This window comes from Eschscholzia californica, unplaced genomic scaffold (genome assembly GCF_041429995.1).
Source record: "Eschscholzia californica isolate CP2 unplaced genomic scaffold, dmEscCali1.0.p SCAF_3, whole genome shotgun sequence".
NCBI lineage: Eukaryota > Viridiplantae > Streptophyta > Magnoliopsida > Ranunculales > Papaveraceae > Eschscholzia > Eschscholzia californica.
Genome location: NW_028238420.1, coordinates 23,345,009 through 23,417,097, shown reverse-complemented (window position 1 = coordinate 23,417,097; position 72,089 = coordinate 23,345,009). Strand labels below are relative to the sequence as shown.

The 72,089-nt window shown below is 38.4% G+C and overlaps 2 pseudogenes across 1 annotated transcript; one reads left to right on the top strand and one right to left on the bottom strand.

Annotated features, from left to right (window-relative positions):
* The first annotated feature begins 51,936 nt into the window (after window positions 1-51,936).
* LOC147549107 (cytochrome P450 86B1 pseudogene) lies at window positions 51,937-54,032 on the top strand (annotated as a pseudogene). Its single transcript, XR_015238575.1, has one exon. The product of XR_015238575.1 is annotated as a cytochrome P450 86B1 pseudogene (transcript).
* An 11,055-nt stretch (window positions 54,033-65,087) lies between these two features.
* Window positions 65,088-65,408, bottom strand: LOC147549106 (secreted RxLR effector protein 161 pseudogene; annotated as a pseudogene).
* Between the last annotated feature and the right edge of the window lie 6,681 nt (window positions 65,409-72,089).

The window sequence follows — 72,089 nt, the reverse complement described above, 5'->3', positions numbered from 1 at the left end:
AAAAAAAAATGTTTGTTTGTACATCCCAAAGTAGTTCTTGAAGGATTTGAAGGCGTCGAGTTCTCGGGGGTTCTAGTTCATCCTTAGCTTATCGACGTCTAGGTAGCATGGTTAGAAAGTAGATCAGGTGAGAAGAGTTGGTTAGCTTCCCCATTCAGTATTAGTGGTTGTTTCCTATCTATGAGATCAGTTGTTTACGAAAAATTTAGTCCATCTTTTGTAATGTGTTGAGTTTTCTTTCATACTCATACTCGCACATTGAGTGAGCCATTTCTGAGTGACTTTAATTTTTGAGTGTATGACCGTAAGGCAGTAGTCAAGGCGAAATGTGTTGAGAAGGTAATCGAGGTCTTGTCTGTTCTGAACCGAAATAATACTCATATTGGTTGGCCACGTGCGCTTCGGGTCTTGATTACTAGTGAAGGGATTTTTAGCATTTGTATGGTTTGGTCGACTTAGATTTCATTTTTATTAACTTTCGAAAGTCTACCGGATAAACATTTTTAGTCCACATCATATTTAGACCCTTCAAGATTTTCGAAATATCGAATTTTGTGGGTATATTCACTGTAAACCCTCACGAGACAAAACTCGTCCTCTAGGGCAACCTAGAGGTTTAACGGCTTGTTGCACGTGCTAAGAGCAATCGTGATTCCCTACGAAAGCGGTGAGTTAGTTTTGTTTTATTTTTGCTCGAGGGCTAGCAAAATCTAAGTTTGGGGATGTTTGATGAGACATGAAAATGTCCCATCTGAATCTCTTAACTATGGTTAGTTAGTCTATTTCGAGCAATTACATTGATAAATTGAGTGTTTCTCTTACTCAGGTGTCTTTTACGGAGTTCAACTTAAAAACAGATAAAATCTGGAAAAATACACATCAGGGGCATTTCGGTAATTTGGTGATATTGGTGCTCTGAAAATTTCGGCAAATATTGATACTCGGATGAAACTAGAGTTCAAGACGAACTCGTGGGCGAAGACGGAAGTCAAATCGGAGTCCGGACGAGCAAGATAGGCTAGTTCAAAGATGGGGTAAAAAGAAAATCAATTGCCATTTGCTGTAGGACACGTGGCGCTGATTGATTGGGAGAACGTTGTGTAATCTGACGGGCTATGTGACATTTTCTGTGTAGGGTCGGCATCTCTTATGGTATTTTATTAGCTGCTGCCTCTATGCTACACGGTACAAGTTAATAAAATAGGCCGAAATATCTAAAGGGCAAAATCTTGTCACGAACACATGGCTTCGTCTGGGATCCCGTTTTAATCTCCTGCAATGTCCCATGCTACACCATGTAACTATCTTGATAGCCAACGAATCAGGACGTTAACAACCCATCCTGTATCACCCTTATCTTTTAATATTTGGTGACCTTTATTAGTTGATCCTTTTAAAAGAAAGAGATATATTTTGGAAAGGGTGCTTCTAAAGGCACCGGACCAAAAAACTGTTAGCATCCGGAAATTGTATTGATTCGGGTCAATGGTTATTGACCCGAATTCTCTATAAGCACCGGTTTTTAATGTGAGTGACGTTTACCTTCGTTTACTTCTTCCATCTTGTTCCAAAACCAAATGAATTAAAGCCCTAATTTGTGTATGGGTTTTTGATGGCATTCCATCTATCATTCACGATTACTATGTATGCCAATTTCAGATATGGATCTTCATGTTCACTATCTTCTTGTTAAATCAAAACCTATATGATTTAAAAACAAACCTTTATAGGAAGGGAAGTTTTATAAGGCCTCCCCAATTTTGTTAAAAGGCCTCCCCATGGACCATTTTACTTGCTAAATTATCACTGAGGGGAGGCCTTTTAACAAAAATGAGGGGGCCCTATAAAATCTCCCTTATAGGAATTGAGACAATCTGTCTACCTTAAATCTTTTAAGCAAATCAAAGAACAAGCAATACCCATTATCACACTGAACAAGAAGATTTGGAAATTGAAAAAAACACAAACCCCATGAGCAGAAAGAACAAGAAAAGGTTTTGAAGATAAAATAACAAGCAATACCCATGATTCGAGCTCGAAAAAAAATAACCACAGAAAGATGAAGAAACAAAAAACCTTAGGGTTTATGCCCTTTCCTTCTTCTTGCATTTTTTTTTCCTTCCAATGTCTGAATTGTACTTCAGCATTAGGAACGGAGTCGAGATGAAGAACTACAAGAACAGAAACAGGGGAAAAAATAATGCGAATTACGTTTTCTTACCTTTTACTCCATTAACGATTTCTTCATCAAAGTCTATAAAGAAGAAATCAAATGAGAAAGTGGCTATAATATCATCGGAAAAGACGAAGATGAAGTGAACAAAATTAATGGCCGATCATCATCATCATTAATGGGTTCGTCTCATGAGATTCATTACTTGAAGAACAGAGAATTGAAGAAGCAGTCTAAATGGAGGAAGAGAGATTGAAACCATGATTTCTCTCACTCGTTATATGTGGATTGAAATACTCACGGATTGACCAATCCGTAAGTATGTGAATAGAAACGGATTAGCCAATCCGTTTGTATGTGAAGAGTAACGGATTGGCTAATCCGTGACTTAACAGAAACGGACGGTGAAATCATGGTTTCATCTACCCATTCCTTCATAGTAATCCTATAATTTGTGTGAATGGTAGGTAAAAGAGAAGGTAATTGAATAAAAAATCACTAATGGAGGTGATATCTTGCAGGAAAATACTCAGTTGCTGGTGCCTCTCAAGAATTGATAAACCAGCAACCAAGTTATCACCAAGAAACATGGCCTTCTGGAGATTGAAACCATGATTTCACCTCCTTCTCTCACTCGTCTCTTGTTTTTACTAGAGAAAACATGGCAAGAAGAACAGACAAAGTTATAGATATAAATGACTTGGAAGAAGAAACAAATATTTAAAGAAGGTATGAATAGTTTTAGAGAAAGAAAGTTTGGATTCCCAATTTGGTTCAAATTTTGTAAGAGATGGATGGAGGAGTTAGGGTTAACTCCACTTTGACCGGTGCCTACATAGTTGGACGGTGCTAACAGAAAAAATAGCAGGTAGGCCATGTGCTAATAGAGTTGGATGCTAACAGCCTTTTGGCTCGGTGCTTTTAGAGCCACCCTTTTGGAAAAGGAAACAAAGAAAGAAACCAAGTTTAAAGAGGAAGATATAGAGAGAAGATAAATGATGGAGGGTTCGGTTGATTCAAGGAGGGATCCGATTACTTGAAGATTTCAGAAATATCCAATCAAAGAAGGGATTCGGTTTTAGCAATATTTAGAGAGAACGGAAAATCTCTCCTTTTCGGTTGGAGATAATTTCAGAGTGAGCTGGAAAGATAAATGATACCATGATTAGCTGAATCAAGATGTTAGATACTTTCTTATTATAGGTTAGAAAGAAGATAGCTGGAGATTTATTGACATTTTCACAGAGAAGGACTGATTTTATTTTTCACGTATATAAACAGGAAGTTAGGGACAGGTAAAATATCTCACCTTTTGGGGAGTCCACTCTCGGGTTGGAATGAAAGATTAGAGAGAGAGAGAGTGAAGAAAAAGAGCAGAGGCTTGATCATCACCTATCTTCTCTTCTTTTTCTTCTGTAATTCTTTCAGTGAGAGAGAGAACAAAAACAGAATAAAGAGAGAAAGATTTTTGTTGAGAGAGAAACAGAGAAAGGGAGAAACAGAGAGAAAGTGAGAGGGAGAGAGAGAGGGATTTGTAAAGAGAGATGATTGTTATTTAATTTTTCATATTAATATCATTTATCTTTCATTTATTTGGTGTTTTGGATTGAAAGTATAAAGAAGAAGAGAGAAACAGTAGAGAGAAAAGAAAGAGTTGGGGAAGATGAGAAAAATGTCTGGAAAATAATTTTCCCAGAAAGAAAATACTTCCGAGAATTAATTTGTTTAAATATTTGTTCTTAAAAATGATTTTATGTTGTGAATTCAGAAAACCCAGACTCTCCCCCATTTGAGTTCTTTGTATCATTTGTAAATTATTTTCATTTCCATTATTTTATTTTAATGTTTTATTTATTTTAAAACCAAAATCAAAACATTTGAAAATTCTTATTACTTCCTAGTTTTAGAATAAGTTTAACTAGTCTGAGGAACGAATCGGTCTTTCCGGAAATATTACAACTTGACACCCGTGCACTTGCGGGTGTAGACCTATTTAAGGAAACTTTTTCTAGGACCATCGCCAAGGGCGTCTTGCAGGGCTGGTTTCTTCTGGCCGACCTCCCAGTTAGGGAAACATTCGGTGGACCATCAAGAGCTCAACGGTTCTGCTGCCTTAAGCCGGCTTGACCTTATGGACTTCAGGTCTGATCTTGATCTAGGGTTGTATTTGTCAGAACTGATTTAAGTTGTGTTTGCCTTGGACTGATGGGCGCGTGGCTGGTTTTTTCGAGACATGTTACTGTATGTGCCAAAATACGTCACCAGGAGTGCCCCGAGAAATTCATGATTAATGGGCTTACTCAGTGACCAAGCCCATGAACTAATGACTAATGGGCCCGACCCATTTATCTTCAGACACCCCGAAGCAACGCCAAAATAAAGAAGCGCTTCCAGTCCTGGAGGAAGAGGTCCGCCCTCGCCTCCACGCCAGGCTGAAGTATGTGAGGACTTCCAGCCTTGGAAGAAGAGACCTGCCCTCGCCTTCTCAACAGACCTAAGTACGGAAGCACACCCAGCTCTGGATAAAGAGGTCCGCCCTCAAATTCTCAACGGACCTCCTGCCGTATATCCGTTGGAGAAACGTTACTGTAGTCATTCAAGATGACAACATCTCGGATATATCTGTTAGGGGGTTACATCATCTATATTGATGGTGACAACTCATACGTTACCACCATAAAAGATGACAACTCATCACTGAGTAGCAGTCGATCGAAGACTCTATAAAAGGACCAAGAAGAAGACGATATGGATCATCTGATCCCGAGCGAAGAACCCCACTACTTTCTCTCTCATACAGAGTATCATCAATCCAGTTTCTCTCTCATAGAGTCCTGCTCTTTGATAGAGTCCCGCTTTATCATATAGTCTTGCCTCCTTTCTCTCACCTAAGCACCATTACTGTCTTGTATCCATATACAAGACCTCATAAGATATTGTGCACAAGCCGACCAGTCACTCAATAGCTCCGGAGCAGTCAACCAAGACGGAAGTAGGCGGTACCTCAAGCCGACCAGTCACTCAACCAGACCTGGAAGACAACCAACATCCAACAGCGCAGACCATGGCTGCACCTCACTCCTTAGCTCTTCCTCATTTACATACAGTACCTATATTGCGGGCTAATGGGACTTACATCCCTACAAACCCATACTCTCCTAGGGATAATTCTCAATAGCAGAGGTTGGCAAAAAGGCTAGCGAACCTAGAGGCCTTACTTACACGCATACCTAGGGTTCCGACTCCATTTAAAAACAGTCTGCCCCAAAGTTATGCCGACTCACCATTTATAGACGCCATCGCTCTTGTTGAAATGCCCAGGAAGTTTTCAATCCCAAATATGAAGATGTACGACGGTACATCTGACCCGACTGACCACATTGCTTCTTACAAGCAACGTATGTTTACTACTGCTATACCAAGAGATCTAAGGGAAGCCTGCATGTGTAAGAGCTTCGACTCTAGTTTCATTGGCCCAACCCTACAGTGGTATACCAATCTTCCTAACAACTGTATCTCGTCTTTCACATAACTAACTGATACTTTTGTTGAGCAGTTCGCCAGTAGCAAGAAGATAGAGAAATTATCAGGCGACCTATATTGAATACAACAAAGGAGAGGTGAGCCTCTTCGGTAGTACGTGGGAAGATTCAACAGGGAGAAGGTGTCGATTCGTACTGTAACACCGAGACAGCTGTGGATGCCTTCAGGAAGGGGCTCCTACATGACGGAGAGTTGTACAAAGAGCTGACCAAGTTCAACTGTACGACACCCTTGATGACGTACTATCCAGAGCTTGGTTGGAGATCAGGTGGGAAGAAGACAAGACCCACCGCAACAAAGGGTATCCCTATGATGACCAATCTAGCGATCGACGATCCAGGGGACCCGATCGCAGGTCCCAACACATAGGAAACAGAGACCCATACCCAGCAAGGCGTCCAAACCCAAGGGAGAACAGGAGACCTCTAGATCCTCCATCCAGACGACCTGACAAAAATGTCCATGCTCCTCCCAGGGCAAGACTTCCAGAGTACAACCTCAATGTTGAACCCAGCGAAGTAATAGTCGTAATGAAAGGTATGGGAAACACCGTGAGATGGCTAGGTAAGATCAAAACTCCAAGCGGCAAAAGGGACAACTCCAAGTGGTGTGAGTTTCATTCAGATCACGGACATGTAGGGATTTACACCCTTCTACTAGTGTTTATAGCGGAAATATGACATCTAATGTCTACACTAGTATTCCCAGGATCACATGCAAAACTAGTAATTAATCTAATGGAGATAGTAGATTACCTTAATCGCTTTTCCCTCAAACTAGTTGAATTGATTGAAGAAGACCAAGAGCTTCAAGTGTAGCTCCTCTACTTGGGACACGAGCAATCAATTTGATCTCCCACCTTGTTGTATAGCTAGCACACCAATGGTGGTTGGAAAAGAAGAACACCTTCTTCTTTGACTAGATTGATAGTTAATGGGAATTAGCTCACTTTCTCCTCTCTACTTGATGTGGTAGAGTAAGAAAGCTTAGAGAGAAATTCCACACCTTATTCTCTGCCCTAAGAGTGTTTATATAGAACCCTAATAAGAATCCACCTCCTTTTAGGTTTCCTAAAACACCCTTTAGAATAAGATTTAGGGAAATAGTCGAAAATAGCAACTATTGGTATTTTCTCAATTCCCTAAGGACGAGGTGTCCAAACACCACGAAAATTGGCAGATATAATGTTTATTATATCAGCAACTAACCCTCCAAAATTCATCCCAATCCGAGTCCTAGAAGTACCCGAACCGGTCTAGGCCCAAAAACCCTGTCTTTGGCCTTTTTGTACTATCTTTGCCTAATTCCTTTTTAGGCCTATGAGATATGTTTATGGGACACTCCCATGATTATATCTCACTCCCACTAGTCATATCCTAGATCAATTTGTCACTCTTATGTGTAACCCGTTGTAGGATCCGATCGAAGTTAGCCGCGAATTACTTCGTAATTCGACGATCGTAGTTGGTCTCTAGCTACAACTCTACGATCCCTAAATCAATCGGACTTGATGATCTTCCACATCAATTGTCATATCCGACAAATTGTTCCCATTGTCACCTTGGTCGAAGGACATCTCCTTCAACTCCTTCAGACTCCCACTTGGACTTAGAACAAGTGCAATGCCTCGATTCCCGTGTCAATTTAGTATCCCATTTGATATGTCACGTCATTCAGACTTTCTTGATACCCGAGTACAACTGTAAAAGACAAACGATTAACTTTTAATCCGTTTGAGCGCGGCCACGCATTTTCAGTTGCTACTCATCAAGTGGCCTTGAGACACTTTGTACCTAATGTGATTAGGGTGACACAATCCATTCTTGCACTCCCACTTAACTTCATGTCTATCCTGTCCTTCCCAGTATCCGCCTTTATAACCTCCTTTTACGGCGCGGCGTTTAACGGAACCAAAGTCGGGCATTCCTTACATAAGATGAGTGGAGCACTCATGTTTTGAGGAATCTCTCCAATTGTCTTTATGAGAAGTATTGACGTTCATCACGAGTGATGTACTTCTCATTTGAGGGTCATCCAGTGTATAAACCTTTTACACACCCACGTAGTCGAATAGAATATACTATTCCTATAGCCCATGAAACTGCGCTATCCCATCGACTCCCGTGCTAGTCTTCGTGAGTCATTGTTGTCCATGCAATGACCTGGACCAGGGATTCGATAATAAATATTCCAAGTTCACTTAATAGGGTTTCATTCATCAGATCACGTATCTGACAAACCTATTCGGAACGTTTTATTATCGATGGACTGTCCTTTAAACACTAAACCAAGTTTAGACGACTGGTGAAATAATTCTTATTATTTCTGATAACGAGAGTTGTAAATCTGAGCCTCTTCCGTAAAACTCCTTTTACCCACTCAGTTTTACTTGTCGAGGTTTAAAATTATACCTCATGCCTTAGACTGTGTATGAATCTCATACTATGTCTAAGGTGACAGTTTAGTTTGACTACCGTGGTAGTCGGTTTTAAACTTTGCTTATTATCAATTAATTTGAAGATTACTATCTTCAACCTTGATAATATCTAGTAATCTTTACTAGAGTTAAGGCCTTTAATTCTTTGTGTAGTATTTGCAACAGTTCCCGGCGAATGACATTCGCTTTTGTGCGGTGGGTTTATTAGATCATGTCTTTAACCTTTCCTTTTCCGAGGAGCCGCAGTTTGTTGCTCTTGGTCGAATTTAATCGACTTGTACAAGTTTCATGACTGTTCTTCATGACCCTCCATGATTTTTCTCATGATCGAATTAAATCGACTTGTACTTTTTTCCCACTTATTCTTGTAATAATTAGTGTTTTTCTCCCAGACGACCAGGTGTGCAACTATTGGTCGCGTCTTCAAGATCTCTTTCAAACATTGTTTTTAGAAACATTCACAGTAATGAGGAATACTCTTGATCATGTACTCGGCAACTGCCTTTCTTTGATCAAATGTTTGTCTCACTTGACCGATCCTTTTGCCCTTTTGAATCTCAAGATCTCTTTCTTAGATTCTTTGTACCAAATCTCAAGAACCTTTCTTAGACTGGATATTCTCGTATGTTCTGCTCAGTTTGTTTGTAACAACCTGAGTGACTCATCTAAGGTCTTTATCAATCTTTATTCAATCGATATTGAATTGGGTGATAGATGTATTCTGTTGTCTTCCCTTAGGATGACTTTCAGATTGCCTTGGAGGTCTCGTACCTCTCCATTTATGACTTCTGTAGGAATTTCTTCCTTAGTTTGTCTTAATGGTTATGCTAGCATTCATTACTCTTCCAAAGAGAATGTTATACGATTGCTTGCAAATGGCTTTTGACCTTCTCTTGTATGAGTCAACATTGGGATTGGGTATTCTAGTGACCTTCCTTTTGAATCTGAGAACTATTCTCGGATTCATTCTTCCATTCTAGGAAGTGGATCAGCACCTCCCTTAGGTGTGGTTCAATGTTGAAATCATTTGTGTCATCTTAAAACTACATAAAGAAATGGCAAAGTTTTAAAACTCGTTATCGTTTTTGAAAAACTTAGTTTTCCCACATTATTCAATAAAAATCGTCCCCGATTGAATAAGTGATTCCAAGACCCCAGTTCTTCGGAGTAAAGCGGACGAAGGCCCTACCCTTTGACTCCGTCGTTCCGGGTGAGTGAACAACTTCACTGATCATACCTTATGACTCTTGGTTGATAGATTTCATTAATGAATGACTAATCAATCCTTTTGCCTCGAGTATCCAAGACTCTCTTGCTGATCTCGTTCAGTAGAACCATTTAGACGTGTAGGCCTCTTCTATGGACCTACCCGCATTGTCCCAAGGTAGAGGAGATACTCTGCGAAGGCCGACCCACCTTCCTCGAACAAGGGCGCAACGAGTGTCTTAATCTGGATAGGCGATTACTCAATATTACTTTTGGGGACTTTTACGCTAGTCTGGCGTTTGTTATAGTGAACTATTTAGCCTAACTAACATCCACGACATAAAGCGTAAATAAGTAAGTAAATGCGCGCGAGAAAGTAAATCAAGCAGACATGGATCCTAGTATGGCCCCTAACCTAGAAGATCTAATCACCCTTGGTTTTCTTCTTGTTTCGCCTTTTGGTTCGTCTTAGATCGCCATCTTTGAACCTCCATTGATTTCTCCCACTCGCCTTTGGATTTCATCCTCGAGTTTCTTCAATGGACTCATAGACCCTAAACTCTAATTACAAGACTCTAACGATTCGCAGATCGTATAAACTTGAAATTAAAATTAATTACAAAGCATGCACCCATCCGTGCTTAAAACAAGAATAAATCTATGGCCATACTAGTTTCCCGCATTCACATCACATGCAATCATATAATATATCAAGGCTAAGAATTATATATGCATGATTATCTTGGGAGATACTTTTGTTGACATCACATGTCACATTATGGACCTTAAGTCTAAATTCGAAGAATTCTACTAGTGGTGCTTTCCGGTTTTATCTTTTATGATTTCTAAAATCATCTTTAAGAAAAACTCCGTTTTGGGCTCGAGAAAGCCCGGGTCAATTTCGGAAAAAATATTGGTTCGATTCTTAATGATTTCATAAATCAATTTAACGAGAAATCCGTTTTGGGCTATTGGATGGCCCGGATTGATTTTGGAATTATTTGGTTGGAATCGGAAAAATTTTTTGGCAAAAAACTCCCACTCGAATGATGGTCCCTTTTCGTGGTCCGAAAAGCCTCGAAAAAGCCCGGGAAAAGTCCTAGACAAGTCCCGCCCCAAGCCCAAAAAGGGCTCGGACAAGGTCCGGACATAGCACGGCCCATAGGTCCGGCATGTCCTGGCCGAGGCCTATCAAGGCCTGGTCTCGTCCTGGCCGGAGCCAGGACGCTAGTCCATGTACCAGACGCGTTCTAGACGTGTCTGGTACTGGACCGGACCAGCACTAGGTGTCTCGGACTAGTCCGAGACACCCAGAACCTCCCAGACGCGTCTGGTCGAGTGCTCTGGACGCGTCCTAGACGCGTCCAGGAAGCTCCTTCGCAGCTGCTGGTCGCGTCTTAGACGCGACCTGGACGCGTCCTTAGTAGCTGCTCTGGACGCGTCTCAAAGACGCGTCCAGAAGCTTCTGTCGCAGCTGCTGGTCGCGTCTTCAAGACGCGTCTCAGCAGCTGCTCTGGACGCGTCCAGAGGATGCATCCAGGAGCTTCTGGTCCGGCCAGGAAGCTTCCTGGCCGGACACTAGGGTTTTTTAAAACCCTAGTTTCCAAAAAGAAAAAAAAAAAAAAAATTTCTTATGCAACTCTAAGTTGCTATTTTCCAATTTTAAAATTTTCCTCAAAATTTTGAAATTCCTTTTAGAACACTTCTAAAATTCCAAATTTTTGTTTTTCAAAAGTTTCCAAAACTTAAAAAACAACTCTTAATCAAACCAATTTTGGATCAAAATCTAGGTTTTTGAAACTTTTCAAAGAACAATTTTGAAATCAATTTGAAAAATCTTTGAATCCAATTCAAAATTAATCAAATTTTATGTTTTAAAACCTTTTAAGCATAACTATCAACTTAATCAAGCATAGATTAGTTTGAAATTCAATCAAATTGAGTCTTTTAAAACACTTTTAATCATCAATTTGATTCTCAATGTGAAATTCATTGAATCCCATTCAATAATATCAAATTGTGAGTTTAAATAATTTTAAAACACTTTTAAAATACTTTTATAAACTTAATTTATCAAACTATCAATCATATCTAATATGAACTAGTTCGATTTTTAGCAAAAACTAGTTAATTGCAAGAGGCTCTGACGCCACTGTAGGGATTTACACCCTTCTACTAGTGTTTATAGCGGAAATATGACATCTAATGTCTACACTAGTATTCCCAGGATCACATGCAAAACTAGTAATTAATCTAATGGAGATAGTAGATTACCTTAATCGCTTTTCCCTCGAACTAGTTGAATTGATTGAAGAAGACCAAGAGCTTCAAGTGTAGCTCCTCTACTTGGGACACGAGCAATCAATTTGATCTCCCACCTTGTTGTATAGCTAGCACACCAATGGTGGTTGGAAAAGAAGAACACCTTCTTCTTTGACTAGATTGATAGTTAATGGGAATTAGCTCACTTTCTCCTCTCTACTTGATGTGGTAGAATAAGAAAGCTTAGAGAGAAATTCCACACCTTATTCTCTGCCCTAAGAGTGTTTATATAGAACCCTAATAAGAATCCACCTCCTTTTAGGTTTCCTAAAACACCATTTAGAATAAGATTTAGGGAAATAGTCGAAAATAGCAACTATTGGTATTTTCTCAATTCCCTAAGGAGGAGGTGCCCAAACACCACGAAAATTGGCAGATATAATGTTTATTATATCAGCAACTAACCCTCCAAAATTCAGCCCAATCCGAGTCCTAGAAGTACCCGAACCGGTCTAGGCCCAAAAACCCTGTTTTTGGCCTTTTTGTACTATCTTTGCCTAATTCCTTTTTAGGCCTATGAGATATGTTTATGGGACACTCCCATGATTATATCTCACTCCCACTAGTCATATCCTAGATCAATTTGTCACTCTTATGTGTAACCCGTTGTAGGATCCGATCGAAGTTAGCCGCGAATTACTTCGTAATTCGACGATCGTAGTTGGTCTCTAGCTACAACTCTACGATCCCTAAATCAATCGGACTTGATGATCTTCCACATCAATTGTCCTATCCGACAAATTATTCGCATTGTCACCTTGGTCGAAGGACATCTCCTTCAACTCCTTCAGACTCCCACTTGGACTTAGAACAAGTGCAATGCCTCGATTCCCGTGTCAATTTAGTATCCCATCTGATACGTCACATCATTCAGACTTTCTTGATATCCGAGTACAACTGTAAAAGACAAACGATTAACTTTAATCCGTTTGAGCGCGGCCACGCATTTTCAGTTGCTACTCATCAAGTGGCCTTGAGACCCTTTGTACCTAATGTGATTAGGGTGACACAATCCATTCTTGCGCTCCCACTTAACTTCATGTCTATCCTGTCCTTCCCAGTATCCGTCTTTATAACCTCCTTTTACGGCGCGGCGTTTAACGGAACCAAAGTCGGGCATTCCTTACATAAGATGAGTGGAGCACTCATGTTTTGAGGAATCTCTCCAATTGTCTTTATGAGAAGTATTGACGTTCATCACGAGTGATGTACTTCTCATTTGAGGGTTATCCAGTGTATAAACCTTTTATACACCCACGTAGTCGAATAGAATATACTATTCCTATAGCCCATGAAACTGCGCTAACCCATCGACTCCCGTGCTAGTCTTCGTGAGTCATTGTTGTCCATGCAATGACCTGGACCAGGGATTTTTGATAATAAATATTCCAAGTTCACTTAATAGGGTTTCATTCATCAGATCACGTATCTGACAAACCTATTCGGAACGTTTTATTATCGATGGACTGTCGTTTAAACACTAAACCAAGTTTAGACGACTGGTGAAATAATTCTTATTATTTCTGATAACGAGAGTTGTAAATCTGAGCCTCTTCCGTAAAACTCCTTTTACCCACTCAGTTTTACTTGTCGAGGTTTAAAATTTATACCTCATGCCTTAGACTGTGTATGAATCTCATACTATGTCTTAGGTGACAGTTTAGTTTGACTACCGTGGTAGTCGGTTTTAAACTTTGCTTATTATCAATTAATTTGAAGATTACTATCTTCAACCTTGATAATATCTAGTAATCTTTACTAGAGTTAAGGCCTTTAATTCTTTGTGTAGTATTTGCAACAGTTTCCGGCTTAAACACTTTTAGCCTACTTTCCTTTCATGTCTGGAAGTTTGCTACGATGACATGTTCAACTTTGTACTACTTCATCCTTTAGCCTTCTAGGATGTACTAATTAGTGTTTCGGTTTTCCAATCCGAATTCGGATGTTTAAATGCTAATCATGTCCAACATGATTGACTTTATGTTTTCGAACATAAATGTCTCTCTCATGCGTGCTAGCTCATCGGTGTCTTTTAGACTCCGAGTTTTGCAACGCCCTCTGTCATGAGTTTTTGGGTCGAAATTCTTTTAGACTTTTCGAGTCTTAGATTTTCTGTTTCGGATCTCAAGCATCTCAGCGTACTGAGTCTCTCTAATCCTATCATCCTTTTGATCTATGCTTATAGATCTTCAGATGCCCAAAATGGCATTTTATCCTTTTGTGTGTGGTCCTTTATTGAGTCAGTTCGTTACTGTTATACAACACCTTATGTCGTACTCAATCTTTTGTATGTACTCTGCATACGGACCCGGAAGGTTTGTTTACTCCCACTTACCTTCTTGAAACTCGTGATTCAAGATTTTCTTCATTCTCCAGGAATCAAATTTCTCTGATTGCCTTTTGAATCGTAGATTCTAACTCTTGCGTGCTTTTAATCCGTCGATAGATTTCTGAAGCATGCTTGTGGACATAACTTGATTGGAAGAATCTTTATTCTTCTTGTCTCGTTTCGGGAAACACGAATGTTTCCATCCTTCTCAGTTTTCTATTTTGGAAAACCAATTTAGGTCTTTTGTTGACTTAAATTATCAAGCTTCATGTCTTGACGAGATATGGATTCCACGATGATTTTGGGTTCTAGCCAAAATCTAGAGTCAGTTTTCGTTTCTGCGCAGGTCTTTTATCTCTTCAGAAATAACCTTTATTTTCTGTGTCTTTGAGATTTGACCTTTTAGGGCTTTTGAACAACAATTTGGAATTTTCTCAATTACTTTAAGATATTCCTTTAGAGACACTTTCACTTGTTTTGAGAGTTCTCCGGCGAATGACATTCGCTTTTGTGCGGTGGGTTTATAAAATCATGTCTTTAACCTTTCCTTTTCCGAGGAGCCGCAGTTTGTTGCTCTTGGTCGACTTTAATCGTCTTGTACAAGTTTCATGATTGTTCTTCATGACCCTCCATGATTTTTCTCATGATCGAATTAAATCGTCTTGTACTTTTCTCCCACTTATTCTTGTAATAATTAGTGTTTTTCTCCCAGACGACCAGGTGTGCTAATTATTAGAAGAATACTATCATGAGCAACAAACACTTTGTTCTCTTGATTAGTTATGGAAGAAGCCCAAATTTCTTTTAAAAGAAATTGCGTCAGATATTAGCTAGTTTTGTAATGCTTTTACAAGCTTAGCTGTTAGACGGAATTTTGGTAGTTTTGTGAGAAGCTATGTCTAGACTAAATGGATTTTGGAGGATAGAGTTTGATTCGTGTTCTTCATCTTAATCCTTTTGGACACTCCAAATATGGATAGGTTAGAAGTACGTTTAAAGATCAATCTCTGTTTTTGACTCAAGGCTTTCTTTCTTGTCAGTTTGATTCATGTTTTGGTTATAGTGGGCTTGTTGTCCTCATCCCTTTCCGATTGGGATGAACCTATCTTATAGGTTTTTGACCAAGTTTAGAATCTTTTGGTATAGTTTGTTAAACTTAGCACTTATTAACATCTCAATTTAGAAATAAAATTCTTTATTGATTCTCCATAATACTTAGTACAGAGATGATGTTAAAAAACTAGAAAAACGATTAATCTAGAATAGTGCCTAAAGTAGACTTCGATCCCTTTCAGCATCCTTAGCAGTCGAGGCTTCTACTCCCTCTTGGATCTTGTCTTCCTTAGCCAAATACTCAGTTCCCAGCTGCGCCTGTTCATTCACAATGAAAGGGCAATTTTAGGTATTACATACCATAATTTGGGAATTTTACAGTATTTGATAAGTTAACTGTTTATACCTGAATTGGAAGCTACTGTTCCATTCTTTTTGTCCTCCAAGAACTTAGGGCAGTTTCTTTTCCAGTGGCCCTTGCCATCACAGTAGAAACATTTGGTGTCAGGAGGAGGACCTTTGTCTTTAGGTTTGGCAATTCGTTTGCTTTTACCTTTTGACGCGGTTTTCTTCTTCTGTTTTCCACCTTTCTTGAACCCTTTGTCCTTTTGTACCATAAGAACGTCCTTCTTAGTCTCCACTATAGCGACGTCCTTTTCGGCTGTTAGAAGCATAGAATGAAGTTCCTCCAACGTTTTATCCCATCCATTCATGTTGTAGTTCATCTTAAACTGATTAAAACCACTATGGAGGGAGTGAAGGATAGTGTCGGTAGCCGTTTGTTGGCTATAAGGGAAACCTAGTTTAGCCAGCTTGCCTATGAGCCTGATCATTTGGCGAACATGAGGCCCAACTGGTTTTCCCTTTTCAAGGCGCATGTCCATAATTGCTTTAGAGGTTTCAAACCTCTCCAATCTCGACTGTTTCTGGAACATTTCCCGAAGTTGTCGCATCATGGAGTAAGCATCCATGTCTATGAACTGCTCTTGCAGAGTCGGTTCCATGGTTGCTAGCATTAAGCAAGTTACGGGCTCTGCCTTTTTCCGCACACTCCTTTCTTCATCTATCTCTTCTTTAGTCGAATTATCATCCAATACAGGAATTGGAGTTTCTAGTACATGTTGCTTTCCTTCCATCCTGAGAACTATTCCTAGGTTCCTTTCCCAGTCAAGGAAGTTGTGCTCATTCAGCTTCTCCTTGTCGAGAAGTGAGCGGAAGTTGAAAATATCTTTTGTCATCTTTGAACTACATAAAAGAAATGGCAAAGTTTTAAAACTCGTTATCGTTTTTGAAAAACATTAGTTTTCCCACATTATTCAATATAAAATCGTCCCCGATTGAATAAGTGATTCCAAGACCCCAGTTCTTCGAAGTAAAGCGGACGAAGGCCCTACCCTTTGACTCCGTCGTTCCGGGTGAGCGAACTACTTCACTGATCATACCTTATGACTCTTGGTTGATAGATTTCATTAATGAATGACTAATCTATCCTTTTGCCTCGAGTATCCAAGACTCTCTTGCTGATCTCGTTGAGTAGAACCATTTAGACGTGTAGGCCTCTTCTATAGACCTACCCGCATTGTCCCAAGGTAGAGGAGGTACTCTGCGAAGGCCGACCCACCTTCCTCGAACAAGGGCGCAACGAGTCTCTTAATCTGGATAGGCGATTACTCAAGATTACTTTTGGGGACTTTTACGCTAGTCTGGCGTTTGTTATAGTGAACTATTTAGCCTAACTAACATCCACGACATAAAGCGTAAATAAGTAAGTAAATGCGCGCGAGAAAGTAAATCAAGCAGACATGGATCCTAGTATGGCCCCTAACCTAGAAGATCTAATCACCCTTGGTTTTCTTCTTGTTTCGCCTTTTGGTTCGTCTTAGATCGCCATCTTTGAACCTCCATTGATTTCTCCCACTCGCCTTTGGATTTCATCCTCGAGTTTCTTCAATGGACTCATAGACCCTAAACTCTAATTACAAGACTCTAACGATTCGCAGATCGTATAAACTTGAAATTAAAATTAATTACAAAGCATGCACCCATCCGTGCTTAAAACAAGAATAAAGAAATAAATCTATGGCCATACTAGTTTCCCGCATTCACATCACATGCAATCATATAATATATCAAGGCTAAGAATTATATATGCATGATTATCTTGGGAGATACTTTTGTTGACATCATATGTCACATTACGGACCTTAAGTCTAAATTCGAAGAATTCTACTAGTGGTGCTTTCCGGTTTTATCTTTTATGATTTCTAAAATCATCTTTAAGAAAAACTCCGTTTTGGGCTCGAGAAAGCCCGGGTCAATTTCGGAAAAAAATATTGGTTCGATTCTTAATGATTTCATAAATCAATTTAAAGAGAAATCCGTTTTGGGCTATTGGATGACCCGGATTGATTTTGGAATTATTTGGTTGGAATCGGAAAAATTTTTGGCAAAAACTCCCACTCGAATGATGGTCCCTTTTTGTGGTCCGAAAAGCCTCGAAAAAGCCAGGGACAAGTCCTAGACAAGTCCCGGCCCAAGCCCAAAAAGGGCTCGGACAAGGTCCGGACATAGCACGGCCCATAGGGCCGGCATGTCCTGGCCGAGGCCTGGTCTCGTCCTGGCCGGAGCCAGGACGCTAGTCCATGTACCAGACGCGTCCTAGACGTGTCTGGTACTGGACCGGACCAGCTAGGGGTGGCAATGGGTACCCGTTTACCCGAGAACCGAACCGACCCCGAGTCTTAATGGGTAGGTACTGGGTATAGGTTTTAGATCCATTAAGGAAATCGGGTCTTAAATGGGTATACCCGAAAGGACCCGACTAGGAGGCAGGTCCTTATCGGGTATATCCGCCGGGTACCCGACGGGTAATGGGTACCCGAGATAATACGAAAAAAATACCCTAGATTATATAGTATTCTTGTACGTCAGGGTTTTTCTCACCAAGTTACCAACTCACCAAGTTATGAAATTTCTCAAATCCTCTTTTCCTTGGTTGAAAACTAATTTATAAAACCCAAAAGTGAGCGAGTTAATATAACATAAAGGTTCATTTCTTCTTTCTTGATTCCCCTAATCTCTAATCTCTTATACTCATCAACTATTGTACCCGAGATATTTGCTTATTTAAGGATCTATGTCGTTTATGATATTTCTTTTCACTAGATTCATGCAAATTCTTCTACTTTAAGAAATATTTGATATACTTTTGTGAATACCCAATGGGTACCCGATACCCGATGGGTACCCGAGAATTTTAAAGGTTCCGGTTCTGGATCCTTTGATTGAGGTACCGGTACCGGAACCGTCAAGAACCGAAACCGTTACACTTTATAGGTTCCGGTTCTGGATAGTTAAATACCCGAACCGGAACCGACCCGTTGACACCCCTAGGACCAGCACTAGGTGTCTCGGACTAGTCCGAGACACCCAGAACCTCCCAGACGCGTCTCCAAGACGCGTCTGGTCGAGTGCTCTGGACGCGTCCTAGACGCGTCCAGGAAGCTCCTTCTCAGCTGCTGGTCGCGTCTTAGACGCGACCTGGACGCGTCTTCAAGACGCGTCCTTAGTAGCTGCTCTGGACGCGTCTCAAAGACGCGTCCAGAAGCTTCTGTCGCAGCTGATGGTCGCGTCTTCAAGACGCGTCTCAGCAGCTGCTCTAGACGCGTCCAGAGGACGCATCCAGGAGCTTCTGGTCCGGCCCGGACACTAGGGTTTTTTAAAACCCTAGTTTCCAAAAAGAAAAAAAAAAATTTTTTTTTTTTTCTTATGCAACTCTAAGTTGCTATTTTCCAATTTTAAAACTTTTCTTAAATTTTGAAACTCCTTTTAGAACACTTCTAAAAAAATTTTAAAACTTTTAGAAACTTTTAAATTTTTCCAAATTTGTTTTGAGAGCTTCCTAAAGTCAAAACTACTCTTTTTAGAACACTTCTAAAATTCTAAAATTCCAAAATTTTGTTTTTCAAAAGTTTCCAAAACTTAAAAACAACTCTTAATCAAACCAATTTTGGATCAAAATCTAGGTTTTTGAAATTTTTCAAAGAACAATTTTGAAATCAATTTTGAAAAATCTTTGAATCCAATTCAAAATTAATCAAATTTTATGTTTTAAAATCTTTTTAAACATAACTATCAATTTAATCAAGCATGGATTAGTTTGAAATTCAATCAAATTGAGACTTTTAAAACACTTTTAATCATCAATGTGATTCTCAATTTGAAAATTTTATTGAATCCTATCAAATTATGAGTTAAAAATACCTTTAAAAACATCTTTTAAAATACTTTTATAAACTCAATTTTCAAACTATTAAGCATATTAATTAGTTCGATTCTTAGCAAAAACTAGTTAATTGCAAGAGGCTCTGACGCCACTGTAGGGATTTAAACCCTTCTACTAGTGTTTATAGCGGAAATATGACATCTAATGTCTACACTAGTATTCCCAGGATCACATGCAAAACTAGTAATTAATCTAATGGAGATAGTAGATTACCTTAATCGCTTTTCCCTCGAACTAGTTGAATTGATTGAAGAAGACCAAGAGCTTCAAGTGTAGCTCCTCTACTTGGGCCACGAGCAATCAATTTGATCTCCCACCTTGTTGTATAGCTAGCACACCAATGGTGGTTGGAAAAGAAGAACACCTTCTTCTTTGACTAGATTGATAGTTAATGGGAATTAGCTCACTTTCTCCTCTCTACTTGATGTGGTAGAGTAAGAAAGCTTAGAGAGAAATTCCACACCTTATTCTCTGCCCTAAGAGTGTTTATATAGAACCCTAATAAGAATCCACCTCCTTTTAGGTTTCCTAAAACACCCTTTAGAATAAGATTTAGGGAAATAGTCGAAAATAGCAACTATTGGTATTTTCTCAATTACCTAAGGAGGAGGTGTCCAAACACCACGAAAATTGGCAGATATAATGTTTATTATATCAGAAACTAACCCTCCAAAATTCAGCCCAATCCGAGTCCTAGAAGTACCCGAACCGGTCTAGGCCCAAAACCCTGTTTTTGGCCTTTTTGTACTATCTTTGCCTAATTCCTTTTTAGGCCTATGAGATATGTTTATGGGACACTCCCATGATTATATCTCACTCCCACTAGTCATATCCTAGATCAATTTGTCACTCTTATGTGTAACCCGTTGTAGGATCCGATCGAAGTTAGCCGCGAATTACTTCGTAATTCGACGATCGTAGTTGGTCTCTAGCTACAACTCTACGATCCCTATATCAATCGGACTTGATGATCTTCCACATCAATTGTCCTATCCGACAAATTGTTCGCATTGTCACCTTGGTCGAAGGACATCTCCTTCAACTCCTTCAGACTCCCACTTGGACTTAGAACAAGTGCAATGCCTCGATTCCCGTGTCAATTTAGTATCCCATCTGATACGTCACATCATTCAGACTTTCTTGATATCCGAGTACAACTGTAAAAGACAAACGATTAACTTTTAATCCGTTTGAGCGCGGCCACGCATTTTCAGTTGCTACTCATCAAGTGGCCTTGAGACACTTTGTACCTAATGTGATTAGGGTGACACAATCCATTCTTGCGCTCCCACTTAACTTCATGTCTATCCTGTCCTTCCCAGTATCCGCCTTTATAACCTCCTTTTACGGCCTGGCGTTTAACGGAACCAAAGTCGGGCATTCCTTACATAAGATGAGTGGAGCACTCATGTTTTGAGGAATCTCTCCAATTGTCTTTATGAGAAGTATTGACGTTCATCACGAGTGATGTACTTCTCATTTGAGGGTTATCCAGTGTATAAACCTTTTATACACCCACGTAGTCGAATAGAATAAAACTGCGCTATCCCATCGACTCCCGTGCTAGTCTTCGTGAGTCATTGTTGTCCATGCAATGACCTGGACCAGGAATTTTTGATAATAATTATTCCAAGTTCACTTAATAGGGTTTCATTCATCAGATCACGTATCTGACAAACCTATTCGGACGATGGACTGTCGTTTAAACACTAAACCAAGTTTAGGCGACTGGTGAAATAATTCTTATTATTTCTGATAACGAGAGTTGTAAATCTGAGCCTCTTCCGTAAAACTCCTTTTACCCACTCAGTTTTACTTGTCGAGGTTTAAAATTATACCTCATACCTTAGACTGTGTATGAATCTCATACTATGTCTAAGGTGACAGTTTAGTTTGACTACCGTGGTAGTCGGTTTTAAACTTTGCTTATTATCAATTAATTTGAAGATTACTATCTTCAACCTTGATAATATCTAGTAATCTTTACTAGAGTTAAGGCCTTTAATTCTTTGTGTAGTATTTGCAACAGTTCCCGGCTTAAAACACTTTTAGCCTACTTTCCTTCCATGTGTGGAAGTTTGCTACGATGACATGTTCAACTTTGTACTACTTCATCTTTTAGCCTTCTAGGATGTACTAAGTAGTGTTTCGGTTTTCCAATCCGAATTTGGATGTTTAAATGCTAATCATGTCTAACATGATTGACTTTATGTTTTCGAACATAAATGTCTCTCTCATGCGTGCTAGCTCATCGGTGTCTTTTAGACTCCGAGTTTTGCAACGCCCTCTGTCATGAGTTTTTGGGTCGAAATTCTTTTAGACTTTCCGAGTCTTAGATTTTCTGTTTCGGATCTCAAGCATCTCAGCGTACTGAGTCTCTCTAATCCTATCATCCTTTTGATCTATGCTTATAGATCTTCAGATGCCCAAAATGGCATTTTATCCTTTTGTGTGTGGTCCTTTATTGAGTCAGTTCGTTATTGTTATACAACACCTTATGTCGTACTCAATCTTTTGTATGTACTCTGCATACGGACCCGGAAGGTTTGTTTACTCCCACTTACCTTCTTGAAACTCGTGATTCAAGATTTTCTTCATTCTCCAGGAATCAAATTTCTCTGATTGCCTTTTGAATCGAAGATTCTAACTCTTGCGTGCTTTTAATCCGTCGATAGATTTCTGAAGCATGCTTGTGGACATAACTTGATTGGAAGAATCTTTATTCTTCTTGTCTCGTTTCGGGAAACACGAATGTTTCCATCCTTCTCAGTTTTCTATTTTGGAAAACCAATTTAGGTCATTTGTTGACTTAAATTATCAAGCTTCATGTCTTGACGAGATATGGATTCCACGATGATTTTTGGCTTCTAGCCAAAATCTAGAGTCAGTTTCCGTTTCTGCGCAGGTCTTTTATCTCTTCAGAAAAAACCTTTATTTTCTGTGTCTTTGAGATTTGACCTTTTAGGGCTTTTGAACAACAATTTGGAATTTTCTCAACTACTTTCAGATATTCCTTTAGAGACACTTTCACTTGTTTTGAGAGTTCTCCGGCGAATGACATTCGCTTTTGTGCGGTGGGTTTATAAGATTATATCTTTAACCTTTCCTTTTCCAAGGAGTCGCAGTTTGTTGCTCTTGGTCGAATTTAATCGACTTGTACAAGTTTCATGATTGTTCTTCATGACCCTCCATGATTTTTCTCATGATCGAATTAAATCGACTTGTACTTTTCTCCAACTTATTCTTGTAATAATGAGTGTTTTCTCCCAGACTACTAGGTGTGCTAATTATTAGAAGAATACTATCATGAGCAACAAACACTTTGTTCTCTTGATTGGTTATGGAAGAAGCCCAAATTTCTTTTTTAAAAAAGAAATTGCGTCAGATATTAGCTAGTTTTGTAATGCTTTTACAAATTTAGCTTTAGACGGAATTTTGGTAAGTGTGAAAACAATCGTTTATAGAATATGTCCCAAAATATTCGGAAGACTGGCTTAAACCCATCTTTGATCGAATTATGCATAGCAATGTTCGATTGCTCCCACTGAATCCACCATCCGTCGGATGTGTTCCATGGAGCAGAGTTGGGAAACTGTTTCTCAACTCCTTTGATGGTTATCAAGTGTTTGACTCAAGTTTTCACTATCTTGTCAAAGTGATTCTATACTTCGGTTTGTACTTTGTTTGAACCTTTCAAACCTTCTGACTTATACTTTATGATTTGTACGTTTCCATACTTCATGAAGTTGTCAGAGTACGTATTTGAAGTTTCTCTCGTTAGCTTCTGCAAGTAAACTTATAGGTCTGCATAACACCGTATGAGTCCTAATAGATTACTAGTCTTTATGCCTTTTGAAAAGGGTGACTTTGTCAATTAGTCCTTAAGACCCAATTGACAATGCTGAAGTTTAATGAGTTTGAATCTCTTGATTTTAGCCATTATCAATGTTAACCTTCAGTTAATTTTATCACTGGTTTAAAACATCAGACGTTTCTAGAAGAACAAAATAATCACTATTAAGTTCTAAGCTAGATCAGTGTCTAAAAGAAGACTTCGATCCCTTTCAGCATCCCTAGCATTACTGCTTCTGCTCCCTCTTGGATCTTTACTTCTTTTAGTCAAGTATGTGATTTCCTTGAGCTCCCACTGAGCCGCTCATCTGGTCTTAAATACCTGATGAAGAAATTTTACGATACTTGTTTTTAACTTTGTTAACAAGGATACGGAATCGGAATTCATAATTCCATTCCTTTTGTCCTCCAGGTGCTAAAGGTAGTTTCCTTTTAAATGGTCTAGCCATTGTTCAGAAACATTCACAGTAATGAGAAATACTCTTGATCATGTACTCGGTAGCTGCGTTTCTTTGATCAAATGCTTGTCTCACTTGACTGATCCCTTTGCCCTTTTGAATCTATTTCTTAGATTCTTTGTACCAAATCTCAAGAACTTTTCTTAGACTGGATATTCCCGTATGTTCTGCTCAGTTTGTTTGTAACAACCTGAGTGACTCATCTAAGGTCTTATCTATCTTTGTTCAATCAATATTGAATTGGGTGATAGATGTATTCTGTTGTCTTCCGTTAGGATGACTTTCAGATTGCCTTGGAGGTCTCGTACCTCTCCATTTATGACTTCTGTGGGAAATTCTTCCTCAGTTTGTCTTAATGGTTATGCTAGCATTCATTATTCTTCCAAAGAGAATGTTATACGATTGCTTGCAAATGGCTTTTGACCTTCTCTTGTATTAGTCAATCATTGGGATTGGGTATTCTAGTGACCTTCCTTTTGAATCTGAGAATTATTCTCGGATTCATTCTTCCATTCTAGGAAGTGGATCAGCACCTTCCTTAGGTGTGATTCAATGTTGAAATCGTTTGTGTCATCTTAAAACTACATAAAGAAATGGCAAAGTTTTAAAACTCGTTATCGTTTTTGAAAAACATTAGTTTTCCCACATTATTCAATAAAAAACGTCCCCGATTGAATAAGTGATTCCAAGACCCTAGTTCTTCGAAGTAAAGCGGACGAAGGCCCTACCCTTTGACTCCGTCGTTCCGGGTGAGTGAATTCCTTCACTGATCATACCTTATGACTCTTGGTTAATAGATTTCATTAATGAATGACTAATCTATCCTTTTGCCTCGAGTATCCAAGACTCTCTTGCTGATCTCGTTGAGTAGAACCATTTAGACGTGTAGGCCTCTTCTATAGACCTACCCGCATTGTCCCAAGGTAGAGGAGGTACTCTGCGAAGGCCGACCCACCTTCCTCGAACAAGGGCGCAACGAGTGTCTTAATCTGGATAGGCGATTACTCAAGATTACTTTTGGGGACTTTTACGCTAGTCTGGCGTTTGTTATAGTGAACTATTTAGCCTAACTAACATCCACGACATAAAGCGTAAATAAGTAAGTAAATGCGCGCGAGAAAGTAAATCAAGCAGACATGGATCCTAGTATGGCCCCTAACCTAGAAGATCTAATCACCCTTGGTTTTCTTCTTGTTTCGCCTTTTGGTTCGTCTTAGATCGCCATCTTTGAACCTCCATTGATTTCTCCCACTCGCCTTTGGATTTCATCCTCGAGTTTCTTCAATGGACTCATAGACCCTAAACTCTAATTACAAGACTCTAACGATTCGCAGATCGTATAAACTTGAAATTAAAATTAATTACAAAGCATGCACCCATCCGTGCTTAAAACAAGAATAAAGAAATAAATCTATGGCCATACTAGTTTCCCGCATTCACATCACATGCAATCATATAATATATCAAGGCTAAGAATTATATATGCATGATTATCTTGGGAGATACTTTTGTTGACATCACATGTCACATTACGGACCTTAAGTCTAAATTCGAAGAATTCTACTAGTGGTGCTTTCCGGTTTTATCTTTTATGATTTCTAAAATCATCTTTAAGAAAAACTCCATTTTGGGCTCGAGAAAGCCCGGGTCAATTTCGGAAAAAATATTGGTTCGATTCTTAATGATTTCATAAATCAATTTAAAGAGAAATCCGTTTTGGGCTATTGGATGGCCCGGATTGATTTTGGAATTATTTGGTTGGAATCGGAAAAATTTTTGGCAAAAAACTCCCACTCGAATGATGGTCCCTTTTCGTGGTCCGAAAAGCCTCGAAAAAGCCCGGGAGAAGTCCTAGACAAGTCCCGGCCCAAGCCCAAAAAGGGCTCGGACAAGGTCCGGACATAGCACGGCCCATAGGGCCGGCATGTCCTGGCCGAGGCCTATCAAGGCCTGGTCTCGTCCTGGCCGGAGCCAGGACGCTAGTCCATGTACCAGACGCGTCCTAGACGTGTCTGGTACTGGACCGGACCAGCACTAGGTGTCTCGGACTAGTCCGAGACACCCAGAACCTCCCAGACGCGTCTGGTCGAGTGCTCTGGACGCGTCCTAGACGCGTCCAGGAAGCTCCTTCGCAGCTGCTGGTCGCGTCTTAGACGCGACCTGGACGCGTCTTCAAGACGCGTCCTTAGTAGCTGCTCTGGACGCGTCCAGAAGCTTCTGTCGCAGCTGCTGGTCGCGTCTTCAAGACGCGTCTCAGCAGCTGCTCTGGACGCGTCCAGAGGACGCATCCAGGAGCTTCTGGTCCGGCCAGGAAGCTTCCTGGCCGGACACTAGGGTTTTTTTAAAACCCTAGTTTCCTAAAAGAAAAAAAAAAAAATTTTTTTTTTTTTTTCTTATGCAACTCTAAGTTGCTATTTTCCAATTTTAAAACTTTTCTTAAATTTTGAAATTCCTTTTAGAACACTTCTAAAAATTTTTTTAAAACTTTTAGAAACTTTTAAATTTTTCCAAATTTGTTTTGAGAGCTTCCTAAAGTCAAAACTACTCTTTTTAGAACACTTCTAAAATTCTAAAATTCCAAAATTTTGTTTTTCAAAAGTTTCCAAAACTTAAAAACAACTCTTAATCAAACCAATTTTGGATCAAAATCTAGGTTTTTGAAATTTTTCAAAGAACAATTTTGAAATCAATTTTGAAAAATCTTTGAATCCAGTTCAAAATTAATCAAATTTTATGTTTTAAAATCTTTTTAAACATAACTATTAATTTAATCGCATGGATTAGTTTGAAATTCAATCAAATTGAGACTTTTAAAACACTTTTAATCATCAATGTGATTCTGAATTTGAAAATTTATTGAATCCTATCAAATTATGAGTTAAAAATACCTTTTAAAACACCTTTTAAAATACTTTTATAAACTCAATTTTCAAACTATCAAGCATATGAATTAGTTCGATTCTTAGCAAAAACTAGTTAATAGCAAGAGGCTCTGACGCCACTGTAGGGATTTACACCCTTCTACTAGTGTTTATAGCGGAAATATGACATCTAATGTCTACACTAGTATTCCCAGGATCACATGCAAAACTAGTAATTAATCTAATGGAGATAGTAGATTACCTTAATCGCTTTTCCCTCGAACTAGTTGAATTGATTGAAGAAGACCAAGAGCTTCATGTGTAGCTCCTCTACTTGGGACACGAGCAATCAATTTGATCTCCCACCTTGTTGTATAGCTAGCACACCAATGGTGGTTGGAAAAGAAGAACACCTTCTTCTTTGACTAGATTGATAGTTAATGGGAATTAGCTCACTTTCTCCTCTCTACTTGATGTGGTAGAGTAAGAAAGCTTAGAGAGAAATTCCACACCTTATTCTCTGCCCTAAGAGTGTTTATATAGAACCCTAATAAGAATCCACCTCCTTTTAGGTTTCCTAAAACACCCTTTAGAATAAGATTTAGGGAAATAGTCGAAAATAGCAACTATTGGTATTTTCTCAATTCCTTAAGGAGGAGGTGTCCAAACACCACGAAAATTGGCATATATAATGTTTATTATATCAGCAACTAACCCTCCAAAATTCAGCCCAATCCGAGTCCTAGAAGTACCCGAACCGGTCTAGGCCCAAAAACCCTGTTTTTGGCCTTTTTGTACTATCTTTGCCTAATTCCTTTTTAGGCCTATGAGATATGTTTATGGGACACTCCCATGATTATATCTCACTCCCACTAGTCATATCCTAGATCAATTTGTCACTCTTATGTGTAACCCGTTGTAGGATCCGATCGAAGTTAGCCGCGAATTACTTCGTAATTCGACGATCGTAGTTGGTCTCTAGCTACAACTCTACGATCCCTAAATCAATTGGACTTGATGATCTTCCACATCAATTGTCCTATCCGAAAAATTGTTGGCATTGTCACCTTGGTCGAAGGACATCTCCTTCAACTCCTTCAGGACACACTACTAGAGATTGTATAGCCCGGCGATAGGAGGTAGCAGAGCTCTTAAAAAGAGGCACCTCACGGACCTGCTAACAGACAAAGGGAAGAAAACATTAGTACTTAGGGACGGACGAATGAAGGATCCAGAGCCGCCAATCCCAACAAGCACATGCTCGATGATCACTGGAGGTTCGAAAGTAAGCGGAGTCAGCCATTCAGCCGCCAAGAGGAGCGCAAGGATAACTCATAGCCCTGCAACACATTCGACTGATGCTCCAACACCAGCATGTACTGATCAGATCATCAGCTTCGTAGACAACGAAGTCTCAGGGCTCGTCAACCCCCATCATGACGCTCTCGTCCTATCTCTTACAATTGCTAACGTTCTGGTAAAAATAATTTTAATTGATAATGTGTCATCCGCTAATGTACTGTTTCTACACGCTTTACAGGGTATGGGCTTAGACGAGACAAGCACATGTCGTCGGTCGACCGTACTCATTTGCTTTAGTGGTGAACAGAAGCAGACCTTGGGAGAAGTATCTCTACCTGTCTACGCTGGAGGACTCAATCAGCCGACCACATTCGTGGTGCTGGATTCTCCATCGGCCTACAACATGACCCTAAGCAGACCATGGATCCACTCAATGAAATCTCCCAAGACCCCTTTATAGCAATTACAGACTAAGCAGCCACATAGTGCTGTCTGACCCTGACCAACCTAGCATAGAGGAGCTGGATGAAGTACAAATCCATCCAAACTACCCTGACCATAGAGTACAGGTAGGGCCTAATTTGAGTCCCGCTCTACCGAAAGATCTCATAGACTTCCTCACCACACAATACGACTGTTTTGCTTGGTCACACGCCGACATGACAGGCATAGACCCGTCCATCATAACGCATAAGCTTCAAGTCGACCCAGACGACCCGCCTGTTAGACAAAAGAGGCAAAGGTTTGTACCTGAACGTAATAAGGTAATCAACGAAGAAGTAGAAAAGTTACTAGACATAGGGTCTGTCAGGGAAGTCCATTACCCTGACTGGTTAGCCAATGTCGTAGTTGTAAAGAAGAAAAATGGGAAATGGAGGGTGTGCAGTGACTTCACTGATCTGAACAAGGCATGCCCAAAAGACTCATTCCCTTTACCTCATATAGACATGCTAGTAGATGCAACTGCTGGCCATGAGCTTCTCAGCTTCATGGATGCCTTTTCGGGGTACAATCAAATCCTTATGCACCCCGAAGATCAAGAAAAAACCTCTTTCATAACAGCAGAGAGGCATCTTTTGTTATAAAGTTATGTCATTCGGGCTAAAGAATGCAGGAGCTACTTATCAAAGATTGGTGAACAAGATGTTTGCCAACATGCTTGACGACACAATGGAGGTATATATAGATGATATGCTGGTCAAATCCTTGGAAACTGCGCAACACATCAACCACTTACAGCAGACCTTTAAGGTCCTAAAAAGGTACAACATGAAGTTAAATCCGAATAAATGTTCATTCGGTGTATCTTCAGGGAAATTCCTAGGATATGTAGTCACATACAGAGGGATCGAGGTCAATCCAGACCAGATACATTCGGTAATAAACATCCCTTCTCCCAAATGTGTGAAAGACGTGCAAAAGTTAGCAGGAAGGGTAGCAGCCCTGAGCCGATTCATTTCTCAGTCATCCGAGAAGTGTCATATCTTCTTTGCTACTCTAAAGAAACCCAAACACTTCAATTGGACACTGGCATGCGAAGATGCGCTTCAACAGCTAAAACAGTACCTCACTTCACCTCCATTGCTTTCAAAACCTAAGTCAGGTGAGCACCTTTACATTTATTTAGCAGTATCTGAAATAGCTGTCAGTGTTGTCTTGGTAAGAGAAGAGGACGGTAAGCAACTCCCAGTTTACTATGCAGCAAGTCTTTACTTGATGCTGAAACTCGATACAGTCAAATAGAAAAGCTGGCATTAGCTCTGGTGACATCCGCTAGAAAGGTAAGACCGTACTTCGAATGCCATTCTATTGTGGTCGTCATTGCCTTCTCGATGAAAGATGTCCTGCATAAGCCAGACATGTCAGGACACTTGACTAAGTGGGCAGTCGAACTAAGTGAGCACGACATCACGTACCAACCAAGGACGGCGATCAAATCCCAGGTATTAACTGACTTCATTGCCGATTTTACTCCTGACTCTCTAGTGCAGGCCCAAAAAGAATTGCTCTATCTCACTGAGCCAGATCTTCAAAAGTGGACTTTGTCCGTGGATGGGTCAAGTAATATGAACGGAGCTGGTCTTGGCGTCATCCTGACCTCCCCACAGGGGGACATAGTCCAACAAACAATCAGATGCGAATTTAAAGCAACTAACAATGAGGCAGAGTACGAAGCTTTACTTGCAGGTCTGATCTTGGCAAAAGAATTGGGGATCCGGACCCTTGATGTAAGGTCTGACTCCCAGCAAGTGGTCAACCAACTTTAAGGTACGTACCAAGCCAAAGATGCTAGGATGACAGCCTACTTGGACCATGTCAAGGAAATACAAAAATATTTCCACAAGATAAAGTATGAGCAGGTACCCAGAGCTGAAAACGGGCATGCAGATGTTTTGGAAAACCTTGGCTCGTCCATACAGACCAAGATAGCTCAGGACATACCCCTGGTCTTGCTCCAATGGCCAGCCGCCTGGAAGAATCCGCAACCAGAAATAGCAACTACAGACATAGCCGACACTTGGATGAAACCTCTCATAAAGTACCTGACAAATGACGAACTTCCGTCGAACAAGAACGAAGCCAGAAAATGAAAGGCAAGAGCAGCTCGATTCTGCGTAGTCGATAGTCGATTACTCAGGAGATCTTACTCAGGCCCTTACCTCAAATGCATCACTCCAGATGAAGGTAAGTATGTTTTAAAATAATTACACGAGAGAATGGGGCATGGACATAGGGGGGAAACTCCCCACTACACCAGGCCAGCACGTATACATGTTGGCCATGACCGACTATTTTTCCAAGTGGATCGAAGCCGAGGCCTTCCACCAAATAAAAGACAAAGAGGTCATGAGTTTTGTGTGGAAGCATATAATTTGCAGGTTTGGAGTACCTAAGGAGATAGTCACCGACAATGGATCTCAATTCATTAGCTTTGCCTTCCAAGACTTTTGCAAGGATTGGGGTATAAAACTCAGCTTTTCAACCCCAAGAAATCCTCAAGCCAACGGCCAAGCCGAATCGTCCAACAAAACTATCATGAACTCTCTAAAGAAGAAACTGGAAAAAGCTATAGGAGCTTAGACCACTGGTCGTGGCTTTCGCTACCGGGGCTGGTTTTGTTGGCTTGAGCGCAACTAGTTTTCGCCGGGACTCCTCCCGTACCCCCTGTCGTTTCTTTCTCTACCAGAACTGTTTTTTCTGCCTAAGAACGACTAGTTTCGCAAGGACTTCTCCTTATACCCCCAGTCACCATTGCCAGGGCTGTAGGTTAACTAGGACTTCTCCTTAGGATCCTCAGTGTGGACCGCGTTTCACTCGAGTAAAGCGAGTTTAACTAAGACTTCTCCTTACAAGGTTTCTAGTCGTTGTCGTAGCTACCAAAGCTGCCTAATTTGCCGGCTTGAGCACGGTCAGTTTGACCAAGACTCCTCCTTGGGACCTTGGTGAAGGGTCAGTTTTACTCGAGTAAAGTTTCAGTTTGACTAGGACTGCTCCGTAAAATCTCTGGTCGTTGGCTTAGCTACCAGAGCCACCTGTTTTTCCAAAGCGAAATGAGTTTGACTAGGACTCCTCCTTCTATAGTGTCGCCTTTTTGCTAAAAACATTTTGTTTATTCATAAAATATATAGCTTGTAGCGCTACTTCTCCCGCCTAACGGCTTTATTCGCAAAATTAAAAGGAAATAAAAAATTGATGGTAACCTACGTGGTCGTTGATTTTCAAGCCTGCATGTCTGCCGTGGGGTATTCGTAGAAAACTTTATCTCCTTGATGAGACATGAAAATGTCCCATCTAAATCTCTTAACTCGGGTTAGTTAGTCCAATTCGAGCGGTTACTCTGATGATTTATTTGATTTTCTTTCTCAGGTCTCATTTACGGAGTTCGATGCGAAAACATCGTGATAAAGACATACTTGAGGGGCATTTTGGTCATTTTAATGACAAGGGTATTCTGGTCAATATTAGTGCTCATGTGAAGGTAGAGTCAAAGACGAGTCCAACGGTGAAAACGGGAGTCGAATCGGAGTCCGGATGAACAAACTAAAGCAAGTCAAAGTTGGGATCAACATCGATTGTCCACATCAGCTAGATGACATATGTGGCGCAGATCCAAAAGGGTGAAATGCAACTTTCTGTACACAGGTAGGGACTGTTGGGACTATTTCGGGATCCATTTCAGCTGCTGATTCTATACACCCGCGTGTAAGAGGCTGCAACGCTCCACCAAGGAAAGCAATCAAATACACGGCAGGGATCATTTCTGGGACACTTGGCTCTATCGGGAGAGGCACGTCCATCCTCTTAATTTATGCCGAGATGCACCATAGCGATCACTTGATTGGCAACATTCTGGCGATTTTATTGGGCAATATTCATCTCCTTCCTCTCTCAACGTTTGAAACAAAGAGAGAAAGATTATGTTATGGAAAATATAGAAACCGAGAGAGAAGAAAGGAAAGGGAGTCAGAAATGGTAAGAAGAAAGAAGAGAAGGAAAGAGAGACAGGAACCGTGAGCTGGAGGAGAGATAAAGTTGTTTTTAGAAAGAGAAGATATTTTCTCTCTCTAAAAACCGCAACTAATATAGCTGAAGATTGATGAGAGAGAGAGGGGGAATTTGGATCCTTCTTCTCTATATAGGTGAACAGATAAAACAAGAGGATATTATCTCCTCACGGCCAGAAAACAGAAACCAAAGAGAACCATTCTTATCATCTTCATCAACTCGGTTTTGAGAGTTGAAATTATTATCACTCGAGCTTTCTTCTTCTTTTTGCGTTTTGTAATTTTTTTAGTGAGAGAAAAGATTACAGAGAGAGAGAGAGAGAAAGGAAACAGAGTGATTACAGAGAGAGAGAAAGGAAACAGAGAGTTGTAGAGAGATTATATAGAGAGAGAAATTACAAAAGAAAGAAAAAAAGAATTTTCAGATTTGCTTTGTGTTTATCTTTGTTATTACTTTACTGTTTTCTAAGTGATAAAGAGAAACAGAGAGAATATAGAAGAAAGAGAGAGAAAATTAGAAAGTTAGAGAGAGAAAGAGAGTCGGAGAAGGTGAGAAAATAATTTTCCACAGGGAATCCGTTTCCGGGAAGACGAGAAAATCGTTTTCCCTGAGGGTGCGTTTGGCAGATTTCTGGGAAAACAAAAGGAAATCCTTTCCCTAAGGCCCTGTTTGGTTTTGAAATAGCGGAAAAAGTTAAGTTTTCTTCTCCCTCTCTTTACTTTATTTTCCAATTCTTTTTACATAATGTCTATGATTAACTAATCTTTTATCTAGGGTTTTAGATGAAGTTCTTCGTACTTAATTTTATCGATATGATTTGTTAATAATTTTTATTGTTTTCCATGATAAAATCTTCGGGATTTTTAGACCATTCATGGACCAAAAATCTGAGTTATATAAAGAATTTGCTAATTAAATCATAATAAATCGTCGTTAGAATTGTTAGAAGGACGGATTCGAAAACCCTAGGCTCCCCTTTTCTGAATATCTACTTAAGAGTTATTTAAATTTTAATTTATATTTTCTTTTATAATTTGAAAAATATTACCAATCAAAACAAGTTAGATTCCAAGTTAGAATTGGAGTTAGAATTTAAGTTTGACTAAGTCTCTGAGGAACGAACCGGTCTTACCAGAATTGCGGGTGTAGACCTATTTAGGAAACTTTCTAGGCCCATCAAGTTTTTGGCGCCGCTGCCGGGGACTAAGTTTGAATTTGTCTTATCTTATTTTTATATTTGGAAAGTTTTATTTTTGGTAAGTTTTTATTTTTGGACACTTTGACTTGCTTTTCCATTTTTGGTGTGTAGAAACGCTAAGGAGCGAAGGAAAAGGCGCAACAAGGAGAGGAGCTCAAGAAAAGAAATTTACATTTTATTTTTAGTAGTTTTTTTTATTTTTGGTGAGAGAGAGACTTTTAGACTTTTTAGTTTTTATTTTGGTTTTAAAGTTTTGACCCTAAATTGGAGGGCTTTATAAATTGTAACCGAAAACCAAAACGAAGCCTCGGGTTGGAACACTCACGGGAGAGTGGCCCGGGTCGTCTGCAAGGGACATCGCCCGTCTTGAACGGGAGGTAATTTCTTTAATCACCCACGAAGCCCCTGTCAGTGGGTAATTGTGTGTTTTGTGTGCCTAATTGCTTTGATCGAATTGTTTAGTATAAGCATTCTAGTAAGGGCAATAACCCAATTGAAAGATAGGAGACGGATTTCATCACCGTTCTCTTGCCCAAATAGGTAACAACATTCACAATCCTAAACCTCACCTAAAAAACTAAAATCTAATTTAGACATCAGCCCCTAAGGTTTCGAGCTCATAGGATCTTTGAAACAATTCAGGGACTTGATTTTTATTTGGGCATTCCTCAAAGGAAAGTGTCACTCAATTCTTTAAAAGGTCACCTCGAGAAGAGGCAACGCTACCGAAGGTTGGACGAATATCACAACGTTCATCGTTGGTCGTCACCAAGAATTGTTTGACCGTATTACTTTGACGGAGTAACCCTCATAACAATTATAGTTCAAGCTTTGTAACGAAGTAGGAGCTGTCTAGATTTTTTAGGGTGAATCGGACCAACTTGTCTTTCATCTAGATTTTGTTTAGGTTGCTTGGTAGAGTCAGACTGATTGTGTTTGCTTTCCTCTAGGGTCTTCGTAGTGATTCCTCGGTTTTCGATTTAAAAAAAAAAACTTTGTTGAGAATGTCCTTGGTCATTGGGCTCTAGTTTATGTCCGATAGATATCGTGATAAGAGAGGTCGTTTCATTAGTAGAGAGACTCATCTAAGTAATCTTCTAGCCAATCTCTCTTTGAGTGACACTATAGGTGAAAATCTAAACCAAGCCAGGGATGGAAATCCACCTATGACACTCAGGGATTACATGAACCCTACTAGAACATCTCAACCATCATGCATACAGTTACCACACTCCACGACTCACTTCGAGTTAAAGCCGAGCATTATCCAAATGCTCCCACTCTTTCGTGGAGTTGAGAACGAGAATCCCTACCACCATGTTAGGGATTTTGAAGAAATCTGTGGGACTATAAGATTCCCCAATATGTCTGATGAAATAGTGAGGCTTAGGTTGTTCCCTTTCTCTTTGAGAGAGAAAGCAAAATCTTGGTTGTATGCCTTACAACCTCATTCCATCACCACATGGGAAGAATTAACCAGTTTATTCCTTCTGAAATTCTTTCCCAAGCACAAAACCACCTCTTTAAGGCAAAGTCTTAATAATTTTGTGCAACAAGAAGGAGAATCTCTCTACAAATATCTTGAGAGATTTAAAGAACTGGAACTACAGTGTCCACACCATGGTTATGAAAAGAGCAGACTAGTCTAATTTCTCTATGACGGACTAGACTATCCCACTACATCCATGGTAGAGTCATTCTGTGGTGGCGGATTTACTTATAAATCCGTCGATGACTGCATGACGTTTCTAGAAGATCTAGCTGAGAAATCCCACCAATGGGAAATGTCTAGAGGACCTCCTACTAGGGCAAATCCTACTCCGAATAAAGGCGGCATCTATAGAGTTGATGAATCCGAACTTAAACTCGCCGCCATGACGAGAAGCATAGAAACCCTAGAGCTTGGTCAGCCTAAAGCAGTTAGGGAGGATCCCACTCAGGTCATGAGTGTTGGAAATGAATCCATCTCTTATCCGTGCTCCGTCTGTGGAGACCCATCTCATACAGGGAATAAGTGTACCCTATTCTTTGTTTCTGACGAAAAAGAGCAAGCTAATGCTCTTTATCTAAACTCTAGGCAAGATAACCGTCAGAAATATGATCCTTATTCGAACACTTATAATCCGGGTTGGTGAAATCACCCCAATTTTTCTTGGTCCAAGGGTCAAAATCAGGGTCAGGTTAGTAGTTTCATGAACCCTCCTGGGTTTAATGCTCCTAGGAATCCTTTTGCTCAAAACCAGGGTCAATCTAGTACCTAATATCCTTCTCAAAACAATGAGTCTTTAGCGGAAACCATAAAGCAACTAGCTAAAACCCATATAGAGTTTACACAACAGACCAACCAGGCTATACAACAGACTAACCAGACTGTACAAGAGACCAACCAGGCTGTAAGTAGTTTAAGAACCAAGGTAGGTCAACTTAGAGAAGCCCTTAGGCAGAGAGAACAGGGGATGTTTCCTAGTCAACCAGAACCAAACCCGAAGGGTAAACAGTCGATGGACCAGGCTAATGCAGTAACCACCCTTAGAAGTGGTAGGGTAATTGACAATAAGGTAGGAGTTCCCGAAGATAGTGAACTAAACTCTGAACAACCCACCTTACCAACTAGTGTCCCTAGTAAAGAGCCTGAGAAGGCTCCTGAGTCTGAAGACCCACCCATTGTGCCTGAGTCGTATGTTCCTAGAGCCCCATATCCTCAGTGTTTGGTAGAACTAAAGAAGAAGACTCAGTTTGAGGAGATAATGGAAATGTTCAAACACGTTAGTATTAACATTCCATTATTAGATGCTATTAAACAAATCCCAGCTTACGTTAAGTTCCATAAAGACCTATGTACTAGGAAGCGTAAGATGAATGTGCATAAGAAAGTCTTCTTGACTAATCAAGTCAGCTCTATTCTCCAGCAAACCCTTCCAGCTAAGTATAAAGACCCAGGAAGCCCTACCTTACCATGCACCATAGGGGAACATGAGATCGAACGAGCATTGTTAGATCTAGGTGCCAGTGTTAACCTACTTCCTTATTCGGTCTACTTACAGTTAGGTTTAGGAGAAATAAAACCCACTTCTATAGTTCTCCAGTTGGCAGATCGGTCTGTTAGGCGACCACGTGGGATAGTGGAAGATGTTTTGATAAAAGTTGGTGAATTCGTCTTTCCGGTAGATTTCATCATCTTAGATACTGAACCAGTTAGTGATACCCAAAACCAAATTCCCGTCATTTTAGGACGACCATTCTTAGCTACATCTGATGCTGTCATATACTGTAGGAGTGGACTTTTAAGATTGTCTTTTGGAAACATGACAGTAGAGATGAACATCTTTAAGGCTGGACTTTTCCCTGATGATGTTAATGATTTTAGTGAGATGAACCTAATAGATATGTTCGTTCAGGATTCTTTACCTGAGACTTTATCCGAGGATCCTTTAGAAACACTGTTGGCTCATTTAGGCTTAGACTTTGATGAGGAGGGAAGTATCAATGAGGTGAATGATTTGTTGGATTCTACCCCATTACTGGATACTGATAAGTGGAAAGCAAAAACTGAACCCCTCATTTTGTCCGAGCCAATTGACTCGCCAACTGTAGAGACAAATCAACTATCATCCACCAGTGAGTCCAGTTGTCCTTCTATCCCAGAGTTGCCTCCATCCACAGAGAAACCACCTTCCTTAGGATTGAAACTCTTGCCTGACAACTTAAAGTATTCGTTTCTAGGTCCATCTGAAACTTTACCTGTCATTATTGCTTCTGAGTTAGAAAAAGAACAAGAAAGTAAATTGCTAGATGTCCTTAGAAACCACAAAGAGGCTTTAGGGCGGTCAATAGCTGATTTAAAGGGTATAAGTCCTTCTGTTTGCATGCACCATATCTACCTAGAGGAAGATGCTAAACCGTCAAGGGAAATGCAACGTAGACTTAACCCTCACATGAAGGAGGTTGTTAGAGCTGAAGTCCTGAAATTGTTAGGAGCGGGTATCATATACCCTATTTCAGATAGTACTTGGGTCAGCCATGTTCAAACTGTACCCAAGAAATCAGGCATTACTGTAGTCAAGAACGAGTCAAATGAGTTAATACCCACCAGAATGACCACTGGGTGGCGTGTTTGTGTTGACTACAGGAAATTGAACACGGTCACGAGGAAAGACCATTTTCCTCTTCCTTTCATTGATCAGATGCTAGAAAGACTAGCTGGACATAGCTACTATTGTTTCTTAGATGGCTATTCTGGCTATAATCAGATTCCAATAGCCCCTGAGGACCAAGAGAAAACCACTTTTACTTGTCCATTTAGAACTTATGCTTATCGTCGGATGCCTTTTGGGTTGTGTAATGCACCCGCTACATTTCAACGATGTATAATGAGTACATTTTCAGATATGGTAGAGAGGTTTCTCGAGGTCTTTATGGATGATTTTTCAGTCTTTGGCTCATCATTCGATCAGTGTCTGCATCACCTCACACTCGTGTTGGTTCGATGCAAAGAGAAGAACCTAGTTCTCAATTGGGAAAAATGTCACTTTATGGTTCGCTCAGGAATAGTCTTAGGGCATGTCATTTCTGAAAAGGGCATTGAAGTAGATAAGGCTAAAGTAGAGTTGATAAAAAGCCTTCCAGTCCCTAAAACGGTTAAAGATATTCGATCGTTCTCAGGACATGCTGGATTTTATCGACGGTTTATTAAAGATTTCAGCAAGATATCTAGACCTCTTTGTAATCTTTTGGCAAAAGAGAACAAATTTGTCTTCGATGAGCCTTGTTTAGAAGCCTTTGAGAAACTCAAACTTATGTTTACTTCCGCCCCTATTGTCCAACCTCCCAACTGGAGTACTCCATTTGAGATCATGTGCGATGCATCTGATTATGCTATTGGAGTCGTGTTAGGTCAACGTGAAAATAAACTTCTTCACGTTATATACTATGCCAGTAAGACGTTGAACGATGCACAGTTAAACTACTCTACCACTGAAAAAGAGTTGTCAGCCTAGAGAAGTTCAGATCATATCTCGTGGGGTCTAAGGTCATTATATTCTCTGATCATGCAGCATCAAAATATCTCCTTTCTAAAAAGGATGCAAAACCTAGGCTGATTAGATGGATACTACTGCTACAGGAATTTGACATAGAGATTCGGGACAAAAAGGGTTCCGAGAATTTAGTAGCAGACCACTTGTCTAGACTTGTAGTCGAGTCTGTAGAAGACAAGTTACCCATGAGAGAGAGCTTTCCTGATGAGCAACTTTGTAGTGTCTCCCAATTACCTTGGTTTGTTGATATAGTGAACTATCTTGCTACTGGTCAAATACCCAAACACTGGACCAAGCAAGATCGTGATAAATTTTTATCCGAGGTAAAACGGTTCTTCTGGGACGACCCATACTTGTTCAAGTATTGTCCCGACCAGATCATTAGGGGATGTGTTCCTAATGAGGAACAATCCAAAATCATCTCCTTTTGTCATGATCATGCATGTGGAGGGCATTTTAGTGGTAAGAAGACGGCCGCAAAAATTCTACAATGTGGTTTTTACTGGCCGTCTATCTTTAAGGACACCCATGCATATTGTCTGGCATGTGAACGATGCCAGAAGTTGGGAAGCATTTCACGTAGGAACATGATGCCCCTTAATCCTATTTTGGTCGTTGAGGTCTTCGATGTGTGGGGCATCGATTTCATGGGTCCCTTCCTAAATTCATTTGGAAATCTGTACATCCTAGTTGCAGTTGACTATGTGTTAAAGTGGATAGAGGCGGTTGCTTCCAAAACGAATGATCACAAAGTTGTGATCAATTTCTTAAAGGAAAACATATTTTCACGTTTTGGTACACCGCGGGCAATCATTAGTGACGGAGGAACACACTTTTGTAATAGGCAGTTTGAGCTTTTAATGAAAAAATATGGTATTACCCATAAAGTGTCAACCCCATATCATCCACAGACTAGTGGTCAAGTGGAGGTGTCGAATAGGGAGATTAAACGCGTTCTGGAGAAAACGGTTAACACCAATAGGAAGGATTGGTCTTTAGGACTAACCGATGCACTATGGGCCTATCGTACAGTGTTTAAAACCCCTATTGGAATGTCTCCATATAGACTAGTGTATGGCAGAGCATGTCACCTACCTGTTGAGTTAGAGCATAGAGCATATTGGGCTATCAAGCAATTGAATTTTTCGCTTGACAAGGCGGGTAGAGAGAGAAAGTTGCAACTCAGTGAGTTGGAGGAGTTGAGAAATGATGCATATGAAAGTGCTAGGTTGTATAAGCATAAGATGAAAATGTTTCATGATAAAAATATTTTAAGAAAAACATTTTCACCGGGTCAGAAAGTTTTATTATATAACACACGTTTGCATTTATTTCCTGGGAAACTCCGTTCTAGATGGTCAGGACCTTTCACGGTCAAGTTTGTTTATCCTTATGGTGCGGTCGACATTGAAGACAAAAATGGTAGTGTGTTCAAAGTGAATGGACAACGGCTAAAACCATTTTTAGAGATGTTGAACGATACAGAGGATGTTTCTATCAAAGATCCTGTCTATCCAGACTGATATGCTACGATCAGTTTCGTCTGGCTGAAGACGTTAAACTTAGCGCTTTCTAGGAGGCAACCCAAGCATAGGACTTCCGAATCTGGTAACATCTTTCCTTATATCCTATTATTTTTGCATAGTCTTCAGAACATTGAGGACAATGTTCGGTTTAAGTTTGGGGATAGGGGATTGAATTTTTAGTCCTTATTTCAAAAATTCAAAAGGGTTCAAAATTTTTAATTTTTGGATTGAAAAGGAGAGTCTAGTTGTTTTTGCTTGTTAATAGTTATAGAGTCTAGTTGGTCGTACTATGCTTTTGCTGAAAGTTTTTCCACGAATTTCGAGTCTTAGAGTTGTTGTGCACTAGCCATGTGAGTGTTAGATAGGTGAAGAGTTGATTTTTCTGAGAGAACTTAATCGATCATTAGTGGAGACTTAACCTATGTGAGATTCTGAGCCTTTCCTTTTGTTTTGAGTGATCTCTTCTGTGATAACTCCGAGTAGAATGAAGAGCTACTCAACCTCGCAATATTCATTAGAGCTCAGTTGATCTCTTGAGTTCAAATTTTACAACCACTAGGGATGTCATCAGGAAGTAAACCCTTCTCTTGTAGTCTGAGAAACTTGAAAGCAATGTCAACTAGAGGAAAATAGATCTCATCCATCATTTAGAACCCTGAGAATAAGACATGAAGCAAAGTGGAGAAAATTATACCCAAGAAAATTGTTGAGAAAGTAAGTTGTGTATTTTGAGTTGAATTTTCAAAAAAAAAAAAAAGAAAAAGAAAAAGAAAATAGAAATAGAAAAAGAAAGAAAAAAAATGTTTGTTTAGTTTAAGTGTTTATCCTTTGAAGAAATTTTTGAAGATTTGAAGACGTCGAGTTCTCGGGAGTTCTAGTCACATCCTTAATATTTATTGACCTCTAGGAAGCATTGTTAGAAAGTCGATCTGGTGAGAAGAGTTGGTAAGCTTCCCCTTTCCGTATTACTGGTTGTTTCTTTCCTATGAGATCTGTCGTTCATCAAAAATTTTAGTCTGTCTTTTGTAATGTGTTGAGTTTTTCTTCATGCTCATACTCGCACATTGAGTGAAACATTTCTGAGTGACTTTAATTTTTGAGTGTATGACCGCGAGGCAGTAGTCGAGGCGAAATGTATTGAGAAGGTAATCGAGGTCTTGTCTGTTTGGAACCGAAATGATACTCATATTGGCTGGTCACGTGCACTTCGAGTCTTGATTACTAGTGAAGGGAATTTTAGCTTTTGTATGGTTTGGTTAGCTTGGATTTCATTTCTATTAACTTTCGAAAGTTTACCGGATAAACATTTTTAGTCCATATCATATTTAGACCCTACTGCATTTTTGAAATTTTTGAATTTTGTGGGTATATTCACTACAAACCCTCACGAGACAAAACTCGTCCTCTAGGGTAACCAAGAGGTTTAACGGCTTGTTGCACGTGCTAAGTGCAATCGTGATTCCCTACGAAAATTGTGAACTGGGCTTGGTATAATTTTTCTGTTTTGCTCGAGGACTAGCAAAATCTAAGTTTGGGGATGTTTGATGAGACATGAAAATGTCCCATCTGAATCTCTTAACTCGGGTTAGTCAGTCCAATTCGAGCGGTTACTCTGATGATTTATTTGATTTTCTTTCTCAGGTCTCATTTACAGAGTTCGATGCGAAAACATCGTGATAAAGACATACTTGAGGAGCATTTTGGTCATTTTAATGACAAGGGTATTCTGGTCAATATTAGTGCTCATGTGAAGGTAGAGTCAAAGACGAGTCCAACGGTGAAAACGGGAGTCGAATCGGAGTCCGGATGAACAAACTGAAGCAAGTCAAAGTTGGGATCAACATCGATTGTCCACATCAGCTAGATGACATATGTGGCGCAGATCCAAGAGGGTGGAATGCAACTTTCGGTACACAGGTAGGGACTGTTGGGACTATTTCGGGATCCATTTCAGCTGTTGATTCTTTACACCCGCGTGTAAGAGGCTGCACCGCTCCACCAAGGAAAGCAATCAAATACACGGCAGGGATCATTTCTGGGACACTTGGCTCTATCGGGAGAGGCACGTCCATCCTCTTAATTTATGCCGAGATGCACCATAGCGATCACTTGATTGGCAACATTCTGGCGATTTGATTGGGCAATATTCATCTCCTTCCTCTCTCAACGTTTGAAACAAAGAAAGAAAGATTCTGTTATGGAAAATATAGAAACCGAGAGAGAAGAAAGGAAAGGGAGTCAGAAATGGTAAGAAGAAAGAAGAGAAGGAAAGAGAGACAAGAACCGTGAGCTGGAGGAGAGATAGAGTTGCTGTTTTTAGAGAGAGAAGATATTTTCTCTCTCTAAAAACCGCAACTAATATAGCTGAAGATTGATGAAAGAGAGAGAGGGGGAATTTTGATCTTTCTTCTCTATATAGGTGAACAGATAAGACAATAGGAGATTATCTCCTCACGGCCAGAAAACAGAAACCAAAGAGAACCATTCTTATCATCTTCATCAACTCGGTTTTGAGAGCTGAAATTATTATCACTCGACCTTTCTTCTTCTTTTTGGGTTTTGTAATTTTTTTAGTGAGAGAAAAGATTACAGAGAGAGAGAGAAAGGAAACAGAGTGGTTACAGAGAGAGAGAAAGGAAACAGAGAGTTGTAGAGAGATTATATGGAGAGAGAAATTACAAAAGAAAGAAAAAAAAAAAGGAATTTTCAGATTTGCTTTGTGTTTATCTTTGTTATTACTTTACTTTTTTCTTAGTGAGAAAGAGAAACAGAGAGAATATAGAAGAAAGAGAGAGAAAATCAGAAAGTTAGAGAGAGAAAGAGAGTCGGAGAAGGTGAGAAAATAATTTTCCACAGGGAATCCATTTCCGGAAAGACGAGAAAATCGTTTTCCCTGAGGGTGCGTTTGGCAGAATTCTGGGCAAACAGAAGGAAATCCTTTCCCTAAGGCCATGTTTGGTTTTGAAATAGCGGAAAAAGTTAAGTTTTCTTCTCCCTCTCTTTACTTTATTTTCCAATTGTTTTTACATAATGTCTATGATTAACTAATCTTTTATCTAGGCTTTTAGATGAAGTTCTTCGTACTTAATTTTATCGATATGATTTGTTAATAATTTTTATTGGTTTTTATGATAAAATCTTCCGGATTTTTAGACCATTCATGGACCAAAAATCTGAGTTATATAAAGAATTTGCTAATTAAATCATAATAAATCGTCGTTAGAATTGTTAGAAGGACGGATTCAAAAACCCTAGGCTTCCCTTTTCTGAATATCTACTTAAGAGTTGTTTAAATTTTAATTGCTATTTTCTTTCATAATAAAGTACTTAGTATTTTATGATGTTCTTAAAAGAGCATATTTAACTTTTAAATAACTATACCAAACTATTCAACTTAGTTATTCTAATCTAGTCAAATAAATTTGAATGAACATGAATGAAACTAAAGTTGTTTGATCACGAATCCCTCAACGATAGTTAATCATGGTCTAGGCAAACAAATTTGACAAGATCTCTTATGACAAAAGCGGAGGTCAATTAATCATAGAAACTCATGTTAGACATGAAAAGTATGATTAATGTTACTAGAATAGACTAAGAACTAGATTATAGGAAAAGTTTTGGAAACTAAACCTAAATCAAGTGAAGGATCAATTTGACTAAAGAATGTGATGAGATCACATGTCTAAAAGGCATAAATCTTCCGAAACATAAAAGTCTAATACAAATCTGCCGACCCACTAAAACCTAGAATAGCTATAGTGAATAAATGATGAATTTTAGAAAGAGTTCTAAAACTAGTCTTTTATTCAAAGTCTAAAACATGTTAGACATAGGTTCTTCAAAAGAAGAATAACGGGGTTTTCTCACAAAATCATCGACACACAATTAGATTGTTGCTCTCGATGGTGTCTTGCTTGAAAGAAAGACTCTTTCAAAGAAGACAAGTGGGACGAAAATAAATATTCGAATGGTTTCGAATAGAGCAAAAAATAGGAGTAAAGAGGTTACTCGCTATAATGGGATTAAGGAATTACTCGTCGTGAAACTTCTTAAGGAGTTAAGGAAGTTTAACGAAATTTGCTCACAAACCCCGGATGAGTCTTAGGAAGATTCAAAAAAATACTATAGCAGAACCATTCCGAAATTGGATTGTGAGTTCAAAGATATAAGAGTAAGAATGGTCAAGTCTTGTTCGACAAGAAAGTAGGTGGGAGTGAAACAAGTTAGTTTCAAATCCTGTATGTAGGAGACATACTGGGTTGAGGAGACAATAAGATTTGTCAAAACAGTTAGATAACTGGCTCAATAGGACAATAGACGAGGGTAAATTAATTTGGGCATCTAATTCTATTACGATAGATCAAAGAAATGATAAGACTCGTTCAAAAGAGTTTTGAAGAGATCTGAATAGAAAAACTCTTAGAGAGAGATTCTACCCATCTCGCATGATAAACTGCCAAGTAAAATTTGGAATTTAGTAATTCTGGTGAGCAAAAGCAGAACATGAGAGAAACACTTATGTTTAGAACATAAGATCAATCATGAAGATAATTGATGTTTACCCGCACATCTAAGAAACACTTGGAGTACAAAAGATGTCGTCGCCCGTACATGTCAGAGAACAGCCTAGAATGCTTAGAGCATCCAGGCTCAAGTCTTTGAAACCATAGATTGAAGAAAGTCATAAAAGCAATCTTCTGAAAATAAAGATAAGAATCTTTTAGGGAGGACAAATAGATGAAAATGAGTATTCATGCTGGGAGTCGTTGCTAACTCTACTAGATAAGAAAGTAAAATTAGAACTAAGGAAGTACCGATTTCAGTTTAAGAAACTGATATTATCATAAAAGCTTACGAAAGTGTTATTAACCACGATAATAATAAGCGAAGTGAAAACGTAACTAAACTGTCACCTTAGAACGAACATGGAGGATGTACGGATCTAAGGTATTAGGATCAAGGTAGAAGATCCTAAGAGACGTGTAAAATTCAGAATGTATAGGAGTTTACGCGGGTGCTCATCTTTTACAAACTCTTGTTATTCGAAATAAACTCAGTTTATTTTGTCATCTAAATTGTGGTTTAGAATTTAGACGATAATCCAAAATAATGGAGTGTTCCAGGTAGGTTTATTAGATACGTGATCTAATGAAAGAGACCTTATTAAGTGAACATGGAAGCACACCATTATATTATCCCTAGTTCAGGTCATTGGTTGGACAACAATGACTTAAGAAGACTAGCATGAGTGATTGACAAGATAGCGTTGTTTCTTGGGCTAAGGGAATAGGAGTATTCAAATTCAACTTCATGGGTGTATAGATGATACACTGGAAACCCACCAAAGTGAGAGTACTTCAAAGAGTTGAAGTCATGAATTGTCATAACTCTCATTTAAGCAAATTGTAGAGATTCCTCAAAACATGAGTACTCACTCATTTTATGTAAGGAATGTCGAACTTTGGTACCGTTAAATGTCAGCCGTAAAAAGTGGTTATAAAGGCGGATTACTGGGGGAGACAGGATAGGCATAAGATTGAGTGGGAGTACAAGAATGGAATATGTCTTCCTGAGTAAAATCAGGATAAAGTATCTCTGGGCCACTTGATGAGAAACAACTGAAAAATGCATGGTCGTGCTCAAATGGATTAAGAGTTAATCATTTGATTTGAGATAGTTTGTTCTCGAGATCAAGAAAGTCTGATGAATATGACACATCAGATGAGATACGAAAAGACATGGGAATCGAGCATTGAACTTGTTCTAAGTACAAGTGGGAGACTGAAGGATATATTCCCTCGGTCAGATCATTAGTTCGGTCCAATTAGGGGTCGTAATGCTTAGCTATAAGCCAACTATGATCGTCGGGTAACTTCGGTAATCCGCGGCTAGCATAGACCAGATCCTACAAGGGTTACACATAAAAGTGATGGTTTGAACGGAGAGAATTGACTAGAAATAGACAAGTATATAAGTGGATTGGATCCATTATAAGACCAATTAGTTCGGAGGAGTCTGAATAGAGATAAACACATTCGGGCCTTAAAGGAAGACCCGGGGAGGCTTTAGGTGGGCCGGCCATGTGATGGCCGACCTAAGCAAGGGGCCGGCCATCTCATGGCCGGTTAGGCCCTAAGTGGGACGGCCAAGGAAGCCCATAAAGGGCTATGTTGGCCGGCCACACTGAGGGAACCCTAAAAGGGTATTTTGAGAAAATACTTATAATTACGCTTTAGTAATCCTAGTTTGGGTCAAAGACCTATTCTAAGGATTTCAATATAAGGACCTAATTAGACAACCTAAAGAGACAGAACAAGAAGTAACACACAATACACAGAAAAGAGTTCGTTGTGTAAAATCTCAAAGAGAGAGAGCTATCTGAGAAAGAGAAAAGAGTTTTCTCAATTATCTAGTCAAGAAGAAGTTCTTCATCTCAACCTTCAAGAAGGTCTTAGCTGACAGAAAGGAGGGAGTTCAAGTTATACACTCGGTGTCTCAAGTAGAGGAACAACAATTGAGGCTCTTATCTTCCGAATACTGGTCGGGATTTAGTTCGTGGGAAAGCGATTAAGGTAATCTTCTTTATGTTCTAGTTCATTGATATGTTCATTTATAGATCCTGGTAACCTAGTGTTAAACATATAAATGTTTGAGATTCCGCTAACAACACTAGCAATTAGATGTATTAGATATATAAGAATCCCTACAACGCTGACAAAAGGTTTACTCAATACTCAATATTTTATCCGAAAGAGCAATCTGACTGTCTTGAGCATTAAAGAGGTTTTCGAGCTCCTTATAGGTTCTCCCCCATGTTTCTAAGAACAAGAGTGGGAGGAGGATGGATCAAAAAAGGAATCAACGCAGTAGAACCATTCAATGAGACGTACGTGATTGAGCATCAAGTTTCTTTATCTGACTGATACTGCATTGCCAAAAATCGACATTAGCAGATCACGTTATTTATTAGTATCGCAATTGTCCTTTCTTTGATGACAAATTCTCGTTTGCTTTTGTGGGGCCCATATCTCTTCCTTCCGATTAGACACCACTCTCTCCTTTCAATCTCTGTCCCGTGGATGAAATCTCTCACACACCAGCTAGGTCCTTTTCCCCTTCCCGATTCTCCAGTTCTTGACTCCAGTCCTTCTCCCATCTGAACACACTCACCACCAGACTCTCCCAAGAACATCACCCCCTTTGTACTTAAGGGGCTACATGTGGTTAAGTACTTCTTCCTTTGGTTCTTCTTTTCCTTATCAATTAATGGATTATCTTCATTTCGATCATTTTAGCACGACTCATAAGGTGTTCCTCACATCTGTGTTATCCACATAAGAATCAAAGTCTTTTTGTCAAGCTATGGAATATCCAGCCTGGCGTAAGGCAATGGCCAAAGAGATTTATGCCCTCAAGGCCAACAGACTTGGACTTTGACCCATCTCCCTTTGGGCAGGAATCCCATTGGGTGGAAATGGGCCTGCAGAATCCAATATCGCTATGGTAGTTTTATCGAGCCCCACAAAGCATGACTTGTTGCCAAAGGCTACACCAGGTCGAAGGTATCGATTATCACGACACCTTTGCTCCTATAGCAAAATTGGTCACAATTCGTGCCCTCTTGTCTGTCGCTTCCACTCAAAATCGACCACTTCATCAACTCGATGTGAATAACGCCTTCCTTCAAGGCGACTTGGATGAAGAAGTCTACATGACCATTTCCTAGGGTTTTACCACCAAAGGTTACACAGAGGTTTTTCGTCGTCATATAACCCTATATGGTCTTACACATGCCTACCGTTAGTGGTTCTCTAAGTATTCTTATGACCCACTCACTTTTTACCCATCTTCATTGCTTCACTGCTATTTATATTTTGGTTTATGTTTATGACATCATCATCACCGGAAATGATGAGGTTGTGATTGCTTACTTAGGCACGCACCTAGAGCGTCGTTTTTACGTAAACATCTTGGGGGTTTGCATTGTTTTTTGGGCATTGAGGTCTCTCGTTCCTCGAAAGTTATATATATCTGCCAACGCAAATACATTTTTGATATAATCAAAGACTTCGGCCTCCTTGATGCCAAATCGTGTTATTTTTCGATGGAGCAACATCTAAAATTATTACCAACAGATGGTACACCTTTGGATGATGTCACCGTCTTCTGTCGTCTCATCGTCCAACTTTGATATGCCTCAGTGACTCGTTCAGACATTGTCTTTTCTGCGAACTATTTGAGTCAATTCATAACAGCTTCATGTTCTACTCTTTGTATCTTTCACTATTTAAATCGAACAATTGGACATGGCCTCCTTTTAACTTCGTCTAGCATTCTCACTCTCTCTGGCTATATAGACTATGATTGGGCCATCTACCCCCTCACTCATCGCTCTACAAATGGGTATTTTACCATGCTCAATTGGAGCCCGCTCTGTTGGAAATCCAAGAAACAGCTTAAGGTATCTCGATCATTTTCTAAGGATGAATACCACGCCTTGGCCACTCTGACTGCTCAGCTTCAATGGGTCCATTATCTATTTCAAGATATCCATATTCCCATCTTATAGCCCTTTATGATCCATTGTGACAACATGGTTGCTAGTGCCCGGCATATTGCAGCTAACCCTGTCTTCCGTGAATGTCTGAAACACATCGAATTGGAATAACATTCCGTTCGCAATAAGTTAGAATATGCCCTCATCAAAACTACGCTTTAAGATCTGCAAATCATATTGCCAATATTTTACCAAACCGCGTGGTATTGGACGAATCCAGGGTGCCCTAAGACAAGAACACATTCAACCGACTGGCTATCAAAGAAGGTCGAAGGTTCAATATGACGTATGTCCAATGGTTATGATTTACTATAATTCAGGTTTACGGTTTTGTAATTATGACTCTATATATATTTGTAATAATCATTAATGAAAATACCTTTGTTCAAATCAATTTTGTGCCTCTCTAAATTTCACAAACTACAATTTTGGTTAAATAACTGGCTTAAATTTTCTAATTTTTCTTGATGATCAATACAGATATATAATCAATTCTTTTTTATTTGTAGGACCTAGTTATTCCAGGAAAATTTGAGGAGTGGACAAAACGCCCAAAAACAAACCAACAATGGGAGTTTAGTCCGCGTCAGAAAAATTTGTTGCAGGCCCACACGCAGATTTCCTGTCAATTATAAAATGGAGGTTAGAAAACTGAGTGTAGTTTACACGATATTTACAGATTTTTCATGAAAGAAAATCTCGTGTTGTTCTAACTTTCCGGTAAATTTACAAATATGTCATCCACTATGATATTGACACGTTATTTTTTTCTTCCTTTTCCGGTAAAATTACAAATGTGTTATCCATTAAGATAATAACACGTCAATTTCTTTTTCCGGTAAAATTACAAATGTGTCATCCATGAAAGAAAATCTCATGTTTATTTTGTACAGTACCTAAAAAAAATTTTGTACATTTTTTCCAAAAGGTAAACTATAACACTGAAAATTTATAGGACATTTTGTTATATACAGTATATAACAAAATTTTCTATGCATTCGTTCCAAAAGGTAAACTATTTTACTGAATATTTATAAGATATTATGTTATGAACTGAACACTTTTTTTGTACTGGACATTTTTTATGTACTTCTATCTGGTTGAAGATACCAAAATTGTTATTATTCGATTTCATTTTTAAGAAATCCTAGATCTTGATTTTAAGATCCATCAATCCAGAATCATCAATGACCCTTGGAATTCTGAACTCAAATCGGAAATTTCTTCATCATTAAATTTTCATCAAATTTGTTCAAGAAAATAAACTCAAACTTGTTCAAGAAAAAAATTCAAAGTTGTTCAAGAAACACTTCATGTAATTTTGATGATGACTCCTTCACATTTCTTCTTAAAACCCTATTTTTCTTTGCTTCGTTTGAATGTAGATATATTTGAGAGAGGAAAGAAATAAAATTTCTCTTAATTTTAGAGAGAGAAATGATGAAGAAAAAATAGAGAGAAATAAAGAAAAAAAGTAAGGTTTCCTTCTTGGATGGTACATGCAGTAAATGAAAAGATTTACTTTTGTTAGAAAAATGGAAGCTTTATTTTTTATTGTATTGTGTATCACGGGATGTAAAAAACAAAAAAAGTGCATTTTTCTGTGCATTTGGACCTGCACCTTTTTTTTTTTCTTTAGGGGGCAGGAACTTATTAACCCTCAGTTTTATGGCCTCCAACTCATTTCCTCCCAGAAAACATATATATAGTTCCTTACTTCCTTTGGAAGTTGAAACTTAGAAAACACTTACTACACTTATCTAATTGAACATTCAAATCCAAAACACCAAGAAGCATAATCTAGGTATTTCTAATAAATAAATTTGAAATTAATAAGATATCCAGGAAATTACAAATTAGTTATGTTCAACCTATGCAATGTTTTTCTCATTTGTTTGGTAAGGCGAGCTCTTTTCAGTAGAGGCTACCTTGGTGACGTATGACGTATCCCTTTTCAGTCCATGCTCTCCACGGTAACCAAAAATGAAAAAGTAAGGGGGAGGTTCATCATCTTGTCATTATAAATTTAGTTGAGCATTCAAAGAGATATAAATGGTACTTCAACTGTCCTTGGCAACTGGTGACTGGATAGAAATCTTCCCTATGGGTTCTGGATCATGGTTTGGTTCAAGTGATCTACATTGCTAAGTTGGTAATCCACAAATCTAACATGGTACTGGTCTAGAGCCAAGTCCGAACGTGACAGTCTCAATGGTCACACATGCTCTTTGTTACTTAACTATTAAAGACACGTGCTAGTTTCAGAAAACCCTAGACATGAAGACGTCTGTAAAAATAGTATCATATGGTGTGAGAATAGTCCACATTGGACACGGACACTCCAACAACATAGATTATAATGTCTAGGTCCTCTCTATGCATGGTATTAGAGCTACGCCTACACATGATAAGTTAAAAAATGACACGTGCTTCATGTCACCCGGAAAGAAAATAAAACACGTCTTAGACTCAAAGAACCCACCAGGTGAGGGGACGTTTGAGAATAGACCCACATTGGGAGTGGGCACTCCAAGCAAACCTTCCATGATTTTTGATGTTGTACCGGATATTTGTTAATTAATTAATTAAACCCTGCACGTGATGGATCCAAGCAAGTCTCGACCAACTCAACTCACTCCTTGTTGATAAACTCGTTCCTGTTTAATACCATATTATCTTACGAAATCTTCCATTCAAGCTTATTTTGATCCTCAAATTGTTATAGGTTTAACTTTTACCACAATATCAATCCAAATTTTACACTGACACGTGAAGATTCACATTCCGCACAAGAGAAATGCTAAGTGTACAAAGAATCTTTGACAAGATCCTTGACACGATGAGTCACACAGGTAAAAGAACGGTCCAGATCAAAGTTAAACTTTGAAAAACTTTGAATTTTTTTTTGTCTTTTAGTGAAAATAACTCATCATGTCAAGGATTTTGTCATTGTAGCACTCCCATTCTGCATATACTAAAAGATTCAGTAATTTATGGAAAGAAAAATGATAAAGAACCTGCCTACCTTACTCTGTTATACACAGCGTCGTCTACGTGGCAAATAAGACAAGTGGTGGTTTGGTCTTTTCACCCACCCATAAGAAGTGTGAACAGACAAAAGTGCCCCCTGGTAATTATAAAACGGTAAGCAAGGTAGTGAAGTAGGGGGGCCGAGTACCGTATCAGCTTTGTTGTAAAAAAATGATCTCTCTCTTATTCAATGAAGTTACGGACATGGCGGTATGGAATACAACAGTAGACAATTAGGGCATTTTATTGTTCTAAACATTCATAGAACAACGAAACTCAGACCAACTATATAGATCTGGTAGATGGCTTTTTTAGTTGGATTTTGAATGAAGTTAGTTGAAAAAGTAATTACTCAATACACTCCATATAAGTTCAGTACCATCAGAGTAATAAAAAACATCTATCAACCTTCAAGCGAAGTCTTTCTCTTCTTACCCAAAATTAGCTAAACCCCTTCAATATGTACATGATCATGTCCATTTTGGCCACTTCAAGATCTTACTTGAAGCAATGGCCTAATTTATACTTGGTAGTACTTTGCTTCTTCATCATTTGTATTAGTTCCTTCTACATGAAACTTAAGCATCAAGTCTTAGTACATTGGCCTATTGTCGATGCACTACCATCACTAATACTAAATGCTAACCGAATTCACGATTGGACAGTTGAGATTTCAAACAAGTATGGGGGAACAATCGTCGAAAGAGGACCAGTTTTTGCTCGTTTGAATATACTGCATACTTGTGATCCTCGTAATATGGAGTATATTCTTAAAACACATATTGAGAACTTTCCCAAAGGGTCAGGTTTCCAAGAGGCTTTTGACATATTAGGTGACGGAATCATAAATGCAGACTCTCATTCATGGTACACTCAAAGAACAATGGCTAGGATGTCATTCACATCGAAGAAGGTTCGGTCTATCATAGCTAATATGAGCCAAAAAGTGGTTCAAGATGCATTTCTTCCATTGTTAGAAGTAGTTGCTAAACAATCATCGGTGGTGGATTTACAAGATGTGTTCCTTAGATACACATTTGATACTTCTTTTAGCATCCTCTTTGGTAGAAACCCTGGTTATCTTTCTATTGATTTTCCGCTTAACAAATTTGCAAAGGCCATGGACGATTCACTGGATGGTTGCTTTTATAGACATATGGTACCAAGTGTATATTGGAAAATCTGTCGAGTTTTGATGATAGGAAATGAGAGAAAGATGAATAGAGCAAGGAAGATTATCGAGTATTACTTAAAAGATTTTATTGATGCCAAAAAAAAGGACACGGTTAAAGGAGCAGAAACAAGAGATCTTCTACAAGTATATATGAGTCTCATAGAAGGCGAAAAAGATAACATATTCTTCAAGAATAGTGACAAGTTCCTCAGAGACACTTTTTTGACCTACCTTTTTGCTGGACGAGATACAACTGCGGCTGCTCTGACATGGTTCTTCTGGTTGCTCTCGAAGAATCCGTCTGTTGAGGCAAAAATTTTAGCAGAACTAAAGCTTCTATATTTAAAGAGCAATAAAAATGATCATGGTTCTAAAGCAAATAGGTCATGGGTGTTTAATGGAGATGATATAACCGAGATGATTTATCTTCATGCAGCAATGTGTGAATCCCTAAGGCTATACCCTTCCATTCCATTAGTCCGAAGAGGGGCTCTAAAGGACGATGTACTTCCGGATGGAACGGCGGTGGAACCTGGAATGATGATAATATTATCTAATTACGCAATGGGACGAATGGAATGGGTGTGGGGAAAGGACTGCTTAGAGTTCAAGCCAGAGCGATGGATCGACGAGAATGGGAAACTAAACCATGAAACAATGTCTAAGTTAACGGCATTCAACATTGGTCAAAGAATTTGTATAGGTAAAGACATGGCAATTGTGTTAATGAAAACAACAGCTTCAAACGTGCTTTTCAATTTTCATGTTGAAGTATTGGACGGTCAAAATATCCTGCCAAGACAATCAATTGCTCTCCAAATGAGAAATGGGTTGATGGTTCGGATTAAGAAAAGGACTTCTATTTTTTAAAGTTGCATAGCTATAAATTACTTGAATTAAATAAGTACCTGTCTTTTGCTCTTCGCCCCCACTTTGGCCAACCTCAACGAGAAAGGTACACACCATATCCCCATTTATACCACAATTACTTGAACTTGTATTTTATTTCGTTTTTGGGGGAGATCCTTGTTCCCATCCATTATGTAAGAAAATGAAGGTAGGTAACTTACACAGTACATTAGGTTTTATATATTACGTGATGTTTATCTATCTAGATATGTATTATGGTATATGAAATTGTAATGGAGCTAATATCAATAAAGTTATCAATTTTTTCCCCACATTGGATTCTATATATTAATTAGAGCCATAAAAGAATTTCCAATGCAACACTCAATTTTAGAAATTCTAAGTACCACTTAGAATATTTGAAGTTTTTTTTTCAAATGTCTTTTTATGCAAAATACAGTTGAGATCTCTAACATAATGAGTGGTATTTGAATAGAGGTATCCTCAGATGACACCTTAATTTTGGAGTGTCGTTTTGAGAAATAAATAAATAAACCTAAACCTAATTACTGACTGTAAGCTTTACTTGAACTCAGAATTTTATTTCCAATCTTAAAACTTCATCATTTTACAATCTCTTATTTAAATAAAAGAAATAACAAACAATAACAGAAAATATGATATCAAGAAAGTTAGTTACTAATCCTAACTAACTTTTCTTTCACAGATAATTCTGTTGGGAGTGCCTTTAGCAGATTCAATGGGGTTGGAGTTGATTGTTGACTTGAGCAGAAGACCAAGACTTATTGACTCTTGACCGAGACTTTTGTTGACTGTATAAGTACCAATGTAAACCCTAATCTCCTTACTTTCTCTTTTGTAAACCCTAGTTCTCACAGCCCCCCTCAAACCGATGAGGAAGAGAGACGATGGATCATCAGTTTGTGTCGAAGGTTTTGAAAAATATCAAGAGGTAAACCCTTAGTGAAGATGTCTGCAAGCTGCTCTTTCGTTGGAACATGATGAACAGTGATGGTTCCTTCTAAAACGAGATCACGAACATAGTGAAAATCCACCTCGATGTGCTTTGTTCGTGCATGAAAGACCGGATTTGATGCCAGATATTTTGCACTAATGTTATCACAGTATAGATCGAAGGGTTTTTGCAACTTACAATGGAGTTCCTCCATCAGGTATGATATCCAGACTACTTCTGTTGCCATATTCGATAATGCTTTGTATTCAGCTTCGGTGGATGACCTAGCCACTGTGGCTTGTTTCTTAGAACTCCATGATACTAGATTTGATCCTAAGAAAACACAATACCCTCCAGTAGATTTGCGAGAATCTGGACATCCTGCCCAATCTGAGTCTGAGTAGGCAGTAAGAGTTGATAGACTACTTGAAGTGAGTCTAATACCAGAACCCATAGTCCCTTTGAGATATCTCAATATCTTTTTGACCACCATTAAATGAGCTGAGGTTGGTTGATGCATAAATTGAGCTGTATAATTTACAGCATAAGATATATCTGGTCTTGTTAATGTTAGATATTGTAGAGCTCCTACAAGGCTTCTGTACTCTGTTGGATTAGAAAGTATATCCCCATCATTGATAGAGACTCTTTTACCACTGCTCACAGGAACCTTTGAAGGTTTAGAATCAAGTAGATTTGCCTTGTTTAGTAATTGAAGTGTATACTTGTTTTGTGATAGAACCATAGCAGTAGAATTTGGTTCATACTTAACTTCAATACCCAGAAAATAGGCTAAGGGACCCAATTCTTTCATTTTGAACTTACTGCTCATATCACAAATAAGAGTAGCTAATTGAGCTTCTGAATTCCCAGTCAGAATTATATCATCAACATACAATAAGACAATCATAGTTGATGAGGAAGAATGCAATACAAACATTGATTGATCACACCTGCTCTTTTGAAAACCATAATCATATAGAAAGTTGGCAAATTTTGTGAACCAGGCCCTTGGTGCCTGCTTAAGACCATAAAGGGCTTTATGTAAAGCACAGACATGAGTTTCCTTTCCTTTTTGTATAAACCCTGGTGGTTGAATCATATAAACTGCCTCAGATAAAGTCCCATGCAAGAAAGCATTAGATACATCCAACTGTTTGATATGACAAGACCTAGTAATGGCAATAGAGAGAACTATTCTGATGGTGTTTGCTTTGACAACAGGACTAAAGGTTTCATCACAGTCCACCCCCTCTTTTTGATGAAAACCTTTGGCTACTAATCTTGCTTTATATCTCTCTATGGTTCCATCACTTTTCTGTTTTAATTTGTACACCCACTTGCACCCAAGTACATTCATAGTACTATTATATGGTACTAGAGACCATGTTTCATTATTCTGAAGGGCTGTATACTCCTCATTCATAGCCTGAACCCATTCACTGTGTTTTGCTGCCTCTTTATAAGATGTGGGTTCAGTGGGCAATTGAAGTATGGATAAGTAGGCTACATTTAAACTGTGAGGTGATGAAAAATGAGCAACAAAATCAGCTGGAAGCTGTTTTTGTTTTATAATACCATTTATAGCTCTAGTAGTAATAGACTCAGTCTGATCTTGGTGTATAGGAACTATTGAGGCTGCTGGTGTACTAGTAGGATTACTAGAAATGCCCTCCTCATGTGAAGCCAGACACCTAGACACTGAATTAGTTGGTGAGTTGGTGATCACACTAGATGTCCCTAATTCAGTAGAATGAGAATGAGAACTGTCTACTGCTGGAAATGGCAATGATATAGGCTGCTCATTTGTCTGATCACTACCAGACTGTACTTGAGTGATGTTGGCATAAGGAAAATGACCTTCATCAAAAGTGACATGTCTGGAAATATATATTCTCCTAGTTACTGAATCATAACACTTATAACCCTTGTGCTCATTGCTGTATCCTAAAAATATGCACTGAATGCTCTTAGGACTGAGTTTGTCTTTTCTCAATTCTCCTAAATGTGGATAGCAAGCACACCCAAAGGTTTTGAGTGTAGTGTAGTCAGGAGAAACATGGAAAAGGGTTTCAAAAGGTGTAGAACCTTGCAGTGTTGGAGTGGGTAATCTATTTATGATATAAACAGCTGTATTGAAAGCATCAAACCATAGAAATTTAGGTAATGAACAATGAAAAGAAATTGTGTTACCTAATTCAGTGATATGCCTATGTTTCCTCTCAGCCTTGCCATTTTGCTGAGGGGTATAAGGACAGGAACATCTGAATAGAATCCCATTTGTATCTAAAAAAAGTCCTGAAAATCCCTTGCTTGAGTTCTGGAGCTCCATCAGATTGAAAGTAAACAATCTTCACTTTTAGTAAGTTTTCACATGTAGCTTTAAAATGAGTGAAGCACTTCCGACTATCAGATCTTACTTTCATAGGATAGATCCAACTGAATTTACTGAAATCATCCAGAAAAAGGATGTAATACCTAGCACCATTAGGTGTAGGTGTAGGAGCAGGGCCCCAAATATCACAATGGACTAGATATAAGGCAGTATTGGTAGTGGTGGAAGAGTTAGCAAATGGTAAACATTTACTTTTGCCTAACTCACATGATTTGCAAAACTTTTGAGCATTAATATTTGATACTGCTATCTTATTTTCAGAATGTAACTGTTTTATAACACCATGATGAGAATGCCCTAGTCTAGCATGCCAAGTATCATAGGAAGATACTGTTTGAGATACATTAGCAGCTTCAATGTTTCTATGTTGTAGAGAATTAGTATGTACTTCTATTGGATAAAGATTATTCTTGACAGAACCTTCAGCTAAGACCTTCTTTGACCATATATCCTTTATATTGTATCCCCAAGGTAAAAATTCAACAGAACAAGAATTGTCCTTGGTAAACTTTGAAATAGAAAGAAGGTTTCTCTTTAAGTGGGGAACACACAGTACCTTATTTAGATTGAAATCATGATTAGATGTAGACAATGTTGAAGAACCTGTACTAGTGATTGATAGAAACTTTCCACTTCCTACCATTACAGCCTCTGTACCTTGATAAGGGGTAATAGATCTTAAGTTGTCTGGAGAGTGAGTCATATGACTGCTGGCTCCTGTATCTGCTAACCAAGACTTGTCTTTGGTTCCCTCATTGATAGAGTTAGAGGCCATATAACATGTATTACTATCTAAAGAGGGAGAAAATTCATTTGATAAGCAATCTAGAAATATATCAGCATCATCATCAATGTCATTGTGACCCATAATAGCAGTGTGACACTCATGAAACTCATCTTCATTAGAATCCTCATAGACATAGTCATATAGAACAGCATTGTTACACTCTAAAAGAGTTTCATCTTCATAAAGATATGATTTTGACTCTATGGGTGGTGTTTTTTAATCTGTCCCTTGTTCTTCTACTTGAGGTTTGGAGTCTGTAAAATAACCTGAGTGAGGTTTGTTTGGTTTATATCTGAAATAGCACACTCCAGCTGAATGACCCCATCTTTTACATATTTCACAGGGTACAGTAGAAAAATCAAACTCATCTGCCTTTTGATTCTTGTCTTTAATCTCTATATTGGTAGAATTTTGAGAATTTGATGTCGACCCATCTTTTCTATATGACTGATTTCTATAATAGGATGGAGAAGGCTTGTTATACTGATTTGAATTTGTTCTCTTAACATAATATACTTCTTCATCTTGCTGTTTAGATAATAACCATTGTTCATGCATAACAAGTCTTGACTTAAGTTGTGCTAGGGTAAGATGTTCATTATTTGCTCTTAAAGCAATAGTGAACTGATCATAATCAGAATTCAGACCTTGAATAGCAATCCTAACTATTTCAGTATCACTAATCCTATCATGGACAGAGATAAGAGAATCTGCTAGCATCTTTAATTCTCTTAAGTACTCAGTTATAGAAGCAGTACCCTTTTTGATTGATTGTATTTTCTTCCTAAGTTGGTCTTTCCTTGATTCAAGACCCTCATTATAGGTAAGGTTTATACAGTCCCAATTTTCTTTAGCAGAATTTAGACCATAGGTGTCATAATAGACTGATTTAGAGAGAGTACTTTTAAGATAAGACTTTACAAAACTCTCTTTCTTCTCCAAATTTGGAAGTCAGGGTTAACTTGTTCAACCCCATGAATGATCTTGAGTTGTGGTGGAATATCAATAGACCCATTGACAAACCCTAAAAGATCATAAGTGCTCAATAGTGTTTCCACTTGGTCTTTCCACATCAAGAAATTGGTGTCATCAAGTTTCTCAGTTATAAAACTAGTAACAGCAGAAATTGGTGGAAGGTTACCTTGATTAGAAGCTGCCATGAGAGTTGCAGACAGAAAATGCTGGTGGATTGCTCGAAGAAACAGTAACTTCTTAAAAACCTAAAAACTCTTATATTGTTTCAATTTTTGATCAATTTGTTGAATGAAGATGATCAATCTTCTGAATTTTAACTCTCTTTCTTCTGAATTTTAACTCTCTTTTGAATTTTAATGAATTTTGCGAGATGATGATGCTTGATTGTTGTTGGAGTTCATAGAAAAAGCCCTAATATCTTGGATCTAAGCTGAATCTGATACCATGTAAGCTTTACTTGAACTCAGAATTTTATTTCCAATCTTAAAACTTCATCATTTTACAATCTCTTATTTATAGAAAAGAAATAACAAACAATAACAGAAAATATGATATCAAGAAAGTTAGTTACTAATCTTAACTAACTTTTCTTTCACAGATAATTCTGTTGGGAGTGCCTTTAGCAGATTCAATGGGGTTGGAGTTGACTGTTGACTTGAGCAGAAGACCAAGACTTATTGACTCTTGACCGAGACTTTTGTTGACTGTATAAGTACCAATGTAAACCCTAATCTCCTTACTTTCTCTTTTGTAAACCCTAGTTCTCACACTGACTAAGCACCCTTGTAACAAAAAGATGAAGACCCGCCTTCCTTCTTCGGTTCTTCCCTTTATCTTTTCATCCCCTTCTTCACGGTTTAGATCTCACTTTTTCATTCTAATAAATCAATTATTAATTCCTCCTCCTCCTCCTTTAGAAGGGGCCAATTTAGAATTTACAAAATCATTTTTATAAGAAGTGCAATTGCGAAAACAAAAAAATTAACTATTAAAGATAAGCATACCTCTTCAGGCTCGATGGTCTTGTTGTCTTCATACTAGTTGACCCGTTGGGCGTTCGGTATTTTTTTGAATCATTGACGTTAGTCAACTGATGTCAATTTTTTAGATCATCGACGCTGACCTCCTTTGCCTGCGAGGCAGGGCTTTTGTTTGTTTTAGCGACGAGCTGTCATGATCCCATTTACCATAAAATCCTAATGTTATTGCGTCTGCTGCATCCGCTAGGCATAGTAAATTGGAGATGAAGCATCAGTTGGGCATAATAAATTGTGTCTTTAGTGCAGAATAACTGATAAAAAATCCAGACTCTAATTTGTGGTTTGCTATCGAGTAAAAGAAATTTAATAGTCGCGTCATTCTAGAAGAATGAGGGGCAAAGGGGTTTGTGGAAACTAGGGTTTCGGCTGAAGAAGAGAAGAGATAAGATTAGGGCAAACAGGTTAAGAATAGGGTTTTATATGGTCAACCAAAACCCTTTTCTAGTCTTCCCAGTCAAGTCAACATTATGGACCAAGACCAAGCTTCAGACCAAGTCAACAGGATTAGACCGACTTCCATTGTGTCTAAAGGCACCTGTGTGAAATCAAGAAAGTTAGTTAGACTTGTTGTTTTTCTGTTATTCTGTTTTCTGTTTTAGTTTTTTCTGTTATAACTAAACTACAACTCTCTTATCACTTCTCCTATATAAAGAAACTTGTAAACCAAAAGAGATTATTGAAAATAAAAACGAGTTAGAGAGTTTCTTACATGGTATCAGTTAGATTGTGATCCTTAGCTAGGGTTTTCTTTCTCTCCAACTCAAGAACAATCATTCCAAATCTCGCAAAATCAAAACAAGACATGATCAAAATTCAGATAAAATGGGTCATTACTAAAGATAACAAGGATCAAAATTAGATAACAAAGATCAATATCAAGTTTCAAGATCAAAAGTGATAAGTGATAAAGAATCACTTACTGTTTTTTCAGACTTATCTCCAGCTCCTCCTGGTTCTTTACTCATCTATTCAATTCACTAATCATGGCAGCCTCAAATCAAGGTAATCTTCCACCAATCTCTTCTGTTACTAACTTTATAACAGAGAAACTAGATGATAGCAATTATCTAATGTGGAAAGACCAAGTTGAAACTATGCTTGGAACTTATGATCTATTAGGGTTTGTTAATGGTACTATAGAAGAACCTCCTCAACTTAGATATATCAATGGTATAGAACAAGTAAACCCTGATTTCCAAGTATGGAGATCAAAAGAGAGTTTTGTTAGGTCATATCTTAAGAGTACTCTCTCAAAGTCTGTTTACTATGATACATATGGACTAAAAACAGCAAAGGAAATATGGGAATACCTTGATCTTACCAACAATGAAGGTCTAGAATCAAAAAAAGACCAACTTAGAAGAAAATTACAAACAATCAAGAAAGGAAATGCATCTATTGCTGAATATCTCAGAGAATTAAAGCTAATTGCTGATGCTTTAACTTCAGTACATGATAAAATCAGTAAATCTGAGCTTGTCAGACTAGACATTCATGGCTTCAACTCTGACTATGATCAATTTGTCATTGCTATAAGAGCAAATAATGAACAATTGACTTTAGCTCATCTAAAATCAAGATTAATTCAACATGAGCAGTGGTTATTACAAAAAGAAACTGATCAGGAGGCATATTATGTTAGGAGACAGTATTCAAAGCCACATCAAAGACAACCTAGTAAACCCTCACCATCTTACTATAAAAATCAAGCTTATGCAAAGAGAGATGGGTCTCCTACAAAGGGTCAATCTTCAGTAAATAATCAACTAAAAGGTCAAAAGGCTGAGGACTTTGATTTCTCTTCAGTCCCATGTGGTTTGTGTAAGAGATGGGGACATACTCCTAGTGTTTGTTATTTTAGATACAAACCAAATAAGAATCACCCAACTTATCATACTGAATCTCAATGTCCTCAAGATGATGTTGAAGAAGTTCATCATGAAGAAGATACCACAAACATGAAATCATCTATATAATAAGGGAGGAGGGTATCTTTTTCCCTCCTCCCAATGGTTAGGATTTAACCTCACCAATTTATATCAAGTGGTTGAGGATTGAGTTGTTTAGAATTGGAAGGCCTAGATCTAATTACTTTTCATCCAAAGGAAGAGAAGAAAGCAAAGAGCATCTTTCAAAGATACTCTCCCAAACAGCTCCTTCCGTCCACTCTTCTTCCAATCTTTCTCACGACATTCTCTGACTCCCTCTCTCATCTCTTTTTTTTTTTTTGAAAAATCTCCAAAACTCCTTCCCGCTCATCTCTTCTCACAGGTACGTACGTCTCTATCTCTCTATCTTTTTCTCTTTATCTTTTCTCTTTATATTTCTGTTTCTTGATCTCCCTCTCTCGCTCAGACACAGAACCTTGCTCTCTCTATCTCTCTCGGTTCATACAGGTGATTGATGTTGAAATTTGTAAGTTTTGAAATTAGGGGGTTTGATTTAGCACTTTGATTTAGGGGTTTAAATTTTATAAGTTCTGAAATTAGGGTTCAATATAATTTGATGATTTTTTAAATTAGGGGTTTGAGATAGTTAACCTTCTTTCAAGCTTTCAAGGTATGTTAAATCTAGGGTTTTGAAGATTTCATATATGTATGTAGATTGAGATGTTATTTAGGTTTTCAACCTGATTTATGTTATTGGGGTTTATGTCTAGGTTTCTTATCTATGATTTCACATCTAGGTTGCAAATACCATCTATAATGGAGTACCCGCTGTTTTGTAATTTTGCCCAATGATTTGATATGTTATCTATCTAGAACTAGAAGGGTATCTAGGTTTTCAAATACTATCACTTTGCAGTTTTGCCACCATTTTGGTTTTTTCGGGGTAGTCAAACTTAGGAGAACCCAATTTAACTGATTAAGACTTACACTATGCTGATTTTAGGGTTTGAAAAAGGTACAATGTCGGAACAACTTCTGTACACAAATTTAATTTTGCCCCTTGAGTTTGAGGTTTTACCGTGAACAGCTTTTGTCATTTTTCTCAACATCTTCTCTCGTCGAGTATGGCTTCCAAAAGTTTTACTCTCCCATGTTTTGGTTAGGGTTCCAGATAGAACTTCTCTTTCTCTCTCGATGTACGATTTTGGTTTAGTTGATATTGTGTCTATAGAACTTTTTGGTTGGTTATTACTTATTAGTGGTGATTTTCATTTTGTTGTAAACAATTTTGTTGTAAACAATAACCAGATAGAACCTCTTTCTCTTTGTTACTCGATGTTCGCCTCTCTCGCACACACACACTCACATGAAAAATTGATGTTCGCCTCTCTCGCACACACACACTCTTACGTGAAAAATTGATTAGGATTTCCCGCCCATCTCATGATCTCTCTCATCTTCTCATCTCACATCAATCTGTCCACTTGCAAGGTATCTCTCTATCTCTCTCACGCACAATCTCTCTCAGGTTTCAAGTCTCTGGATCTGACTGTAGGATTTTAAGGGTAGCAGTTCAGGTGCTTCTTCTTAAAAATTGTTTGTGTTATGTTAAATTGAGATTAAATTTGTTGTTTAGGGTAACTTTCAATGTTAGTTTTCATGATATTTGATAATACTTTGGGTTTAGGTTATGTTAACATTGAAGCTTTAAGGTTAACTTTTTTAGGTTAACAAAAAGTGAACTTTTAGGTTACCTTTTTTTTTCTATATAGTGTTACTTCGTTCTTCATTGCAACTCTCTCAGGTAAATATCTTGCCACTCTATACAGTTTGCTTGATTTTATTGTCTTTTCACCTCTACATTGTTACTGGATTCTTGGCCTCTTAGGCTTCATTATGATTTAAGTCATTAATTTGGTGTCACTACAAAAATAATGCCTAATAGGGACATACATTTTGACGTATGTCCCTAATATACTCAAAATAGGGACAGTTTTGTAATATTTGTCCCTAATAAAATCAGAATAGGGACAAATAAATGCATTTTAGGGAGGGACAAATTTTTTTGAGTAGTTGGAAAACCAAAAAAGAAAAGGCGCTCAATATAGGCGCAAATGCTTCCCGCGATTTTCACCCAAATTTGGCCCAAATGTATCCCTAGTATAATCAGATTTCTGAAAACCCTTTTTCTCTCTCCACGTTTCCCTCTCCTCATCGTTTTCCCTCCTTCAGCGGAGTTCTTCTCCATGGTGTCGATCTCCTAATCTTCACTCGGGTTAGATTTTTACTCTTGTTCTTCTCATCTTCTATTTCTTAAAACTATTTTTCAGATTATTAGAGAAAGACCGAGCTCTTTCTTCCCTAGGGTGCTGGTTCTGTTAAATATGCAACACAAAGACCTGTGAGGATATACTCTTTAGATTACAAGAGCAGGAAACACGAACTAACTATGAAGCTATAGTTTTTAAGAGGATTTTGTGTGTAATATTTTGCTCTTTTAACAATTTTACAAAAGTTTTGACATGTTTGTATATTTGCTGCGCCCTGAATTTTGAAAAAAGTAATAAACTAATAGCTTTCATTGTCTTCTATTTTGTGTGTCTATGACGCAGGAGATAAGATGGAGCTCTCCTGAGATGATGATATGCAAATGGTGTTTTCATGTTTTCCCCTACAACATGAAAAAAAAGATGGGTGGATGAAGTTAGAGTAGCTTATTTTAATAGATTTTTATCTGCTTGTGGAAGAGTCATTAGTTTATTCTCTTATTCGGGTTAAACCTTTTTCCGTCTAGGCTTGTGAATTTCGTTGGGGGACTTCTGTAAAAATGTTTATGTAAATTTCTGTGTTTTAAATCGTTTCAAGGAAAATTCTCTTTTGTGGAACTAATTACTGAATCGGCCAAATCTGTAGAGATGGTTATTAACTGTTATAGATTCAAGCAAAAGAAAATCATTGTCGATCTTACAGGGGTGCCTATTAATTTTCCCTAAAAATAAACGAGAGAAATTCCCGCCAAATTTTTAGGGACAAATAATAGTTGTCCCAAATGCGAAAGAGAGGAAATTCTTGCCAAACTTTTAGGGACAGAAAGAAACCGTCCCTAAAACAGTATTGGGGACAGAAGCCATCTGTCGCCACAACCGTCCCAACTAGTATTTGGGACGCCTGTTTCAGCGACAGACAGAAACCGTCCCCAATAAACTATTGGGGACGGTTTTGGCATTTTTGGGACGGTTTTTGCCCGTCCCAAATAGGCCCTTTTTTTGTAGTGTGTTCAACTATTATCTTGGCTCTTAAAGTCAGTATAACTTTGGAGAAATCTTTACAGTTTAGCTCTTAAAGTCAGTATCCATAGTAATTCACACACCCCTTGAGCCATACCCCGTAACTCAGATTCTGCACTTGATTTAGCAACAACTTTTTGCTTCTTAGCTCTAAATGTTACCATATTCCCACATACAAACGTAAAATATCCAGAGGTTGACCTCCTGTCCGTTATATCTCCTGCCCAATCTGCATCGGTGTATCCCATTACTTCCATATCACCACCTTTCCGGAATAAGAGACCTTTTCCCGGAGATTTCTTCAAGTACCTTAGTATTCGAAAGACTGCCTTCATATGTTCTTCACTTGGATTATGCATGAATTGACTCACGACGCTAATGAAATATGCAATATCCGGTCTAGTATGAGAAAGGTAAATTAGTCTCCCCACTAAGCGTTAGTACCTTCCTTTGTCACATGGAACTTGATCTAAAAATATTCCCAAGTGATGATTTGCTTCAATCGGTGTATCTACTGGTTTGCAATCAAGCATCCCAGTTTCAACAAGAAGATCTAATATATACTTTTGTTGGGACATGAAAATACCTTGACTTTATCTTGCAACTTCAATGCCTAAGAAGTATTTTAACTGCCCCAAATCCTTCATCTCAAATTCCTGCGACAAATAGTTTTTCAGAGCCTCCATTTCCACTGAGTCATTTCCAGTAACAACCATATCATCAACATAAACAATAAGAGCAGTAAGTTTGCCTAACTTTTGTTTTATAAACAAAGTATGATCAGAATTACATTGTTTATATCCAAATGCCTTCATGCTCTTTGTAAACCGTCCAAACCAAGCTCGTGGTGACTGTTTTAACCCGTACAATGCCTTCTTTAATTTGCATACTTTTCCTACTTCAGAATTCATGACTCCAGGTGGTAACTCCATGTATACTTCTTCTTCTTCTAAGTCTCCATTGAGAAATGCATTCTTCACGTCAAACTTTTGTTATGGCCAACCTTGATTGGCTGCAAGAGACATGAGTACACGAATAGTGTTTATCTTTGCCACCGGGGCGAAGGTCTCCTCATAATCCACACCATACGTCTGGGTATACCCTTTGGCAACAAGTCTGGCTTTGTACCTGTCAACACTTCCATCTGGATTCGTCTTTACTGTAAAGATCCAACCACACCCAACAATACGATATCCGTGGGGTTTATCAACAAGTTCCCAAGTGGAATTCTTCTGTAATGCATTCATCTCTTCATTCATAGATTTCTCCCATCGTGGATCTGATAAAGCTTCCTGCAAATTACTAGGAATAGATACATAGGATAATTGATTCATGGTGCATGTAAATGACTTAGACAACCTATTGGTGGACACATAATCAGAAATTGGGTATTTGGCTTTAGAATTAATATCTGGTTCATAAGTAAATTTTGGAATACCTTTAGTAGACCTTTCTGAACGTCTAGGTTGAACATCATTAACAGTGGTAGGATCAAGTAATACCTGAGGTTCGACATTCGGAGGCATGTCTTCGGTAGATGGTGTTAGAAAGTTGGAGTCACAGGCAACTTCTACTACTTCATTAACAGTGGAAGGATCAAGTAATACCTGAGGTTCGACATTCGGAGGGATGTCTTCGGTAGATGGTGTTAGAAAGTTGGAGTCACAGGCAACTTCTACTACTTCAGCTTGATCTCCCCCTATTGTCTGATCCTCTCCATTCTCATTAAATTCATCTTCACTACCCTGATCCCCCCCTGTAATCTGCTCTGGTTCACTCCCCTTTCCATCATCACCTAGATTACTAGGCCTATTGAAATTACTTGTCAAATCTTCTAGTTCCTGAAATATATCCCCAATAATGGGGAACTTTCCTTCACTATCATTTTGTTTCTCCCCTTGAAGGGAAGATCCCATAAAATATGCATCTAATTCTCGAAACGAAACATCTAATGAGATATATACTTTTCCCTCCTCAGGGTCATAACAACGATAACCCTTTTGAAAATCAGCATATCCAAGAAACACACACTTTCGAGCACAATGATCTAATTTTCCTCGTTGATGTTTAGGTAAATGAACAAAGACAACACACCCAAAAACACGTGGTTCTAGGTTTGGCATTGCAGGGATGGTGATAAGGTCATGGAGTTTTTTGAAAGGGGTCTGAAATTCAATGACCCTAGATGGTGTGCGGTTTATCACATAGGCAGCAGATTCATTCCGAAAAGAGATGCACGAACAACTTCTAACAGTTGTCTATTCATTCGTTCAGCTAACCCATTTTGTTGTGGGGTATAAGCGTTAGAAGTTTGATGTCGAATGCCGTTATTTATCAGGAACTTCGCCATGTCATTACTAGTAAATTCTCCTCCGTTATCAGATTGATACACTTGTATCCTCCTTTGGAATTGGGTCAAAACCATCTGAAAAAAATACTTTAAATACTTCAAAGACTTCACTTTTATGAGTGAGTAGCGATACCCACGTCATACGAGTACACTCATCGATAAAAGTCACAAAGTAACGAGCTCCAGACAAAGAAGGAATACGTGCAGGACCCCATACATCAGAGTGAATAATACTAAAAGGTTCTGAACTTTTATTGAAACTTGGAGAATATGTAATACGGTGACTTTTAGCAAGTTCACAAATATCACACTTAAATTCTGAAACACTACACTTCGAAAATAACGATGAATTTAATTTCTGAAGATATCCGAAGGAGAGATGACCCAATCGCCGATGCCATAACCAAACATTAGCTTTTGCTTCTTCAATTCCTCCAACTTTATTCACCTGATGAATCCTCTGCTCTCCACTACTAGACAGGTCCAAATAGTAGAGATTTCCCTTTCTAACACCACAACCAAGAACCTGCCGCATCACTATGTCTTGAAAAATACAGAATTGAGGCCAAAACGTCACAGTACATGCAAGTGCAGCAGTGATCCTACTGACTGATAGGATATTGTACTCTAGCGCGGGAACAATGAGGACAGAGTTTAATGTCAGATTTTCAAATATGTCAGTGGAACCTTCCCCAATTACAGGAGAGGAACCACCATCAGCTGTGTATATAGAGGTTTGGGTTGAAGGTATAATGGATGATAATATGCTAGTGTCATTTACCATGTGATATGATGTACCAGTATCAATTAACCAAGTATTATTCAAAGAATTTACAGATAAAACACTACCTTTAATTTTCATACCTGACTGGGCAACATTCACTGATGGAGGAATTATAGCAGAATCCTTCTTCGCAGATATGTTTTTCCTAGGTCGCTTTGTAAAATCCCACCATTCTGGATACCCAATGACTTCATAACACTTCTGTTTTGTGTGTCCCTTCTCTCCACAGTGGGTACACTCAAGATCAAGGCGTAAGGGTCTAGCCTCTTTGTGAGAATTCCAGGAACCTTGAGGTTGTCCCTTTTTATAGTTGACTGCCATAACTGAAGACTCAGTTACAAGTATTTGGGTTCCCATCACATGTTTGTGAACTGACACCCTTCGTACTGTCTGATAAGACTGTTCCAAAGTTAGTGGAGGGTCTTTTTGAAGAATCTCACCACGCACCTGATCATACATACTATCTAATCCAGAAAGGAACATGTGAACTCTAAGACGTCCTACATATTGTTGTAAGATGGCGATAGACTCAGCACTTTTTCCTTTCACATTGTTGCGTTGGTCAATTTCTTGAAAAATTGCTGCTAATTCATCATAATAGGTCGCAATAGATCGACCAACTTGTTTTGTTGAGAAACACTTCCTATGTAACTCAAATATTTGAGTTTCATCAGATGTGTCTGTATACATAGCTTCAAGAGAGTCCCAAACTTCTTTCGTAGTTTCCAAACAAACATACCTGTTCATTAGTGTTGTGGACATTGAGTGACACAACCATCCCTTCACATTATCATTCTCCGAGTACCAATTTTCATATTCTTCACTTCCTTCTGCAGGTTTCGCTTTAGTGCCACTAATATACCCCCACATCTTCCGACCATTAATACGCATCTTCATGACCTTTGACCAAAGGGTGTAATTGTTCTCATTCAGGGTATTACCTAATGGAAAGGGTGCATCGATGTGGTTGTGAACAACGTGAGGGTTTGATAGTACCATTGTTGCATCATCATTGGAACCCATTGAGCTTTCAATTTCAAGATTCGCAGCGGAATTCAATTCAATTCAATTCGAAATAACCATGTTCAATTACCGAACCTGCTCTCGATACCAAGTAGAAACTAATACAAATTAATAATAGATTGAGATAAACTTGTTTTCTTTTAATAATTCTTGTGTATACAATAGGAGATGTTCTTCCCCTTATATAATTACAAAAGTTACATATATAGAATATATTATATAACGTATTTAGTATATCCCATATATCCCATATATCATATATATCATATATTCAATATATATCCCATATTAAGAGAATATATTCTATATTATGTATATATGCTATATTGAGAGAATATATCCTATATTCAACAATATCCCATATATCATATATATCATATATGCAATATATATCCCATATTGAGAGAATATATTCTATATTATGTATATATGCTATATTGAGAGAATATATCCTATATTCAACATTTACCTCCAAAACAATTTAAATCCTATCAATTACACCACATATTTATAAGTTTTTCCATTATGTTCTCTTATTGTGGATGTTAAGGGAAATTTCTACCATGTAACATATTCCACTTTGACGTATTTTCTTTTGTCGCATCTATGAAAATAATATTGTTTGTAATATTTATTTTCAAATTTTTGAGACAAATAAGAAAAATTTATTTTATTTTGAAAATGGACTGCACCGTGCCGAAGGCAAGGGCTATAGCTAATATATCAAAAGATATAACTACTAGACATAAATTTTAAATTTAAATATCATGGAACTAATTTCTGATTTTAGTTGATAATTGTACAAAAATTCCAACATCTTGTCTGTGTAAGGCTCTGGATTGCTTTCTTAGCAAACATTCCATTTTGTTCACTTAATGAAACTATGATATCTTTTAAAAAAAGGTGTTTATTCCATTGTGATCTTGGTAAAGCTAAAAAAACTACGTTACTTGTATAATTTTTTGATTGGTTCAGTTATAATATTTAGTTTTTTATATATAACAAGTCCTATGTTATATTTACAGAATTTCTTTGTTTGTTTTGGGTGGTGCTGGTAAGACAAACTTGGACGGCTTAAATAAGTCTCACGATCTCATCATAATTTAGATTAATTGTTAATTAGCCATTCCGTTTTGAGAGTGAGGAGATACGGTAGAGACTGTAAAATGATTGTAACCTAATAAATGTGTCATGTGAGGAAGCAGTTGGAGGTTTCCATAGTAAGTCACTGTTGGGGTAAGCTTTAAACTTAGGGCGATTTGCTGTTAAGACCCACTTTCCTGTAATTGACTTGCTGTTTGGACTCTTTTTTCCAGTGTTTTGCATTTTGAACTCCCTTTTAACGGAATATTCCGAGACTATTCCGTCTCTGAAGTGATACCTAAAAAAACTCTCACTCAACCTTTACATAATCAATACTGCAACTTGGACCCCTTAGTTTATTTAACTTCCGGAGATGATTGTTGCCGGGTGTACGGAGATTGCGAGTCAAAATATTCGGTCCGTATGATCTCCAGGACCCATTTGGACCAACTCAACCCGTCTTTTTCTTCTATATAACTCATCTTCTTTTTCCATTTAACAACACCCACACAAAACCTAATACCCAAAATCACCTAAAATCAAGAGGATGCTTAATTATCAAATTGAAGATTGTGCATCAAGTGTGGCTGATATCGTTGCCCAAGTTAGGAGGCCAACAAATCATCTGACAAAAGCAAATTAGTTTCAGATTTACATATCAGGAGCTTTAAAGTTCTCTCACAGTTCATTAATGTCTTTTTTGGTCAACTTACAAAAGTCACAATTTCCTTCCTCTCTCTCTCTAAATCAACGTTACCGCACACAATCTCTCCCTCTTTCTCTATATCACTGTAATTTGTTTCTTTGAGAGCTTCAAATTAAGTTTCAAACTATCTGTTACATCATCATATTCAATTTCCTCATGATTTCATAAAAATAATTGTTTAATTTTGTTGATTTTGCTAGGAAAATTATTTAATATGCGACCAAATTGGTCAAGAATCATTCCATTGCCCATGGATGTGCTCGAGATGCATTAACAAGATTTACAATAGAATTAGGAAAATTGATGCGTTTCGCCGGAAGCGTGAGTATGGAGTGAATGTAAAGATCATAACAAGTAACTAGGAAGATCCGGATCACCACACTTTGATAAAGTTTCCACCATAAAGTGATAAAGAAACCGGTTGAGCTAACACCACACCAGGATAAAGTTTCCACCACCAGATGATAAAGACGCTCGAAATCCACCACCAATGACTCTTCCAAAACCAAAGGATAAAGGAAATGATCTAAACAGATCCAAAGTCACAAAAGACTCTACAATTTCTCAAGTTCGTTTTCTGATTTTTCTATTCATAATAAGCCTCATTATATAGAGGAGAATACATTAAATGAGAAATAAAAACTAGTCTACATGCATAGAAACTAGTTACATTGGAAACAGCTTAGTTTAAATGCATGAATGTAGAAAGACGAGACTAAATTTAATGCAGATTACTAAAAACGAAAATGACTATTCAAGTCTTCGAGAACCTTCATTAAAGACCACATTTATCCATTTGAGTGGTCCAACTTCAGTAAACTAACACTCAGCCCATTGGTAGGCGTGTTTGCGTATTCTAGCTTTGTTTGCTCCAACTCTGGCTGATTCAGCACTGGTGCTCCCGCATCAGACTCTCCGGGTTGGAAAGGATTTGTCCTCAAATCTGATATCACCTCGTCTTCAAAATAGGGAGAAAGATCACCCACATTGAAAGTACCCGAAACACAATAGTCACCCACAAGCTCTAGTTTGTAAGCGTTATCACCAAACTTCTCAAGTATCTTAAAAGGACCCTCTGCCCTTGGCATCAGCTT